Source organism: Cherax quadricarinatus, chromosome 42 (genome assembly GCF_038502225.1).
Source record: "Cherax quadricarinatus isolate ZL_2023a chromosome 42, ASM3850222v1, whole genome shotgun sequence".
Taxonomy (NCBI): domain Eukaryota; kingdom Metazoa; phylum Arthropoda; class Malacostraca; order Decapoda; family Parastacidae; genus Cherax; species Cherax quadricarinatus.
The window spans coordinates 1,178,871-1,250,959 of NC_091333.1; the positions used below are offsets into that span (position 1 = coordinate 1,178,871).

Here is a 72,089-nt window from a genome sequence, read left to right on the forward strand (position 1 = left end):
GCTCATTGGAGAAGCCAGGTATAGATACTCAAAAATTAGGGACAAAGGAATTAATGTACAATTGCTATGGATCCCATCACACATTGGATTATTCAATTCAATTCAATTCAATTCAATTCAAAGTTTATTCTCTATAAGGATTACAATGCTGAGTTTACAGAAATTTGGTTATTGTTTGGTTTACATGTAGTAAAATTGTGATTACAGAGTGTACCACTAGAACGCTTAGCATGGCTAGGCATTTCGGGCATACTTAGTTTTATTCTTAATTGTAAAATATTAGAAATTATGAGGTAAGTTGGTCTTATGGCTAAGTGACTAAATACTAGTTTATGAGTTTAGCAATGTGAATGCTTTTGTTTTGGCACAGTATATAGTTTCAGTATTGGAGTATCACAGGATTCATTATTTTAAGACTGAGATTAATATTTCTGTTTATGGTCAAATGAGTGAGCGAGTGTAAGTGTGAACCACCAGGTGGTATTCGTGTAGTTAGTTGACGGGGTGTATCAGGGAGATAAGATGTTTTCTAATGGTAGTTTTGAAGGTGATGAATGTGTCTGCAGTTCTAGAGTTCTCAGGTAGGGTATTCCAGATTTTAGGGCCTTTGACATACATTGAATTTTTGTAAAGGTTTAGTCGGACACGGGGAATGTCGTAGAGATGTTTGTGTCTGGTGTTATGCCTGTGGGTTCTGTCACAACTATCAAGAAAGCGTTTTAGGTCAAGGTTGATATTAGAGTTTAAGGCCCTGTAGATATAGATTGCACAGTAGTAAGTGTGGATGTACTGAACTGGGAGTAAGTTTAGATCTTTGAAGAGTGGGGGGGGGGTGCTGCCAGGGATGGGATTTAGTGATTATTCTTACTGCAGCTTTTTGTTGGGTTATTATTGGCTTTAGGTGTGTTGCTGCAGTTGATCTCCAAGCACAAATAGCATAGGTGAGGTATGGATAAATAAGTGAGTGGTATAGTGCGAGAAGGGCATTTTGCGGCACGTAGTATCGTATCTTGGAGAGGATCCCAACCGTTTGATAAAGTTGATATGTTAGCCAAGAAGAGTACCCAGAAGGAGAATGTAGAATATAACTTTGGTATAACTGTGTCTAGCATTAGGAATAATATTAGGAGAGAAGTAAATAATGAAAATGATTGTTATAGGAATGCAGTTAGAAGCCTGAGTAGATCTATAACCCACTATGATAACATGAACGTAGATAAGTATGTTTATGGAGCAACTTGCAATGTGAACAGACTGACTGATGTTGTAGTGGCCAGGCTTAGGCTTGGTTACAAGTACTTCTGGCAGTTTGGGAGACACACAGATGATGATCAAACTAAATGTAAATTATGTGATCAGGCATATGGTCACTGTCTTGAACACTATGTGCTTAATTGTCCACTTATTGAGGAATACAGAGACAGACAGTATAATAACCTGTGACATGTCAAGATATCTTATTAATGAAAATAAGATACCAGATATACTAAGCAAATTTCCTAAATTTGCTTGTAACAGATAAGTGAACTATAGATATGTAGATATAAATCCATATGTATTCCTGTTAACCCTTTGGGGCCTAGTTCCTAGGCCTTTTGTGTATCCATATGCTCTCGCGCTACCGTCCACAGGATGGATATGGGGTGCACAATATACTAGCCACTTCGGTGGCAAAATCTAAAAAAATAAAATCTACCCTGCATGCATGAGGTACAGATGGCTTGGGTTATGGGATATGGGGAGATATGTCTCTCAGATAGTACAGTGACCAAAAAGCAACTAAAGTTCTTGAATCTGATGGAAAGAGGACACCAATAACAAAATTCCTTCAGTGAATCTGGTACCTTCCACATAGCAAGTAAAAGACACAATCAGTATGGAGACCTTTGTTATTAAATGGTATTCAGCTTAGTGGGGATATAATAATGACATAAAATACTGAGAGGAATCGACAAGGTGGACAGAGACAGGATGTTCCAGAGATGGGACACAGCAATAAGAGGTCACAACTTTCCTAGTTTCCTGACATTGTCAGAATGAACGAGAGTCAAGAACGCACTGGTCACTACTGTCCATTTGTCTTTTAACGATAAGGCTGCAATGCCCTTGTGGCGCACACATCTCGTCTGTTCCTTGAAGCAATCTGAGCCTTTTCCCTCCTTCGCCCTTCAGGTCATCGTCCTCACAAAGGAATATGCGTTGTATACCTTCACTGCTAGGCTATGCAACCAGAATTAACACAAGAGAGTAGGTTTCTTGTTATTTAGCTGTAGACTAGAAGTCATAATGTCCCTGACTTGTAGACAAGGTGGGGCGCAGGTTTCCTCTTAATTTTCCTGCTATGGGGAAAAGAGTAATTACTTTCGTTTAACCCTCATTGTGTAGTTGATCAGAAATTCTAGCAAGGAGAAACATGGTACATACATATGTCTCTCATTAAAGCTGTGCAAGGAAGGAAGAGTCCACTTGCCCCTTCCGGGAGGGCTAAGTCCCTTGGAGACCTGAAGGGGGCTGAGTGGACTGAGAGATACCCTCTTTGCTGGAGAATTTTATCCACACCGCACAAATCTCATTTTCGAGAACATATGCTGCAGGATAGCCAGTTTCAGTGGTTCTGTTAGTGTGATCCACAAGAGTATTGCAGAGGCAAACTCACCTGGTGAACAAGAAGAGGTGAGGTTAACATCGTCATATCTAAAACTTAATAACCTTTACCGGGCAGGACCGAGTTTATATATTTTTAATTGTGTAATAATTTCCTTAAGTAAATTTACTTACGATTATTACAATCTAGAGTGAAAATACTGATAAAATAAGACTGTCAGGCCCTCCCACTATCAAGGTTAAGAGATCCATCAGCATAGATAGTCTGTGTGATTGAATTCCCTGATCTAAGGTCGTGTATGTATTCCAGAGCATTGATCTTAGAAAGTAATCGAAGTTGAGGATTATGCATGATTAGTTTTTTGGAAGGATAGGTGGACATAGTGATATCAAAAGCTGTTTTCTGCCAGGGTGACCTGAAATGCTGCTGTTTCCTTTATGCTTTATACAGTAATTTTGAAATAAAGATTTGTGTTTGCATTTATATTTAGATACGTCCAAGCAATTCCTACAATAAATGGCAAGTCACTTCATTGGTAATCCTAAAATATCTGAAATCTTGAGATCATATTCCTGTTTTCCACCGGCTTGATAAATGAGCTGTTATTTGCTGAAACTGTAACTCAGTAATGACCAGTGGTTTTAGTGGTATGAAGATAGTAAGTAAATCACTTGGTCTGACTTTTTGGGGTTATCCTAGGTAATTTACACATGCTACTATGCATAATAATTGTACCTATGTGGACCCCAGTGGAAATACAAGGACTCCAATGGAAATTTAATCGACTCAATTTTAGTTAGTTTTATTATTCCACTCTGCGGATAATTCTTTAACAGTTTTGTTGGAGAGCCGGTTACTGTACTCAGGTCAGGGTGTGAGAGTACCACTTGCTCTATTTGGAAACTTCTACCTCTCAAAGAAGGTTCCTTGATGCTGGTGAGGGGCTCTTGATCTAGGGAAATGGATTTGTGCTCCAGTTCCCTGAATTAAGCCTGAATACCTTTCACGTCCCCCCAAAGGCGCTGTATAATCCTATGGGTTTAGCGCTTCCCCCTTGATTATTACAATATAATTATTATGGAAACTTCTAGTTTCTGTTTCTATTTACAAAGGGACTCCTGCCTTATTTCCTCTTCTTTTATGGTCCATCTTAGGACAATATGTCTTCTCTGTACACCAGGAAGCAGAGCTCAAAACACTGTAAATTATCAGTGGTTCTTACAAACTGGGCCCCAAAGCTATCAAAACTTTGGGGTCCAGTCCCTGGACCTATTATGTACCTCTGTAATGTTTTAACTACCGCCCACAGGATGGGTATGAGGTGCATAATAAACATATTAAACTAACTCTTACAAATCCAACCATAAGACGCATGTACAGTTTTTTTGTTGCCCTTATAAACCACAACAACAACAGGTTTTTTTTTAGCGTTATTAAGCAAGTAAGATAAAGATTCATTTCTTTGTAAAGGTTACAATATGTTAATTATAATTTTGGTTTGCTAAGTACAAAAAAAAGCCACTATCATGCCGGGGACATTTCGGGCAGAACATTATTCAGGTACAAGTACACATAAATACAGTTAAATAAATTATCATACATAGGAAATGTGTAGATTACCCAGGATAACCAAAAAAGACAAAATGACTTATTTCCATTGTGTTCCTTGTTAATGAGACAACAAGAAAAGGGCAGCAATAGTCTCATGGTGCAAAACATTTATCATTTCATTTCACACTGCGCTGTATAGCCCTTGTGGTTTAGCGCTTCTTTTTTATTATAATTATAATAACTCACACTCGTGACAGTTCCTCCCTGGATGATGATTAGCAGAAAATAGAAATAAAAACTTTACTCTAGAGTATGACAAATGGATGACTTGGTTAAACTGATATTAAAGATGAAGTTGAACTTAATCTTGGTATCAGAGATTTATATAAAAAATAAAATTTGGAAAATCTTGGGAAAAAATTTGCTAGCAAGTCTGAAGATAGAAAAGTAGACATAGACAGTTAAACTGTGCATAATAATTGTACTTATGTGTACCTGTACATAAATATACATACTGAAACTTATACTGCATATTTATTGTAAGTGATTAGCTAATATCTCTCACCCTGTTAGAACAAGAGAATTTTTTAATTTTTTTTTAATTTTATGAATTGTATCTATCATGTATTAACCCCTTAAATATAAAAAAATAAATATACGTATACAGTGGACCCCCGCATAACGATCACCTCCGAATGCGACCAATTATGTAAGTGTATTTATGTAAGTGCGTTTGCACGTGTATGTTTGGGGGTCTGAAATGGACTAATTTACTTCACAATATTCCTTATGGGAACAAATTCGGTCAGTACTGGCACCTGAACATACTTCTGGAGTGAAAAAATATCGTTAACTGGGGGTCCACTGTATAGTATAGTCTAAGTTTTGGCCAAAATGCTAAGTATCCTTTGGGTCTTCATATTGCTGTATGCTTTATACAGTAATTTTGAAATAAAGATTTGTATTTGCATTTATATTTAGAGATACATCCAAGCAAATCCTACAATAAATGATAAGTCACTTCATTGTTAATGATAAGATATCTGAAATCTTGTGATTGTATCTTTATTTTGCACTGGCTTAATAATTGAGCTAATATTGGATGACACTGTAACTAAATAATGGCCAGTGGTTTCAGTGGTAAGATAGTAAGTTTATTTAGATACAGGTACACATAAGTACACATCATACATAGTTCAATCTATGTGTAAATTTCCTAGAATAACCCAGAAGAGTCAGACAAATTGACTTGTTTCCATTGGGGTCCTTGATATACTTAAATTTTCTTGCACATTAACTACATATTGGATTGTGTAGATTTGCTATGTGAGGAAATTTTAATACATGAAATGACTAATTTTTGTAAAAATGTAACTGTGTAGATGAATATTTGTGATTCGAAAAATTTAAAACTTTTGTTTTAATTACAAGGTTCTTATATCTGTATGCTGTGATATGTTTATATTAATTTTAATGTTATTAGCACTATTATTATTAGCTTGGCAGTTTTCCTATTAGGTTAAATACCCCTTGTCTCTACTTCTATCTAACACACTCACAGATGCTTGCTGGATGTTTAAACCTCTATACCTAAAACCTTCTTTGCCCTCTCCCTCCCTCTGGATGAGCCTTACCCCTCCTTCCTTCCACCTCTGATATATGTACCCACTTTGTTATCCTATTATCCATCCTTTCTAAATAGTCAGAGCACCTCAACAACCCAACTCTTCTGATTTCTGCACTTTTAATTCTCTGTACAGTAGTATAATATATACACCACATGTTGCTATTTTAGATTATATTGTGTGTGCTTATATTTTTTGGATATCTTTAATATATAAAATAATTTTTCTATAATTTTATTATGGTTTTGTAAGTAACACATTCTTTTTTTATTTAGGTGAAGCATGATGAGTTCATTGCTACTCCCATTTACCAAGCCTTGTGTACTTCGGTAAGTAGACAGTGCTTTTGTCAGCTAATACTTCTATATTTCTTCATAAACTTATAATAATCAATCTGTAATAAGTTCACTTCATTATAATAGTAATATATCATCAGTAATAGTTTAAAAAGAGCATCGATATCTTATTAACGCATTTCACGGCTTATGAAATGTGGCTTCTAAGACTTGTTTTAGTTTCGTTGGCTTTTCATCGGACATAACTGGGAGAGCTACAGCCCACCCCATACGCCAGACTTATAGCTCCCGTCACTGACCTTCAGTTTATAGGACGCAGGGTGGTTTTTGGAGATATTTTATGAAAAAAAAAACACATCTAATAATCGTGAAATACAGTAATATGCTTGTTTTCACATATTGTCTAATTTAATAAAAGTATGTACAGTAGTGTATACTGTATGGAATAATCATACTAGCACTGTATAAGCATATTTTATGAATGATTTGAGAAAATTTTATCCAAAGAATACATTTTTTTAAGTCATATGAATGGGCATATATGTATTGTATATACAGTGGAACCCCAAATATTGGCCTTAATTCGTGCCAGAAGGCTGTTCGAACGCCATTACTAAACGAATTTGTTCCCATAAGGAATAATGTAAATTAGATTAGTCCATTTCAAACCCCAAAAATACACTTACAAGAGCACTTACAAAAATACTGTACTTTTACATAATTGTTTGAGTTGGGAGCTGTTCGAAATTCGGGATGCCACTGTATGTACTTTGAAATCCCAAAATTTGTGAGCATAATGTTCATGGAGGGTTTCAGGAATTCACAGTTCACAAATACCATTAAATGCTCACTGTACATTCAGTTTTATTTCAGATTTGGTGTCATTGTTGGTTTCATTATTTATTGCTTTAACCTCATTGATATTAATATTATTAAGAAAGAATAATTAGGAAGAAAAAAGATTTGGGCATAGGAAAATCCAGTGAGCACATTTTGGTGAAATCATTTTGATATACTTTATAGAAAAAAGTATATTAATCAACTAGTCCTTAGTAGGAAGACTTTTCAAGAAATTCCTAGCAATGTTCAGGCAGTTCTAGCATTGCAGATGTTCTAGAAGTGATGATCATTGCCAGACAACAAATTTGAGGTGAATTCAGCTTCACCAGCCCAGATATGTTTAGGAACACTCAAAGAAACCCCTCTTTTTTGTTTACTAACATTTTTGAGATTGGTGAGAGGCATTTCAAACAATCAATGTATCCATCCTTATAAAAACTGTTTTTCCCATGTTGTGCAACTTTGTGGATGCTCTAGATTTGTTCCACGACCAAAGCAGTTGTACTAGGCGTGATTACGTCATCATCACTTATTTTCACATGTAAAAAAATCCTCTATATGTTTTCTTAACCTTACTGATTATATATGATGAATGTACATCACATATAGAGAATTACTGTTAGATGTGAGACTCACGTCAAAGAGGTGTCTCTTTCTGATGTGGTGCCCATTTGTTCTGTTTCAATTATGGGTCATTCTTATTGGGGTTCTTCCTTTGAATATGACCCACATTAGTTAACTATCTTCCAGGTGCCTAGTTACTGCTAGGCAGACATGAGCAACAGGTGTAAGACTTGCTCGTACTTCTTGTGTCTCCCAAAAATCAAACTCAGATTGCTTTAGAAACGGAGCTCAGGAGTTGCACATCATATTCCAGGAAAACACACATTTGAGAGTTAAAGCCATTGCAATTTTTAAGATCACATGATAAATTACCTTAATTACTAAAGATTGGACATGGCAAGCATTGCTTCACTACAAATAGGTATATAGGTACTTACACACAAAGATGTTTATCAAAATTACCCTATAAGCAGTTAGTTATTTTCTATTTTTCTTTGAACAGAGTTGGACCCCAGGGCATGAGAATAGCAACTATGCAAGGGCACTGGAGAAATTTGACATCAGGGATGCTCAGGCAGTTACATGTGCCCCCACAAGATGTTACTTCTACAAAAACAATAAAAGATGGTAATGTAGTGCCATAAATGTTTTCCAGCTTTATACAGGCAGGCCCCACTTTACAGTGCTTCACTTTGCAGCATTTCACCGATACAGCCTTTTCAATTATACCCATTCTTCATTTATTCAGACTTCCTACAATAAATATATTCACCACTCACTATAAGCTAAGGATGAAAATATTTTAAGGTAAGTAATGTGTGTGTACTGTACATGCATTTTATAGGCCTAGCTATATTGCTTACTTAATATGTGATAGTATAAACATATTATCAGGCTTTTTATATGCATTTGAAAGTAAAAAAAAAGACTGATTCACTTTACAGCAATTTTCGCTTTACAGCTGTATCCCGGAACCTAACCTGCTGTATAACCAGTGCCCTCTTGGACTCATTATCACCTCTATCAAAACATTATATACATGTTTTAATAGAGGTGTTTGATTTTATAGTCATTATCTCAACATTGATCTTGATAATTTGCTTAAAATTGGGCATTTTGTCTTGGAATTATGTAATGCACTTATGTTTTTTATGGAGAATTTTATGCCAGAGAGTGAGAATAGCATATATTAACCCTTTCAGGGTCCAAGGCCCAAATCTGGAGTCACGCACCAGTGTCCAAGAATTTTCAAAAAAAAAATTTGTTATTTTTTCTTATGAAATCGTAGAGAATCTTTTTGTGAAGGTAATAAAACAAAAAGTACGAAATTTGGTGGAAAATTGACGAAATTATGCTCTCGCGAATTTTGATGTGTCAGCGATATTTACGAATCGGCGATTTTGCCGACTTTGACTCCCATTTTAGGCCAATTACATTATTCCAATCAACCAAATTCTTAGCTATTTCACTAGTATTACTTCTATTCTATCGATTGAGCACAAGAAATCGCCAAGTCAACTGTTTCAACTACAAAATAAAGTGATCGGAAATTGTTAATTTGGCCAATTTAACACAAAGTTCAAAATATTCCAATTTCAAAATAGGGTCCAGAATGAACAATGTAGGCATTCCTGGCACTAAACTACCATTTCCTCTGTTCATTAGTTATGTTTTGAGGCTTTACAAATAAATTCCATTTTGATTTTTTATTCACATAATGAATTTTTATTCACACCAAAAAATAGAAGATTTACTGTTATGCAATACTGTAATAATTGTATAAATATCATCACCATATTTGTGAATGTATATTAGACCCACCAGCTGGCGTGTATTAGAATTGTGAGGTCGTTTGTTTACTCTTGAATATCGGCAAAAATTTAACATTTCTGCTACTTTGAGCTCAGTTTCAAGCCATTTCCAGTGCTAAAACCAATCAAAATCATCTCTATTTCTGTAATATGTCTTCCATTCTATCAAATGAGACCAAGAAATCGCAAATACAACTATAAAAAACATACGAAAAAACACTGCAAAGTTGCTGTTTTAATCGAAAAATCATGATTTCATTTTTTTTCTCTCATTATACACAGTGTGCTGCAGGATCTGTTTTATGTGGTGCACACATACCACATAGATGTATTCTCTCATATCTAGGCCCAAATGTACCACTCACAGTTTATCAGAGTGAGCTGAGCTCATGGCGTAGATCTACGGTTTGGACCCTGAACATAAAGCCGTAGATCTACGGGACGGACCCTGAAAGGGTTAAAGGTGTTATGGGTGCACATTTGTTAAACATGCAATTGCAAATATTTAAAATAAATTATAATTAATTTATAATTAACCTCTTTTGTTGGATATATTTACTTAGCAGGAATTTTTACATTTGCAGACATCATATGTTCAGTAATGCTCTATTTATGCACTATTGATCTTATGTGATGCCCCATTTCTACTGGTAATTCTGTATGCAGTGATATTCATTTACCATATACAGTCAGTGTGGTATGCAAAGCATATAAAACATTCTTATTGTGCCAAATTAATTGTTTGATTTAGTACAGCTGTCAAGGTCCTGGAATGCATTTAAAGGAAATACATTCACTGTCACTCAATCACTTCCTTGACAAAAGTGTGCTGACATCACAGCTTAAATGGCCCTCTTATCCACAATATTCTCACCCCTCCTTTAGAGTGCAAGCACTATACATCTCGCCTCTAGAACTCAAGTCAAACCAACTGGCTTCCTCTCAATCCCTTCATAAATATTACCTTCCTCACACTCCAACAGCATGTCAAGTCACAAAACCCACTTGCTTCCACTCAATCCAATCTAATGCCATCACACAATGCTTTTGGATATTTAAGATATTAGCTTTTAAAGCCTCCTTTATCCCCTCCCTCCAACCCTTCCAGAGATAACCCCTCCCCTTCCTTTCCTCCACTCCAGATTTATATAACCTTCCTGTTCATAGTATTTGTTATTGTTTGGGTTAAATAACCTGCATCACTTTTTAATTTTTTTTATTTTTCAGTAATAGCAGACCTAGCGAACAAGGTTGGAGCAACAAAAAGTTTTAGCCAGGTTGAGGATCGCAGCTTTCTGTTAGAGCTTCTTCCAGCCTCCCAGGATGAGCTGCCCTTACGCACTATGACAGTAAAATTTTAAATCTTGGTATCTAATTTGTTAGTTGCTTCAGTACTAGAAGTGCTTCTTTTGCATGTATTATAAAAGTGTGTTCATAATATCTGAACCACCCAAATTCATTGTGCTTAGATTCTTATTCATCCTAATAAATTCAGATTATTTTCAGATTTAGGCTAATTTTCTGTTTCAGAAGCCATGTCTCTTTAAATATTTTTACTTTATCCTCATTAATATTAAAAATTATAAGGGATGTACAGAGGTCATCAGGCAAGCCAAAACAAAATAGACACTTTGAAAAACTTAATAACAGAAGCAATTTTCAGTAATAACACTGGATAATAAAAGCACAAGAATTTTTGGGTCTAATACTACTGTACTTTTTTCAGTTTCTCTTTTTCTCCTTTCAGTTTCTCTTTTTTTCCTTTCAGTTTCTCTTTTTCTCTTTTAAGTTTCTCTTTTTCTCTTTTCAGTTTCTCTTTTTTCTCTTTTCAGTTTCTCTTTTTCTCTTTTCAGTTTCTCTTTTTCTCTCTTCTGTTTCTCTTTTTCTCTTTTCTGTTTCTCTCTCTCTCTCTCTCTCGCTCGCTCGCTCGCTTGCTCTCCCTCTTGCTCGCTCGCTTTCCCTCTCTCCCTCTCGCTCGCTCTCCCTCTCTCCCTCTCGCTCGCTCGCTCTCCCTCTCTCTCACTCTCTCGCTCCCTTTCCCTCTCCCCCTCCCTCCCTTCCCTCCCTCCCCTCCCTAACCACTCCCTTCCCCCCCTAACCCCTCCCTTCCCTCCCTAACCCCTCCTCCCTCCCCCTCCCCACCCCCATCCACCACTCTACACTCCTCTTGCCTGATTGTATGAGAACTTACTATAACCTACCTCTAATCAAAATTAGAACCAGATATTTAAAAATGTTAATATAAGATGTAACTACAGTGGACCCCGCATAACGATCACCTCCGAATGCGAACAATTATGTAAGTGTATTTATGTAAGTGCGTTTGTACGTGTATGTTTGGGGCTCTGAAATGGACTAACTTACTTCACAATACAGTGGACCCCTGGTTAACGATATTTTTTCACTCCAGAAGTATGTTCAGGTGCCAGTACTGACCGAATTTGTTCCCATAAGAAATATTGTGAAGTAGATTAGTCCATTTCAGACCCCCAAACATACACGTACAAATGCACTTACATAAATACACTTACATAATTGGTCGCATTCGGAGGTAATCGTTATGCGGGGGTCCACTGTATACCTTATGGGAACAAATTCGGTCAGTACTGGCACCTGAACATACTTCTGAAGTGAAAAAATATCGTTAACTGGGGGTCCACTGTACTGTGTTTGAGAGCTATATAAACATTGAGTGATTGAGGATATATTTTTCAGTAGAAGAAAAAATGATTGAACATGAAGTTGAGAATTAATTTTTTTTTATTTTATATTTACAGGATAGCTGGGATAGTGCCCTTATTCCTTTGGGATCAAATGAAAGACTTCGAGAGAAGTATGTAACCTTCATGGGAGGAGTGAGAATTGGACGACTCTTAGAAGACCTTGATGTTTTTGCAGGTATGGTGATGCCCTGATTCAATGCCTAAGTGGAATTTGCTCACATTCTTGTACTTTCAGTCAGCAAATTTATTACTGCAGCTTGAAGGTAATTGAAGGAACAGTTTTACCAGGTTATTATAGCTCAGTGTATTTTTTATATCAGTAGACCATCAATTAATATGTGATCTAGTGACTACTTTTCGTGATAACACTTTTGGAAAACTGAGGCCTGTTCTTGATGAGCACTAGGTATTGCAGCATGCAGTACTTAGTAATGGATAATTTCACTGTAAATGCTTGTTCTTTTGACTAAAAATCATTTTCTCACCCCTAAGTGTATCTGTATAAATGCTGAATATGCTGGTGCCTGATGAAAGAGAGAAAAGTACTGTAATTTAAATAAGAAAGTGAAAGGATTGTTTTTGCAGCACTGCCATAAATTCTTCTTTTGAGTCTGTGGGGCCATTACACTATACACTGTTCATATATATAAATTGTTTATCACCATGTTAGTAATAAAATAATTAACATATGATGAAATTAGTTGTTTCCTGCATACCAGTCAATACATGCAGTGTTTTTATATTCTTTGCATCATCAGGGCTAAAATGTGAGGATACTGGAGATAATGTTTTTATACAAATTTATTGAAAATGTGTGGGAAATGATACTGTATTTTATTTTTTTATTTAAAATAAAATTATTAGCTCTCCCTGGGGAAGTAGAAAAGAATTCTTCCTCTGTAAGCCACACGTGTTGCAAGAGGTAATTAAAATGCTGGGAGCAAAAGGCTAGTAACCCCTTTTGTATAAATTACTAAATTTAAAAAGAAAAACGAAAGTTTTTCTTTTTAAGTTACCCTACCTCGGTGGGATACAGCCAGTTTGTTGAAAAACAAATATGTTATTAACATGTATTAAATAGTTTATATTAACAACAGTGCATAGTGATAATCTGAGAAGATTGTTCTCATTATTTTGATAATTTTTTCATATTTTTGGAGATAGTTTGCATTCAGAAGGGAGGTACTACCATCCTACCAAGTGAGTGTAAAATATAGAAGCCTGTAACTGTTTTACATGATGGTAGGAATGCTGATATCTTTATTTCTGTCTCATAAACATGCAAGATTTCAGGTATATCTTGCTACTTCTACTTACACCTAGGTCACACTACACATGCATGTACAAGCATACATATATACACACACACACACACCAGGAAGTATGTGAGGAGCTCAACACGAGATTTAAGGAGACAGAAAGGACTCTGGGAAGACAGAACAGAGGGGTACACCAACAAGGGATATACCAACAAGTGTTGGATGAAATACACACAACCGAGGAGGAGGTGAAGAAGCCGCTAAGTGACCTAGATACCTCAAAGGCGGTGGAACCAGACAACATCTCTCCTTGGGTCCTTAGAATGGGAGCAGAGATGCTGTGTGTGCCACTAGCCACAATTTTCAACACATCCCATGAAACTGGGCAACTACCTGAGGTATGGAAGACAGCAAATGTAGTCCCCATTTTTAAGAAAGGAGACAGAAATGAGGCACTAAACTATAGACCAGTGTCACTGACGTGTATAGTATGGAAAGTCATGGAGAAGATTATCAGGAGGAGAGTGGTGGAGCACTTGGAGAGGTACAAGATTATAAACGACAACCAACACGGATTCATGAAAGGCAAATCCTGTGTCACAAACCTACAGGAGTTTTATGACAAGGTAACAGAAGTAAGACACGAGAGAGTGGGGTGGGTTGATTGCATTTTCTTGGACTACAAGAAGGCCTTCGACACAGTTCCTCACAAGAGATTAGTGCAGAGGCTGGAAGATCAGACACGTATAACAGGAAGGGCACTGCAATGGATCAGAGAATACCCGACAGGGAAGCAACAACGAGTCATGGTACGTGATAGGGTATCACAGTGGGCACCTGTGATGAGTGGGGTCCCACAGGGGTCGGTCCTAGGACCAGTGCTATTTTTGGTGTATGTGAATGACATGATGGAAGGGATAGACTCAGAAGTGTCCCTGTTCACAGATGATGAGGATCAGGAAGGACTACAAAGTGACCTAGACAGGCTGGACACATGGTCCAACAACTGTCTCCTTGAATTTAACCCTGCCAAATGCCTGATCATGAAGATCAGGGAAGGACAAAGAAGACCGCAGACAGATTATAGGCTAGGCAGCCAAAGACTGCAAACCTCACTCAAGGAGAAAGATCTTGGGGTGAGTATAACACCGAGCACGTCAATGGAAGCACACACCAACCAGATAACGGCTGAAGCATATGGGCGCCTGGCAAACCTGAGAGTAGCGTTTCGATACCTTAGTAAGGAATCATTCTAGACTCTGTACACTGTACATCAGGCCCATACTGGAGTATGCAGCACCAGTTTGGAATCCACACCTGGTCAGGCTTGCAACAAGGCTAGTTCCAGAGCTAAGGGGAATGTCCAATAATATTTTCACTGTAATAAAGTTGGTAGAATTACCGACAATATGTAAAGTAAAAGGACACAAGTGCAACTAATGTGACATTTATTGTGGCAACGTTTCGCTCTCCAGGAGCTTTATCAAGCCATTACAAACAATACATGGACACAGAGGGTATATAAAGGCTCAGAGTGAGGTGAATACTAGTGAGGTACCATTTCGATGTTCACTAGTGGTAGTAGTAGTAGTAGTAGTAGTAGTGGTAGTGACAAAAGTAATACAATATGGTAGAGCAATTAATTCGTACATGAGTAAAAGGATATAAAAGCTATTACTTGGGTAACATAAAAATAGGTTGGACAAATATAAACTGGAATGAGGCAGCTTGTTTCAGTGTTCACTCTCTGTGCTTTGTGTAGTATAACAGGAGAGACTATGTGATGGCAGGGTTTACTGTTTTCAGGAGGATTCTTGCTAAGACTTCGGAGATGGTGAAGCTGCCGTTGTTTTGTTTAATTGTATTCGAAACAGCGATCAGTGCTGATTCAAGGCACTTGCGTGTGCGGAAATTATTTTCTTTTATCACTAATTGGGCGTCTCTGAATTTCATAAGATGATTGGTGGAATTTCGGTGTTGTACACAGGCGTTGTTTAAGTTGTCGTTCCTCGACACCCGCCTCAATGAACACATATACGCATGCAGGAACGACAACTTAAACAACGCCTGTGTACAACACCGAAATTCCACCAATCATCTTATGAAATTCAGAGACGCCCAATTAGTGATAAAAGAAAATAATTTCCGCACACGCAAGTGCCTTGAATCAGCACTGATCGCTGTTTCGAATACAATTAAACAAAACAACGGCAGCTTCACCATCTCCGAAGTCTTAGCAAGAATCCTCCTGAAAACAGTAAACCCTGCCATCACATAGTCTCTCCTGTTATACTACACAAAGCACAGAGAGTGAACACTGAAACAAGCTGCCTCATTCCAGTTTATATTTGTCCAACCTATTTTTATGTTACCCAAGTAATAGCTTTTATATCCTTTTACTCATGTACGAATTAATTGCTCTACCATATTGTATTACTTTTGTCACTACCACTACTACTACTACTACTACTACCACTAGTGAACATCGAAATGGTACCTCACTAGTATTCACCTCACTCTGAGCCTTTATATACCCTCTGTGTCCATGTATTGTTTGTAATGGCTTGATAAAGCTCCTGGAGAGCGAAACGTTGCCACAATAAATGTCACATTAGTTGCACTTGTGTCCTTTTACTTTAAATATTTTCACTGATATTTGCAGATAATTATGGTTGTGGTGGTGTTAGGTGATAGTTGTAGGTCACATTTTCAGAACTTCATGTCATATGTTTACACAGTGTACAGGGTACATCAGCCTTGTCCTCGCATTTCTAAAGTAACAAGCAACAACACTATCTTGTAAGGAATGGAAACTGTATTAATTTTTAATTTTGACCAATTACTAAGCTTAAATAAAGTTGTTTAGCATTTTTGGGGCATCCATGAACAAAAACCTAATTTTCCACGTGCGCTCTTCAGTTCATTTTACACTTTTTTTATTTAGTTATTTCAGTGTTTGATAGTTCAGCTTAGTTTGTTCCCATTCAGTTTCTAACTTCACTGGCCCTTTCTCACATTCATTCATCTCATTCCTTTCTATTACCTGTTTCTTGTGAGTGTTCATGACTTGACCTGGCCTTTTCACTTTCTCTCCTTTCCTTTTGACCTGTCTTCTGTATTTTCATTGCCATCTATGTCTTCTAACTCTCCCATGTCCTGTTTCCTTATATTTCCTCATATTTTCTGCCTTCTTGGGGACAGCTGTTAGTAAATATTTTACTTTTGTTTTTACCTTTCCTCATAAGATATAGGAGATGAAATATGATATAGATTACTACATGTTTCATTTACTTGCGGATACTACCATAGTCTGTCTTCCTCTCATTTTTCCAGTCATTTCTTTTCATTGTTAAAAGGCATACTATTTTTTCCATTATTGATTTTACAGGCTAAAAGCTGTTATCCTACCTCAACTCATTTTAGTGCCCAGTCTTTAATAGTCAGCAAGGTATAGTACCATACCCCATAATGCAACCTGCAACAGCCAGATAATATCTGTGTACCTATTTACTGCTAGGTAAACAAGGGCAAGAAGAATTGTGCTTAATCCTTTGAGTGTTGAGACCCCTTCTCGCAAACTTGTTGAAGAATTTAAAAAAAAAAATATATGTATGTACATATTTTCATATGAAATGATAGAGAATCTTCTTCCAAAGGTAGTGAAACCAAAAGTTCGAAATGTGAAGGAAAATTTATGGAATTATGCTCTTGCTAAGTTAGCCGTCTCAGTGATATTTACGCATTGGTAATTTTGCCCACTCTGAGACCTATTTTGGGCCAATTCCTTTGTTCCACTCGACCAAACTCATAACTATTTCACTAGAACTTCTTTTATTCTATTGATTGAGTACAAGAAACTGCCCATTTACCTATTTCAACTACACAAAAAAAAGTGATCAGAAATTACTAATTTTGCCAATTTCACATAAAATTCAAGAAAGGCCAATTTCAAAATAGGGGCCAGAATAAACAATGCAGACATTCCTGGCACTAAAGTAGCGTTTTCTCTGTTTATTAGTCGCGTCTTCAGGCCTCTCTTGTATTATGCTTGCTTTTTGTTTTGAAATTTTTATTCACACAGAAAAATAGATGATTTACTGTTATTCAGACTACTGCATAATTGTAAGAATTGTATAAATAATACCATCACATTTATGAATGTATATTAGACCCACCAGTTGATGTGTATTGGATGCATGACGTGATTTGCTTACTGTTGAATATCATCTAACATTTCTGCTACCTTGAGCTCAGTCTCAAGCTACTTTTAGCCTGTAAACCATTCAAAATCACCTCTATTTCTGTAATATATCTTCACTTCTATCAAATGAGAACAAGAAAACGAAAATACAACCATAAATACCATACACAAATACACTACAAAGTCACTGTTTTAAACCAAAAACACTTGCAGTTTTTTTTTCACACAGTGCTTCCTGCAGGATTTTTTTTATACTGTTGATACTGACCACACAGATCCATTCTCTCATATGTAGGCCTACCAGCTTTCTCTCGCAAGATTTGAAGCTGCTAGAATTTTGGTGTTGTATCACGGGACTGACACTGGCTTTAAAGCTGTAATTTTATGGCACCGACACCGAAGGAGTTGATTTGGCTAGGAAAAGAAAATATTATTCGTTTCCTTACTGTTCTTGAATGATTATGTTATTTGATTATTTGCCTTACTGATATTCTTTATTGAATCTTCTTATAATCATTAATTATAATCCTTAATATCATTAATTTTAATCAATATAATTTATTGAATATCCTTATAATCATAAGCTCTTGTGATCTATGCCCCCTCAAGGAAGGTTCCTTGATGTTGGTGAGGGGCTCTTGATTTAGGGAATTGGATCTGTGCTCCAGTTCCCCGAATTAAGCCTGAATGCCTTCCACATCCCCCCCCCCCAGGCGCTGTATAATCCTCCGGGTTTAGCGCTTCCCCTTGATTATAATAATAATAATTGTGATCTATGCTTGGCTCTTTGTCTTTGTTATTAGTTGTTATAATCTATTCCAGGTATGTACTTAATAATTGCTACTTGTTCTTTTAATCTGTTACTGGTACTTCTTGTAATCCATTCCTTATTCTGTATCTTTATTATTTGTCATATATTCTGTTTCTGGCTTTTTGCATCATCATTAGTTCTTGAAATCTTTTCCAGGGTTTTTATCCATGTTATTAGTTTTTGTACTCTTTTCCTGGTACTTTATATTTGTTATTTTTTCTTGTAATCTACTCCTGGAGCATTTACCATCATTAGCTATTGTAATTTATACCTGATTCTTTGCCTATGTGACTGGTTCTTATAATCTATTCCTGGATCTTACCACTGGTATTAGTTCTTAAAGTAATCCCATATTCTTGTAATTAACAAATAGTTTAAGATCATGACAAGTATTTGGTATCTGCTTCTCAAATGTGATAGGCATCAAGGTTGTATAAATTTTCAGATACATGTACTGTAATTTGTTATATTGGGGTTCCTTAGTTTTGTATAAGCAGCCTTGCATGTGTTATTTATTTGTTTAGTACAAAGATTTTATATATGTTGCATATGACAAGATTAATAGAAAGTTAAAATTTTCTCAATTCTCAATTACAGTGTGGCTCTGCTACAAACACTTAAAGAATCCTCGTCAGAGAGAGGATATGCCTAGTCCTTACAGTATTGTTACTGCACTTGTAGATCGAATAGATTTTAATCAAGGGTCAATTCTGCGACCCGATAAGGATATCAGACTATCTGGACATGTTTCATGGGCTGGTCGGTCATCCTTGGAAGTCATCATCACGGTGGAACAGAATATTGATGGATTATGGAACCAGGTATTGGGTCCTAGATTTCTTTTTATTCCATTGAACTTTGTTATTTTTTTAACTATTACTTAATTTCACAACATACTCATAAATTGGAGATTTGGCTCTAATCAACATTTTGGTCCTTCTTATACCATTATCAAGTCATATTTCTCCAATTTGGGGGTCAGTTGCAAATTGTTCCAGCCTTGGTGAGGTTGCTTTTATTCTACTTACCATAAATCATTGTACAGTGGACCCCCGCATAACGATCACCTCCGAATGCGACCAATTATGTAAGTGTATTTATGTAAGTGCGTTTGTACGTGTATGTTTGGGGGTCTGAAATGGACTAATCTACTTCACAATATTCCTTATGGGAACAAATTCGGTCAGTACTGGCACCTGAACATACTTCTGGAGTGAAAAAATATCGTTAACCGGGGATCCACTGTACTGTACTTGTGATGGCTTCATAATTTTATCAGTTCTTTTTATTTATAATCACTTACCTATCTTTATTACTCTATAAATACAAAATCTCGAAACATACTGGACATCCAACAGTACATGTTCAAGATGAAGGAAATACATTTTGTATTTTCACAGTAAGTTTTGCAAGCTAGTATGTTATAAGGAGTATATCCTTCCTAAGATTGCTAGTTAGTGTATTATAACGAATATGCCCTTCCTACAATATTATCAAATATATGTCCTTAAGACTGAAAGCTAGTATGTTATAAGGAATATGTTCTTTGCAAGATTGCAAGCAAGTCTGTACTAAGGAACATGTCCCTCCTAAGATTGTATGCCTCAAAAGAGACATGAAAGATTGGATTTCTGTTGTAACCCCCTAGTACCAATTTAAATTTTAACAGTACTGTACATATTTCATTAATCTTGTGATTTAAACTTTGTGTTCGGATGCTCTACTGTACTCACAAGAAAAAGCAATTCTTCCTTTTCATTCAAGTGTAGTCTTAGCCTATTTTACAATTACTGTTTATATACATGATGTTGGGATTCTTCATTCTTGTTTACAAACTGGTTAAATTTTATGTACATTTTCAACCTATCCTTATTTTATGCCATTTGTTTTCTTATGCATTGTTCAGTGTCATTTCATGAACATTTCCTGTGTACAAAAAATACACCATAATTTTATTTATCCTTCCTCTGTAAGCCATGCATCTCGCAAGAGGTGACTACAATGCCAGAACCAAGAGGCTAGTAGCCCCTTCTCCTGTATGAATTACCACATGTAAAAAAACTTACATATTTTTTTTTTAGTCACTCTACCTTAGTGGGAGACACACTGTGTGTTAAAAAAAAAAAATCTTTTAGGTTAGAGTAGGTTATGTATGGTTTGTAAAGCAACAAAACCTTATATTTATAAGAGATATAAGATATAAGCGACTATTGGCAGAAAGGTGGGCTAGTGCAAAGATGAGTAGTGGGGGGGTTGAAGAGGGTTGGAATAGTTTTAAAAATGCAGTATTAGAATGTGGGGCAGAAGTTTGTGGTTATAGGAGGGTGGGGGCAGGAGGAAAGAGGAGTGATTGGTGGAATGATGAAGTAAAGGGTGTGATAAAAGAGAAAAAGGTAGCTTATGAGAGGTTTTTACAAAGCAGAAGTGTTATAAGAAGAGCAGAGTATATGGAGAGTAAAAGAAAGGTAAAGAGAGTGGTGAGAGAGTGCAAAAGGAGAGCAGATGATAGAGTGGGAGAGGCACTGTCAAGAAATTTTAATGAAAATAAGAAAAAATTTTGGAGTGAGTTAAACAAGTTAAGAAAGCCTAGGGAAAATATGGATTTGTCAGTTAAAAACAGAGTAGGGGAGTTAGTAGATGGGGAGATGGAGGTATTGGGTAGATGGCGAGAATATTTTGAGGAACTTTTAAATGTTAAGGAAGAAACAGAGGCAGTAATTTCATGCACTGGTCAGGGAGGTATACCATCTTTTAGGAGTGAAGAAGAGCAGAATGTAAGTGTGGGGGAGGTACGTGAGGCATTACGTAAAATGAAAGGGGGTAAAGCAGCTGGAACTGATGGGATCATGACAGAAATGTTAAAAGCAGGGGGGGATATAGTGTTGGAGTGGTTGGTACTTTTGTTTAATAAATGTATGAAAGAGGGGAAGGTACCTAGGGATTGGCAGAGAGCATGTATAGTCCCTTTATATAAAGGGAAAGGGGACAAAAGAGACTGTAAAAATTATAGAGGAATAAGCTTACTGAGTATACCAGGAAAAGTGTACGGTAGGGTTATAATTGAAAGAATTAGAGGTAAGACAGAATGTAGGATTGCGGATGAGCAAGGAGGTTTTAGAGTGGGTAGGGGATGTGTAGATCAGGTGTTTACATTGAAGCATATATGTGAACAGTATTTAGATAAAGATAGGGAAGTTTTTATTGCATTTATGGATTTAGAAAAGGCATATGATAGAGTGGATAGAGGAGCAATGTGGCAGATGTTGCAAGTATATGGAATAGGTGGTAAGTTATTAAATGCTGTAAAGAGTTTTTATGAGGATAGTGAGGCTCAGGTTAGGGTGTGTAGAAGAGAGGGAGACTACTTCCCGGTAAAAGTAGGTCTTAGACAGGGATGTGTAATGTCACCATGGTTGTTTAATATATTTATAGATGGGGTTGTAAAGGAAGTAAATGCTAGGGTGTTTGGGAGAGGGGTGGGATTAAATTATGGGGAATCAAATTCAAAATGGGAATTGACACAGTTACTTTTTGCTGATGATACTGTGCTTATGGGAGATTCTAAAGAAAAATTGCAAAGGTTAGTGGATGAGTTTGGGAATGTGTGTAAAGGTAGAAAGTTGAAAGTGAACATAGAAAAGAGTAAGGTGATGAGGGTGTCAAATGATTTAGATAAAGAAAAATTGGATATCAAATTGGGGAGGAGGAGTATGGAAGAAGTGAATGTTTTCAGATACTTGGGAGTTGACGTGTCGGCGGATGGATTTATGAAGGATGAGGTTAATCATAGAATTGATGAGGGAAAAAAGGTGAGTGGTGCGTTGAGGTATATGTGGAGTCAAAAAACGTTATCTATGGAGGCAAAGAAGGGAATGTATGAAAGTATAGTAGTACCAACACTCTTATATGGGTGTGAAGCTTGGGTGGTAAATGCAGCAGCGAGGAGACGGTTGGAGGCAGCGGAGATGTCCTGTTTAAGGGCAATGTGTGGTGTAAATATTATGCAGAAAATTCGGAGTGTGGAAATTAGGAGAAGGTGTGGAGTTAATAAAAGTATTAGTCAGAGGGCAGAAGAGGGGTTGTTGAGGTGGTTTGGTCATTTAGAGAGAATGGATCACAGTAGAATGACATGGAAAGCATATAAATCTATAGGGGAAGGCAGGCGGGGTAGGGGTCGTCCTCGAAAGGGTTGGAGAGAGGGGGTAAAGGAGGTTTTGTGGGTAAGGGGCTTGGACTTCCAGCAAGCGTGCGTGAGCGTGTTAGATAGGAGTGAATGGAGACGAATGGTACTTGGGACCTGACGATCTGTTGGAGTGTGAGCAGGGTAATATTTAGTGAAGGGATTCAGGGAAACCGGTTATTTTCATATAGTCGGACTTGAGTCCTGGAAATGGGAAGTACAATGCCTGCACTTTAAAGGAGGGGTTTGGGATATTGGCAGTTTGGAGGGATATGTTGTGTATCTTTATATGTTTATGCTTCTAGACTGTTGTATTCTGAGCACCTCTGCAAAAACAGTGATAATGTGCGAGTGTGGTGAAAGTGTTGAATGATGATGAAAGTATTTTCTTTTTGGGGATTTTCTTTCTTTTTTGGGTCACCCTGCCTCGGTGGGAGACGGCCGACTTGTTGAAAAAAAAAAAAAAAAAAAAAAAGTTAAGAAAATTAGAAACTTAGTGACATGTGTGGCAGTTTGGTGTCTTCATGAACCCAGACAACATTAGAATCAGCACATTTTTTATGCATGATGTGAGGACATGCTGACATTGCAAAACCTCAAGTTGTGTTTCCTCAGAATTTAATATTTTTTTTTTTTTTTTTTTTTTTTTATTTATTTTTTTTTTATTATCACACCGGCCGATTCCCACCAAGGCAGGGTGGCCCGAAAAAGAAAAAACTTTCACCATCATTCACTCCATCACTGTCTTGCCAGAAGGGTGCTTTACACTACAGTTTTTAAACTGCAACATTAACACCCCTCCTTCAGAGTGCAGGCACTGTACTTCCCATCCTGGAGATGGGAAGTACAGTGCCTGCACTCTGAAGGAGGGGTGTTAATGTTGCAGTTTAAAAACTGTAGTGTAAAGCACCCTTCTGGCAAGACAGTGATGGAGTGAATGATGGTGAAAGTTTTTCTTTTTCGGGCCACCCTGCCTTGGTGGGAATCGGCCGGTGTGATAATAAAAAAAAAAAAAAAAAAAATAAAAAAAAGTGAATACCTGTTTTGAATTGAATAAGAAACTAGAGATAAAATGGATTTCTGTTTTATTGAGAATTATTGTAATGAATATTTCCCACTGGCAAGTAGCTGCATTGTCTTATATGCAGCTGAAAGTCAGAAGTTGTCACTTCATGCATGAAAAAAATAATGAAGAATTTAACAAAATGCTTAACAGTGGGTTTGGCTTAATGTAAATATTCCAATCCCCCAAAAGTTATAAAGGTTAATGTTGTAGGTAAATACTCATCAGTGAGGTGAAGGAAATATTTGAATATTTTGGTGTATCTCAGAGTTGTTGTGTAACTATAACCATTTTCTAATACTGCTGCAACTTTCCTGCAGGTTACTCGTGCAGTGTTTGTCATGGTTGCTCGGGATCCTCTTAATCAGGGCTCAGCTTTAGTTAATAAACTCACATGTGAAACACCTCAGGAGCAAAAATTGTATCAAGCTGGAGAGATAAACAAGTTGCATAGAAAACATATTCAAGAAGTGAGCCTATTCAAAGTGCCACCAAATGAGACAGGTTTGTTACAAGATTTTTCATTTCAGATTTTGCGTTTGAAAACATTTTCACTTTTTATTGATTGGTATTATCCTGTATTAATGTAAAAGCATTTAATTTGTAAGGAGTAATAAGTAATCAGGTTTGATCCAAGGAAGAGGAAGATAGCTTCAATTCCTTTGATGAAGAGTTTTTGAGCAGTATCAAGGCATCATCTTAAAGGGTCATTCCTTGGTAGAACAGAAAAGCATAAACAGTTTCTCAAGTTTAGCCAGTAAATTGAAAAATATTCTTTGTTGAGGAGAATTAGTATCCATTTGTTTAAAAAAAGATAAAAACATTATGAGGAAGAAGGACATTGATATAGGTGAAGCTTTTGGTATGAAAATGAGTATCCAGCACAATAAAAATTAAGACACACATTAATATAATACCCTAGGTAGTAGGTTGGTAGACAGCAACCACCCAGGGAAGTACTACCATCTTGCCAAGTGAGTGTAAAACAGAATCCTGTAATTGTTTTACATGATGGTAGGATTGCTGGTGTCTTGTTTTCTGTTTCATAAACATGCAAGATTTCAGGTACATCTTGCTACTTCTATTTACATTTAGGTCACTCTACACATGCATGTACAAGCATATATATATACACAAACCCCTCTGGGTTTTCTTGTTTCTTACTAGTTCTTGTTCTTGTTTATTTCCTCTTATCTCCATGGGGTAAGTGGAACAGAATTCTTCCTCTGTAAGCCATGCGTGTCGTAAGAGGCAACTAACATGCTGGGAACAAGGGGCTAGTAACCCCTTCTCCTGTATACATTACTAAAGTTAAAAAGAGAAACTTTTGTTTTTGTTTTTGGTCCACCCTGCCTCAGTGAGATACAGCCAATTTGTCGAAAGAAGATTTAAGTAATACATGTACTGTATTAATGGTTTAGAAGAGCTACTGATATGAGACCCTTCAAGGAAGGTCCAATTTTTTATGCAAATGAATTGGAGCCAACCTCCTGATTCTTGGATCAAAACTGATTGCCTCCCATTTTCCAGGCACTTTATGATTCATATGGGTTTAACACCTCCCTTGTAAATCTAATATAATGCTGGGAGGAGTGTATCAGAAATACAGGGGATACATTAGTGTAAATTGCAATGGGAATAAAAGAAAAAATAAATATTTTATTTATTTTTTTTTATAAATGTGAGAATGGAGTCAGGTATAATAACACTTGTCAGAGTGCATAGTTCCAGAATGCTTAAACATATAAAACACTGAACTCTCTTGTATTTAATTTTCAGCATAACACAATGAGTGGTGGAAGTTGTCTTTCATCTGCTAATTGTAAGACAGATGCTTTACCTAACTGAACTTGCTTAGTAGTTAGAGAATTTTATGGAATAAAATTTAGAGGGTAGAAATTTCAGATGGTTTTAGAGTGTAGGTGAATGGGTAAAATACTGTTTAATAAAGAGAATTCCAATTAGTAATGCACATAGGAGAGAGAGAGGAAGGCTGAAAATAGTAGATGAACAAGGCAAGAATGTATGAAAGTGAAACTTGTGCACAGTGTTGTGTAAGGACAGAAATTTTTGGTGGATTGTTCACCTACATTCTAAGAAGTAGCACACTAGATACTGTTCATGATAACTTCAGATTTCATGGACCATTATGAATGCTGTAGTTCTTAAAAAATACAATGGAAAGTACAGTGCCTGCATTCTGAAGAAGGGGTGGGGATATTTGCAGTTTGCAAGGGCATCTGAACTGTAGTATGTATTTACACACCTCTGGCAAGACAGTGATAGAGTGAATGATGGTGAAAGTGTTTCTTTTTCGGGTCACCCTACCTCGGTGGGAGACGATCAGTGTGTTAAAAAAATATTTATTTTATTCTGGGTATTGATTATTTTGTTTAAATTTGCATAATTGTATGAATATACTTTTGTTTCACTGTAAAGAAAGATTCGTCTCTTTTCCAGAGAAAACATTGGTTCATGAGCTGTTTATGTCAATGGCTAATTCTAAGGAACTCTCATTCTCTTCAAAGAAAAAACCTGAAAATTCTATTTGGCTTGAAGAAACCAAACTGAAAAACCTAATCATATGCCATCCTGAGGTAATAATTTGCTACAGTAGTACTACATTCTAAGGAAACTCCCATGCCATGCACAGCATTTTGAGCAGAGTAAAACTAGTATTTACTAATTACTTAATTCTAGTACAAGTATTTTAGTATTGAATGTAATGTGTAATTTTAATTTGAATGACAATTCAGCATAACTAATTCCTGTATATAAAGTGGTTTAGATTACAGTGAGGAAGTAGTAGTTAAATAAGTTAGCAATGTAAGGTGCAGTTGACATAATAACGGTGGGAGACGACCGACTTATTGAAAAAAAAAAAAAATACATATAACATGATAATTTAAAAAAATATTATGATTTGATTTACTTTTCCCATAAAATGCAATTCTAGCAGCAGTTTCCATGAACGTGTAATAATTTACGAATTTTAGCTAAATAATGAGCTTATAACTTATATTTAATGTTATTTGAGGTTCAGGAAATATATTGGAGATAATATTTTTGATTCTTCATTTAGGTTGTTCCGTATTTTGGGTCCTTTGAGCTGCTTGGAGTGTTTTAATATTATCTGTAAAAAGGTGTCTCATTGTCTTTCAGTATGTGACTAATAAAATATTGATTTTATACTTTAAGACAAACTCCAGATTGATTTTGTTAGAATTTTACCTAAACCCTCTTCAGCACAGGAACCGGTTCAAGAAGGTGTTTGGAGGGTTTATCATGCGCCAAGCTTATGAGTTGGGGTGGGCATGTGCCTTTACTTTTAGGTCAGTAGCATTTTCAGGAACCTGTGTTTATAAATTGTTGATAAATTCACATGTATTTCCCTTGCTCTGAGATATGGCTTTACTTTCCAAGTACAGGTGTTAATACTTACTAATACTAACATTGAAATACTATTCTTCAACTCTTTCAAAAGCAACATCCTTGAGACTGCAGCCATGTTGGTTTCTCAACCATGCAGGTTCTCTAGTGGACTGATTGTAAAATAACTCAACCTCTTTTGACATGTTAAGGTTATAGTGCTCCTTTTATCTTAAACAGTAATACGTCTTTTCATAAATAATATTTATACAAACTATAAATATTAAATTGAGTAAATAACTTAATGCAACATGATGTGATGGTCAGACATTTCAAAATGAGATGTAATGTGCTATGTAAAATTGGTACAAGTGTTAGTTTCTTAAGACTAACTTTAATTTTTTTTAGTTTTCTCCTTTTCATGTGTCTGTTTTTAAAGAGTTTATTTTACTGTATTTTGTAATGTATTATTTATGGAGGTTCATGGATATACATATATGCATGAGTGTAGAGCCATTATGAATGCAGTAAATTACTGTAATTTCGAAGTACTATATATTTACAGTAGTGCATTAGAATTCTAGTAATGACAAGTTGTCTTGAAAATTTGATAGAAATTAATATGATCATTTGTTATAAAAATAGCCAATTGCTTTGATTTGCCTACACTTGTACTTTCCAAGGTGTCACTGCTATAAACCCTTCTTATAGCTAAACCTTGAGGCCCTCTTAATATGTTGCACCTTGAAAGTGGAAACTAACTGGATTGATTGTTAAATCAACCATTCATGGTATATTATTTTATTATTGCTTTGTTGTGTATATATACATATGCTGGGGGGGTGTATAAATCTGTAGTGGAGGGAAAGCAGGGTCGGGGTCACTCGAGGAAAGGATGGAGAGAAGGGGTAAAAGAGGTTTTGTGTGCAAGGGGCTTGTACATCCAGCAGGCATGTGTGAGCATGTTAAATAGGAGTGAGTGGAGGCAAGTGGTTTTTGAGACCTGATGAGCTGTTGGAGTATGAGCAAGGTAACATTTTGTAAAGGGATTCAGGGACTTGAGTCCTGGAGGTGGGAAGTACAGTGTCTACACTCTAAAGGAGGGATGGGGATTGAAGTTTTGGAAGGGCATCTGAACTGTAGTAGTTATGCACCTCTGGCAAGACAAAGATAGAAGTGTACTAACATCACAGTTCAGATGATCCTCCAAACTGCAGTGTCCTCACCCACCTCCTTTAGTCTAGGCACTGTACTTTCCACCTCCAAGTTTCAAGTCTGGATAACCAGCTTCCATGAAACCCTTCATAAATGTTGTGCTCACATTCCAACACCACGTCAGATCATAAAAAGTCACATACCACCTCTCTGATCTGACACACTCACAGATGCCTTTTGGGTGCTTAGGCATCTAGCATTCGAAACCTCCTTTACCTCCCTCCCTCCAACCCTTTCTATGTTTTATGTATATTGTAATTTTTATACTGTATATTAGCAATGCTTACATTTTCTGAATGATCAGTATTCTAGATTTGGTGGTGCCCTCAAGCATTCCAAATTACAGTACTCTTACTCTACTGTATTTCTAACTACAGTATAAAGTACATGTAATTGATTTGTAATTAGGAAAGGTTTATTTCATGTTACCTACTAAAACTTTTAGTAACCCTCTTCATCTGATTTTGATTACAAATACAGCGTACTTACTGTAATCTGTCACTCAAAACTTCCTGGCATTTACTAACACAAAGTTAATGCATGCCTTTTCTTGATGCTTTAATCCCTCATATGCATAAGTATACGGTAGGGTTATAATTGAAAGAATTAGAGGTAAGACAGAATGTAGGATTGCAGATGAGCAGGGAGGCTTCAGAGTGGGTAGGGGATGTGTAGATCAAGTGTTTACATTGAAGCATATATGTGAACAGTATTTAGATAATTGTAGGGAAGTTTTTATTGCATTTATGGATTTAGAAAAGGCATATGATAGAGTGGATAGAGGAGCAATGTGGCAGATGTTGCAAGTATATGGAATAGGTGGTAAGTTACTAAATGCTGTTAAGAGTTTTTATGAGGATAGTGAGGCTCAGGTTAGGGTGTGTAGAAGAGAGGGAGAATACTTCCCAGTAAAAGTAGGTCTTAGACAGGGATGTGTAATGTCACCATGGTTGTTTAATATATTTATAGATGGGGTTGTAAAAGAAGTAAATGCTAGGGTGTTCGGGAGAGGGGTGGGATTAAATTATGGGGAATCAAATTCAAAATGGGAATTGACACAGTTACTTTTTGCTGATGATACTGTGCTTATGGGAGATTCTAAAGAAAAATTGCAAAGGTTAGTGGACGAGTTTGGGAATGTGTGTAAAGGTAGAAAGTTGAAAGTGAACATAGAAAAGAGTAAGGTGATAAGGGTATCAAATGATTTAGATAAAGAAAAATTGGATATAAAATTGGGGAGGAGGAGTATGGAAGAAGTGAATGTTTTCAGATACCTGGGAGTTGACGTGTCGGCGGATGGATTTATGAAGGATGAGGTTAATCATAGAATTGATGAGGGAAAAAAGGTGAGTGGTGCGTTGAGGTATATGTGGAGTCGAAAAACGTTATCTATAGAGGCAAAGAAGGGAATGTATGAAAGTATAGTAGTACCAACACTCTTATATGGATGTGAAGCTTGGGTGGTAAATGCAGCAGCGAGGAGACGGTTGGAGGCAATAGAGATGTCCTGTCTAAGGGCAATGTGTGGTGTAAATATTATGCAGAAAATTCGGAGTGTGGAAATTAGGAGAAGGTGTGGAGTTAATAAAAGCATTAGTCAGAGGGCAGAAGAGGGGTTGTTGAGGTGGTTTGGTCATTTAGAGAGAATGGATCAAAGTAGAATGACATGGAAAGCATATAAATTTATAGGGGAAGGAAGGAGGGGTAGGGGTCGTCCTCGAAAGGGTTGGAGAGAGGGGGTAAAGGAGGTTTTGTGGGCGAGGGGCTTGGACTTCCAGCAAGCATGCATAAACATATTAAATAGGAGTGAATGGAGACGAATGATACTTGGGACCTGACGATCTGTTGGAGTGTGAGCAGGGTAATATTTAGTGAAGGGATTCAGGGAAACCGGTTATTTTCATATAGTCAGACTTGAGTCCTGGAAATGGGAAGTACAATGCCTGCACTTTAAAGGAGGGGTTTCGGATATTGGCAGTTTGGAGGGATATGTTGTGTATCTTTATACGTATATGCTTCTAAACTGTTGTATTCTGAGCACCTCTGCAAAAACAGTGATAATGTGTGAGTGTGGTGAAAGTGTTGAATGATGATGAAAGTATTTTCTTTTTGGGGATTTTCTTTCTTTTTTGGGTCACCCTGCCTCGGTGGGAGACGGCCGACTTGTTGAAAAAAAAAAAATGCAGCCTTCCCCTTCCTTCTACAAATTTTTCATTGTTCTCAGTTTTTTTTTTTTTCAACAAACCTGCCACTTCCCAGTGAGGTAGGGTGACCCAAAAAAAGAAGAAACACTTTCAACATCTCTCCTTCCATCACTGTCTTGCCTGAGGCATGCCACTACTGCAGTTGAGAACTGCAAATATCCCCACCCTTTCTTCAGAGTGCAGGCACCGCACTTCCCACCTCCAGGCTTCAAGTCCGGCTAACTGGTTTTCCTGAATTCTTTCATAAAGGTTACCTTGCTCACAATCCAACAACATATCAAGTCATAAAAACCACTTGCCTCCACTCACTCTTATCTTAAAAGGCTCACACACACTAGCTGCATGTCTTAAGCTCTCACACACAAAATGTCCTTAATCCCCACCCTCCAACCTTTCCTAGGATCACCCCTACCCTGCCTTCCCTCCACTCCAGATTCATATGCCCTCCAATTCATTCTGTTTTGTTCCACCCTCTCTAAATGTCCGAACCACCTGAACAGCTCCTCCTCACACCTCTGGATATTACTTTTGATAATCCCGCACCTGCTTCTAATCTCCAAGCTATGAATTCTCTGCATGATATTCATGCCATTCATTGCTCTCAGACAAATCTCCACTGCCTCCAGCCATCTCTTTGCTGCAACATTCACAACACGTTTCACCCCCATATCAGAGTGTTGGTACCACTATACTCTCATACGTTCCCTTTTTGATTCCATGGATAACGTTCTTTATCTCCACACATTCCTCAGTGCACCACTCGCCTTTTTTTCTTGTTAATTGTATGGTTCGCCTAGTTTTTCATAGACCATTTGCTGACAAGTCCATTCCCAAATTTTTGAACACATTCACTTCCTCCATACTCCATCCAATCTTGATATCTGATCTTTCATTAATTAAATTTTTTTAGTTACCCCTTATCACTTTGCTCTTTCCTGTGTTCACTTTTAATTTCTCAATTTTGTACAAATATAGTTTTTCAACCACTGTTAGTAATATATGCAGAATCAATATGAGTACAGTACCAGACTAGCCTCTGTCGCTAATATAGATTTCCAGTTTAAGACTTCTCAGTTTCTTACCTTATTTTGCAAATTGATAAATCATTTTGCCAGACTTTCTGTTGTGTCTTATGATATAAAAAAAAATTTAATGTGTAATACTGTACATTGTTTTTCCTTCACACGATATACGTGACTCGGAGCATTTAATTTTGCCATACAGCCTTTATTCCGATAGAAGATGGTGATCAACATGCACAGATGTGGTGAATTAGTATGGACTTTTATTGTAATAGCTTTCTATCTCTCTCTGGAAAAATATAGAAAAATATTTTCTCACTCTCTTTCAGTTTCGCAATGTCTACAACAAAATCTTTGGTGGATACTTGATGCGGAAGGCATTTGAGCTTTCATGGGCCAATGCATTTACATTTAGGTTAGTGCAATTGAAGATAGTGATTTGTAGTATGTACTATGTAGTATGTACTATGTAATATGTAGTATGTACTATGGTTGTTTAATATATTTATAGATGGGGTTGTAAAAGAAGTAAATGCTAGGATGTTCAGGAGAGGGGTGGGATTAGATTATGGGGAATTAAATACAAAATGGGAAGTGACACAGTTACCTTTTGCTGATGATACTGTGCTTATGTGATTTTCAAAAGAAAAATTGCAAAGGTTAGTGGACGAATTTGGGAGTGTGTGTAAAGGTAGAAAGTTGAAAGTGAACATAGAAAAGAGTAAGGTGATGAGGGTATCAAATGATTTAGATAAAGAAAAATTGGATATCAAATTAGGAAGGATGGATTTATAAAGGATGAGGTTAATCATAGAATTGATGAGGGAAAAAAGGTGAGTGGTGCATTGAGGTATATGTGGAGACAAAAAATGTTATCTATGGAGGCAAAGAAGGGAATGTATGAAAGTATAGTAGTACCAACACTCTTATATGGGTATGAAGCTTGGGTTGTAAATGCTGCACCAAGGAGGCGGTTGGAGGCAGTGGAAATGTCCTGTCTAAGGGCAATGTGTGGTGTAAATATTATGCGGAAAATTCGGAGTGTGGAAATTAGGAGAAGGTGTGGAGTTAATAAAAGTATTAGTCAGAGGGCAGAAGAGGGGTTGCTGAGGTGGTTTGGTCATTTAGAGAGAATGGATCAAAGTAGAATGACATGGAGAGCGTATAAATCTGTTAGGGAAGGAAGGCGGGGAGGGGGCGGCCTCGGAAAGGTTGGAGGGAGGGAGTAAAGGAGGTTTTGTGGGCGAGGGGCTTGGACTTCCAGCAAGCGTGCGTGAGCATGTTAGATAGGAGTGAATGGAGACGAATGGTATTTGGGACCTGACGAGCTGTTAGAGTGTGAGCAGGGTAATATTTAGTGAAGGGATTCAGGGAAACCGGTTATTTTATATAGCCAGACTTGAGTCCTGGAAATGGGAACTACAATGCCTGCACTTTAAAGGAGGGGTTTAGGATATTGGCAGTTTGGAGTTATGTGTTGTGTATCTTTATACGTATATACTTCTAAACTGTTGTATTCTGAGCACCTCTGCAAAAACAGTGATTATGTGTGAGTGAGGTGAAGGTGTTGAATGATGATGAAAGTATTTTCTTTTTGGGGATTTTCTTTCTTTTTGGGTCACCCTGCCTTGGTGGAAGATGGCCGACTTGTTGAAAAAAAAAAACTATCAATATACAGTGGACCCCCGCATAACGATTACCTCCGAATGCGACCAATTATGTAAGTGTATTTATGTAAGTGCGTTTGTACGTGTATGTTTGGGGGTCTGAAATGGACTAATCTACTTCACAATATTCCTTATGGGAACAAATTCGGTCAGTACTGGCACCTGAACATACTTCTGGAGTGAAAAAATATCGTTAACCGGGGGTCCACTGTATTGCCCAATTGAGAATTTCTGATTGAGGAGCGCATAATAAAAAACTTTTGTCTGTACTGTACTGCTAAGCTCTTTTGGGAAAGGTGATTGACAAGTACAACATTTGATATATTCCTTTTATGGTAAATATTATCCTAAAACATATTTAGTAGCACAGTAGTAGCCTTTCTTGGATAATTCTTGTGTTACAATATTTGAGAAAGATTGCTACTATGCTGTTAATTATGTGTCTTATGTTATATAATGTTTACCATAAAAGACCTTTATCAAAACTGTACAGGCAGGCCCTGCTTATACAGCAGGTTAGGTTCCAGGCTACTGCTGTAAAGCAAAAATTACTGTAAAGTGAATCAATCTTTTTTCACTTTCAAATGCTATAATAGCCTGATAACTTGTTTATACTATCATATATTAAGTGAGCAATAAAGCTAGACCTAAAAAATGCATATACAATACAAAAATTACTTTTTTTTTTTTACAGTAAACCGGCCAAATCCCACCAAGGCAGGGTGGCCCAAAAAGAAAAACAAAAGTTTCTCTTTTTAAATTTAGTAATTTATACAGGAAAAGGGGTTATTAGCCCCTTGCTCCCGGCATTTTAGTCGCCTCTTACAACACGCATAGCTTACGGAGGAAGATTTCTGTCCCACTTCCCCATGGAGATAAGAGGAAATAAACAAGAACAAGAACTAGTAAGAAAATAGAAGAAAACCCAGAGGGGTGTGTGTGTATATATACATGCTTGTACATGTATGTGTAGTGTGACCTAAGTGTAAGTAGAAGTAGCAAGATGTACCTGAAACCTTGCATGTTTATGAGACAAAAAATGGACACCAGCAATCCTACCATCATGTAAAACAATTACAGGCTTTCGTTTTACATTCACTTGGCAGGACAGTAGTACCTCCCTGGGCGGTTGCTGTCTACCAACCTACTACCTAGGACAAATTACTTACCTTAAAATATTTTCATCCTGAGCCTAGAGTGAGTGGTGAATATATTTATTGTAGGAAGTTTGAATAAATGAAGAATGGGTATAATTGACAACTGCTGCATCTGCAAAGCTCTGTAAAGTGGGGGCTGTCATATATTAATGACAAGCACAGTACTTAACAAGTAAAATGTTACTGACATCTTCATCAGTTTGCTGTTGGTAATTTTATCTATAATTATACAACTTTTCACTCTCAATATGCTAAATAATTTGTGGGTTCTATTGTAGTGCTTTTTTAACTAAGCATATATATTCTTCCAAACCCAATAACAATATTATTACTTTGATACTAAACATTTAAATACATTCTTTCCATCCTTTTCATGTTATCTCCAGATTTGATAGTAATTACCTTTTACATCTCTAACATGCACTCCATTGTCATTATAACCTTCTCAGTACATATCTTTTCTTCTTAATCAAATGTATACTTGACTTATTATCAGAATCTTAAGTCATTATCTTGTAGCTTCTCTTAATTAACTTTTTCACTTTTATATTTTTGTTATGCCTGTCTCTCTCTCATTTTTATTATCTTTATTCACATTACAGTGGACCCCTGGTTCGCGATATTAATCCATTCCTGAGAGCTCATCGGAAAGCGAATCAATTTTCCCCATAAGAAATAATGGAAATCAAATTAATCTGTGCAAGACACCCAAAAGTATGAAAAAAAAAACTTTTACCACATGAAATATTAAGTTTAATGCAATAGAATAATTACAATAACAACAATAACAATAGAATAATAAAAATAGAATAATTGACACTTACCTTTAATGAAGATCTGGTGATGATTGATAGGCTGGGAGGAGGGGAGAGTGTTGAACCTATTGTTTAGAAGGGGAATCCCCCTCCATTAGGACTTGAGGTAGCTTTTCCTCCTGAGTAATGTAGGTCCTGCTTGGCAATTTCTTCCAAAACAGGCCTGTTTTGTCACAATTAAACACTTGTTCAGGTTTCAAATCTTCAGCCCCTATGTACTCCTTGAATTCATGCACATATTTTTCAGCCGCTTTGTGGTCTGAACTGGCAGCCTCACCATGCCTAATCACACTATGTATGCCACTACGATTCTTAAATCTTTCAAACCAACCTTTGCTGGCCTTAAATTCACTCACATCACCACTAGTTGCAGGAAATTTCTTTACCAAATCGTCATGCAGCTGCCTAGCCTTTTCACAAATGATCGCTTGAGAGATGCTATCTCCTGCTATCTGTTTTTCATTTATCCACACCAATAACAGTCTCTCAACATTTTCTAACACTTGCGGTTGCTGTTTCGTAATCACAGTTGCACCTTTTGCAAGAACAGCTTTCTTGATTGCCGTTTTCCTGCTCACTATAGTAGAGATGGTTGATTGGGGTTTACTACACAACCTGACCAGCTCCGACACACACACACTCCACTTTCGTACTTTGCAATTATCTCTTTCTTCATATCAATAGTCATTAGCACCCTTGGTCTCGAAGGGTTGGCACTAGAAGCTTTCTTGGGGCCCATGGTGACTTATTTTGCAGAAACAAGCGCCAAAAACAGTGATAATATGGAATGTACCGAATGTATCCTTAGATGCGCGCACACTGGCTGGCTTGTAAACATTGGTACACACGGGAAAGTTCAGGCCACACGTGGACATTTCTTGTACGAATCGCATCGCATACCGGGTTTTGTAACGGGAACTGAGGCAAATTTTTGGCGATATAATGCATCGGTTACCGGATTTATCGGATACTGATAGCATCGCGAACCGGGGGTCCACTGTACTTTATTTAAATTTTTTGACATGTTTTCATTACATATGTCAGCATTGTTCTTTTACATTTTTTCACCTCCCTTTTGCAAGCTTTTTCTTCTTAATTTTGCCATTGTCTTCATTCCTCCCTTTTGACTGCTTAATGCTTGGCATGTCTTCTGAGAACTAATAGTTGCATGATGGTTGGCAGTTTCTATGTATGTCTCTTCCTATTCTTGCATCCATCACCCACTTTAGTACAATATTCTATTAACATTTATATTATATAATTCAAATGCATCTTCATCTTTCAGCATTGCAAAGCATATGTAAATGTACATCTGTGTTTATGAAAATGATTGCTTGTTCTATAGTATTATTATTTATACTTCTGTTTCTTCACAACTCTACAAGAAATAAAGGTCACTTGCTTCATATATGGACCTTACATGCTAAGGTTTCATATAGTGTATATTAATGCTTTCTGTTTATAGATGTAGAAGTTAAAGCCAACAGATATAAGTATAAAGATACAGTAGACAGTACAAACTTTTATTGGGACTACATTTCACTCAGGGTTCAAATTTATTAAGTCATACAGAGGATACCTTTACATGTACAAATACTCACTGAGAGTGAGGTAAGAACAATAAAGAATTATATGTCGGGTGATAATGATGTAGGTATCAGAGCATTGCAGTTAGTCTTCTGGTGCATTTTCCATATAAAGTAATATGTGCCTAGGGTTTGTTAGGCTGAAAGCACCCTGATTCTGTTTAATAGTATCTCTTGCCCTGATGATTGCCAATTCCAGGCACCTCAAAAATAAGTTTGGCATCTGTCCATGCCGTAAGATGTGTATTATTTAAAATATTACAAAATTTAATTTTTTAGTCACTCTTCTTATAAATAACCTGTGAATGTCACTTTTCCCATGGATCTATGTCAAGTCATATCACTTAGACCATGCTGCAAGGTGTGTAGCCTAGAGACTAGTCAACACATAGTGTAGAACATCAATAGCTTCTTGCTATTTCTTGTAGTTTAAACCAGGGATTACTTGCTATGAGAATAAGCTTGTTAGATTTCCTAGCTGGTAGACTCGCTTGACAATCTCTGTACGTAACATCTAAAATAATCATGTAGGAACATTATATGTTTCATTTTCTATATCTTTCTTAATGAATTTGTAACTTATTTTTGCACTTGAGCTACTTATAACAGTAAAGACTTCACCTGTTTTGAGATTTTCTGACTTGGTTTGCATTTAAGGTTAATTCATGCAAAAACATTATATTCTTGTATTTCTTAATGTTGCATTCAAAAATTAGATCTGAGCTTTGTACAAACATAAAAGCCAACATTAGAACTTATCTAAACCTTGTATTCCCTTTCACTCAGCATTTACCATATTATTTATAGATTTTCTTATACAGTGGAACCTCAAAAATCGAACTTTCTTCGGTCCAGAAGGCTGTTTGAGTGCCTTTACCGAATGAATTTATTCCCATCAGGAATAATGTAAATTAGATTAGTCCATTTCAGACTCTCAAAAATACACTTATAAAAGCACTTACAAAAATACACTTACATAATTGGTTGTGTTGGGAGCAGTTCGATTTTTGAGGTTCCACTGTATTTTGTAGAATTTTAGGTTAATAATCCCTGTTTCTATTGTGGGCAAATAATATGCAGTATTAGTTATGAAGCAGTTTTTTCATGTTATATTATTTCTTTATAGTAAAGTTAATTACATTTGGTAAATATTTTATGTACAGTACTTTAAGCTCACATATTTTTTGGTATATTCTAATTAATGAATACTCATAACTTTCTCATCAGCAAGCAACGACCAAGAGCATTGCACGTAGATGATATCATGTTCCGTCGCCCAGTGGAAATTGGTTCACTGCTCTATCTTAACTCACAGGTTAGTATTTAATTTCTTCACATTCTTTCCCTACTTTTCAGAGAATATTGTTTTGAATACTTTCACAGTATATTTAAAAGATACCCTAAAGGTTTTACATTACAGTACTATATATAAAAAATGCCCTTATATTTTACAAAAGATAGACATGGATTTAACTTTTAATTCTGTCCACCATGCTAGTACATAGGTGATGACTGTGTCCAATGTACAAGTACACACCTGCCAATATTTTTAACCTCATCTCAACTGTCTGGGATCTCCTACAACTTCCTGATTCCTTTGAAAAAGTGTTGTAAATGAATGGTTCAGAGAACCGACATGTTGTTGAATTAGACACATGTGCAACTCTGGGATATCTTTATTGAGGAAACGTTTCGCCACATAGTGGCTTCATCAGTCCATACGTAGGAGAAACTTGAAGAACAGGAGGAGAATGAGGTAATCAGTCCCTCAGCCTTGAGTCGATGTGGTCAGTCCATCAATCTTGAATAGAATACGGTATATGAGCGGAGAAGCAGCTTATAAACCGTAGACAGGTGAGGGGCAGCAGTCGTAGGTGGCGTCACATTTGTCCAATGTGGAAGTAGGTCGTGCCCAAGGGTTAGGCAAGTGAAGAATTCCCAAGTATTAAGATCCCAAGAAGTCTAAGACTAGGCAGGTTCATGCAGTGCGTCATGGGGTAACACTGCCTAACTAGCGTAAGTAAACTATGAAATTAGGACCTGTTGATTTACCACCAACTTCCCTACCAGCAAACAGGATGTGGAACTGCCTGGAAAATGCCTTATTTATTCCAGATCTGTTACAGTATCATCATATTAATAGTGGAATTCAGCCAATAAGCATACTATGTAGATTTAACCTAAGGCAGTGGTTCCCCAACTTTTTTCTCAGGGCTGCACTCTTGGAATAAAAATTTGCTCGTGCCACACCAAATTTTTATTGATAAGAAATACATTAAAAAAAAAAAAAACTCCTAGTAATGAGGCCTAGTAGTGAGGCTCAAGTTAGAGTATGTAGGAAAGAGGGAAATTTTTTCCCAGTAAAAGTAGGCCTTAGACAAGGATGTGTGATGTCACCGTGGTTGTTTAATATATTTATAGATGGGGTTGTAAGAGAAGTAAATGCGAGGGTCTTGGCAAGAGGCGTGGAGTTAAAAGATAAAGAATCACACACAAAGTGGGAGTTGTCACAGCTGCTCTTTGCTGATGACACTGTGCTCTTGGGAGATTCTGAAGAGAAGTTGCAGAGATTGGTGGATGAATTTGGTAGGGTGTGCAAAAGAAGAAAATTAAAGGTGAATACAGGAAAGAGTAAGGTTATGAGGATAACAAAAAGATTAGGTGATGAAAGATTGAATATCAGATTGGAGGGAGAGAGTATGGAGGAGGTGAACGTATTCAGATATTTGGGAGTGGACGTGTCAGCGGATGGGTCTATGAAAGATGAGGTGAATCATAGAATTGATGAGGGAAAAAGAGTGAGTGGTGCACTTAGGAGTCTGTGGAGACAAAGAACTTTGTCCTTGGAGGCAAAGAGGGGAATGTATGAGAGTATAGTTTTACCAACGCTCTTATATGGGTGTGAAGCGTGGGTGATGAATGTTGCAGCGAGGAGAAGGCTGGAGGCAGTGGAGATGTCATGTCTGAGGGCAATGTGTGGTGTGAATATAATGCAGAGAATTCGTAGTTTGGAAGTTAGGAGGAGGTGCGGGATTACCAAAACTGTTGTCCAGAGGGCTGAGGAAGGGTTGTTGAGGTGGTTCGGACATGTAGAGAGAATGGAGCGAAACAGAATGACTTCAAGAGTGTATCAGTCTGTAGTGGAAGGAAGGCGGGGTAGGGGTCGGCCTAGGAAGGGTTGGAGGGAGGGGGTAAAGGAGGTTTTGTGTGCGAGGGGCTTGGACTTCCAGCAGGCATGCATGAGCGTGTTTGATAGGAGTGAATGGAGACAAATGGTTTTTAATACTTGACGTGCTGTTGGAGTGTGAGCAAAGTAACATTTATGAAGGGATTCAGGGAAACCGGCAGGCCGGACTTGAGTCCTGGAGATGGGAAGTACAGTGCCTGCACTCTGAAGGAGGGGTGTTAATGTTGCAGTTTAAAAACTGTAGTGTAAAGCACCCTTCTGGCAAGACAGTGATGGAGTGAATGATGGTGAAAGTTTTTCTTTTTCGGGCCACCCTGCCTTGGTGGGAATCGGCCGGTGTGATAATAAAAAAAATAAAAAAATAACTGTTTTATAATATGATCATGGGACATCCAGAAAGTATAAAACAATGCAGCTACATAATAACATGACTCATTCCTAAAATATACTTATAGACAAGCCTCTTACATATGTAACCTCTATATATGAATGTTTAAATGTTTCTTTGATTGCCTTTGAATTTTCCTGCCACACTTACCATTCTCTTTTTCTCTCGCCACACCAGTGTGGTGCACCACACCCTTAGGGAACAGGTGACCTAGGGTAACCCAATATAGTCAGTGTGACTTATTTCTACATTTCTATGATTATTACACTTTAAAACAAGTGAAATAACTTAAGGTTTCCATGTAAATATATGTTTTACAGTGGTCTGGAAGGCACACATGTTATGGACACACACACAGAGTTCATTATGTTTATTTAACCTAGGATATTCCCTCAAACTTAAATACATATACAGTATAACATAAACAGTAACCTAGGATAATCCTATATATTCAAACATTGTGACTTATTTACATAGTTTGTTATACTGTATCAATTATCCCTTGTATATAGTGTTAGAAGACCAAAGTAGTAAAAAAAATTTTAAAACAATTATTTGTTCCACTTTATACTGTATATTCTATATGGAGCAATATTGGGTTTTGCATTTCCGTATGTTTGAAGTACTAAAATGCTTCAAACATCTCTGATATCATAAGAAACTAGTGTACATAGTCTTGAACATTAAAAGAAATAAAAACAAAAAGCGATCATAATTTGGCATCAATAAATTGTGAAATGTAAATATTGCTGGTGCATTTACACCATTGTTGCCGATGAGTGACCATTTTTTTAAGAACTTCAGCACGCCTTAAATTCTTAAGTCTTTATCAGTCTCTTTCGATGTATAAAAATGTACTCTTTCAATCTCTTAAAAAAAACTATTTTTCAAAATCTTGCTCCACACACAGGAATTTTAATTTCTGGTTATGCCATAGTTAGGAGGTTAAAGAAACATAAAGAAAACAAATTGTGTTCCCTATAATTTCATAACAGAATTTTCTTTAATTTTAGGTTGTATATACCGAAGGACATCATATTCAGATCAGTACGAAAGCGAGTGTGATGGATCCAACTACAGGATCTATTAATCTCACAAATATCTTCCACTTCACTTATGAAGTTAACCAACCAGTCCCATTTGTATTGCCCAAGACATATCATGGTAATTTATTAGTGTTTTTAATTACTATCCATCAATTAACATTGCATTATTGTATTACCCATCCATTGTATTTGTGTTTAGGATTTAGTATAAACATACTAAATGTTTTCACTAGTGCATTTAAGGAATGGGTGTTTTATAGAGCAATTGTTTATGTAATTAATAAGCAGCAGTGTGGTGAGAGTTGGGTATTAATGGATAATGCAACAAAGTTTTACATAATTTCAGAAATGGATGACTCTCAAATGGATGGGAAGAGGAGGGATTGTATACTAATCTCTAGAAAACTTTTGAAATTTATAGAGTAAAATAAAGGAAGACTAAAGAGATATCACAATATAGATGGAGAGTCATAAAATTGTCTGTAGTTTCTTCATTGCTTATTATTCTTATAAACTTTTAGGCTCTGTTAAACTTCCTGTAAACAACCAGTCACTCTCACCCCAGAAATGTAGTTATAGTATATAATATTTCCCTGCAATAAAACATCTAGTGTGTGGGAGCCAAGCAGCAGAGAATCTTGTATGCTTGGAGACATGCCAGGACTTGGAGATTTTGTTTCATTCCAGAAAATCTGTAATAATGTTAATGACAGTTAAAAAGTACAGAACTTTTATTTAAAATCCCAAATATATTATCTAAAAAATTGCAAAGAATGCACTTACCAGAAAACTATTTGTATGTCTTTTTGCAAATACTTCAGTGCTGTTATTTTCTGATGTAAAAATAATTGAAGCAGCATCAGCAGTAGATAGAAGTTGTTGAGGGAACTGGAGATACGGTGCTCATCATTAAAATATGTTAGCCCCCCTCTAAAATCACAGCCACCAAATAGGTCATACCTTGTGCTTTAGGATATCCTTCAACCATCTAGGAAGTGATTAGCACACATTCTCCAGAGTTTCAAGGGGTAAATTCTCCCGTGACTCACAGATGGCATTCTCCGGCTGTTGGAGAGGGCTGATATCCTTTCCCTAGTAAATCTCCCTATATCAGCCCAGAGTTTTCCCAGTGGGGTTTAAGCCTGGTGAATTTTCTGGCCAATCATCAAAGAAGGGGTATCTCACAATCACAGAGCCATTGAACAACAGGTTTCACGGTGTGAGAAAGAAGTGTCTTGCATGAAAACCTTGCACCACACTGAGTGAAAGATATAGGCAAATGATAACAGACAAATTCTTGGTATGTAATTATTACTGTTAACATAAGTAAGGATGATTTTCTGGGCTTTCCTGGACATATTTTTGGTGTGGGCATGTAATGAACACTGTCCTCAAGGAACCAATGCAGTCAGGTCCTCACTGGAAACTCACATACATTGCTGACTTCTACTATTTTCTGTTTGATGGCCTGCCTTATGTACTCTAATGATCTCTGCAGTTGTCTCGAGTCAATAGCCAAAATATCCAGCAAACTTGGAAGTCAAAACTACACAGTGTAGGGTTACCAAGGATGCAAAACCATCCATCACACAAGCCCAAAAGGCACTTAGGATGCAGCCAGTAGTAACAAGGAATACTGAGACATCCCACTTTGAGTTGTCATGCCAGTACATGTATAACTTTTTGCTAATGGACAAATGTGCCATAGTAGGATATTACTTTGAACATTGGATTGTGTCTGTGCCTTCCATGCAGCATACTTTATTGATAAGCACTGTAAATGTCTAAACATCCACAAGAATTGGATCACCACAGGAAATCTTGTACAGTGTGTGTTATTTCTTGTCCATTTTGTGTTTATTTATTTATTTCACATCTTTTTCTTGCCATTATAGAAGCCATGTTATTCTTGGATGGTCGACGCCACTACCAGTTGGTGAGAGGACTCCACAAATTTTATGGCCAAGCGGACAAGGCCTCAGACACTTTAGTTTAAGGTAATTTTGTGCATTCTACAACTTTAAAAAATAAGAAAATCATTTTTTATAAAGTATTTAATGTTACAAAAAGTTTAATATATGAATATTGAAATTTTATTGCTATTCACATTAGCATGTGTATGTGTGTGTAAACAGGAGGTATATTGTACACATATTATTTTAAGACTGTATAAAGCAGATATCAGCTCAGTCACTGGTTAATGATCTTAAGAAAGATCATTATTATCTTCACTTAATTTCCTATAGTGATAAAGATGATAAACTTTGTACTTTGTTGCAACTTGAGATATGAAGTGGAATAGTACTGTACTGTAAATAAAATTCTGAATGTAGCACAGTACCTTTATATGTTGATTTTATTTTTCAGAAGGTGCAACTCGGGATTTTCTGAGACTACACTCTGATGGGGACATTGCACCTGTTGACTCTGTTCAGCTAGCACTCAGTAGGTACCTGGGTGCTAGCTAACTGTTGTGGGTCAGATTCTTGGGAGGAGGTAGGGAGAGTGGTAGTAAACCTAAGATAGAACTGGGCTTTGAAATAAGCTAAGGTAGGATAACAGCTCATAGCCTGTAAATTAAATATTAAAAAAAATTAATAAAAAAAACTAATGTATTGTGATGGTTAGGAAGTGAGCTACAGGCTGATTGAAGATAAGTTATGCTGTAAAAATAAAATGTGAATACACTGTAATATATGCAGTTGGGTATTTAAAGAAAAAATAATTTGTTGTGTAATGGTGAGTTGGTGTAGGCATATGACTCAAGATACACTTGAAATATGGTTAGGTATCAAAGGAAGATAAATTCAATACAAAATCTATGGAGATTTTACTTTTTTTTTTTATCTCACATTTTATTAACTGTAATGAAAACCAGTTTCTAACAGTGATGCAGCAATAAAAACTGAGAACATTATTATGGGAAGATATTAAATATATTCATATTACAAGTAGCTCTGCCAAGGCCATTTATGGTATAAATTTTTTATACCCTGTACCAATATTCAGTATGTTAGGATTAAGTTGTGGGAGATGATTATAAGTATAAATATATACTAGTTAATTACAATAAAAGGTAATATTATTTTATCTCCAGGTTTTTCAACTTATTGATATAACTTCCTATTTGCCCAAGATACAAATTTCTATTACACAACCCACTTAATATTGGAGAATGTACAAAATATGCCATCATTTTTTTATTAATGCATCGGTCATCTCCCACCTAGGCAGGGTGGCCCAAAAATGAAAAACTTTCATCATCATTCAGTCCATCACTGTCTTGCCAGAGGTGTGCTTACACTACAGTTATAAAACTACAACATTAATACCCCTCCTTGAGAGGGAAGTACAGTTTCTGCACTCTGAAGCAGGGGTGTTAATGCTGCAGTTTTATAACTGTAGTGTCAGCATGCCTCTGGCAAGACAGTGATGGAGTGAATGATGAAAGTTTTTCTTTTTTTGGGCCAACCTGCCTTGGTGGGAGACAGCCGATGTGTTAATAAAAAAAAATGATAGTATATTTTGTACATTTTCCAATATTAAGTGGGTTGTGTAATAGAAACAGTTATACTTTGGGCAAATAGGAAGAAAGCTTTCCTTGGTAACCAAACATATCCTAGCATAACACAACCTAACTCAATGTAACCTAACTTGCAACATTGTTGGTAGAATTACAGACAATATATGTTAGCTAAAAGGACACATGCAGATAATATGATATTTTCTTGTGGCAGCATTTCACTCTCCAGGAGCTTTGTCAAGCTGTTACACACAATATGAACACAGAAAGTATATATGTATAGGCAACAGAGTGAGATGTAAAGTTATAGCTTACTGCAGTGATTATGCTTTTTAAATATAATTCTAATACCTATATATACCCTCTCGTATCCCTGTAATGTTTGTAGTGGCTTGACAATGCTCCTAGAGAGTGAAACATTGCCACAGTAAAATATTGTATTAGTTGTACATGTGTTCTTGCACCTAATGTAACCTAACTAAACCTAGATCAATGCACAATTCACTGAATACATATTGGGGAATTTGCATAATATTATAACGCCAATAAAAATTTATTTTGTAATTATAAAAGTAGTTTTTCAATAAATTTTTGAATTATTTAGTTGTACTTTACATGTAAAATTAGTGAAATAATAAATATGAGCTTAACATGTGCCTAATTAGAAAAATAATTCATCAGATTTGTTCATATGAAGTAAATTATGCTACAGTATTTAGAGTTTACTGAAGCTACAGTAGTTGTTTTTATGTGATGTTTTAGTACATTTCTTCTTCTTTCAACAAACTGGCTTATCCCACCGAGGCAGGGTGACCCCTTGCAACACGCATGGCTTACTGAGGAAGAATTCGAAAATTATAGTTAACATAAACATCAAAAGGCTTCAGTAAGATTTGCAGGTTAATAGCCAAGAAAATTAAAAAAATTAGCTTCACCTGAATGCAATGAAGGAAATTTTGGTTTCCTGATTTGAAAATTACTCTGGCAAGCCATATTAGTAGATAAATACCATTTTCTCTTTAATTACTTGGCAATGAGTGGTAACAGTTGCTTTGACTTTATATCTGTGTTTTATATTGACAGTTATTCACTATACAGTATTTGATTGAATCTGCAAGGATGGTGGGATGCCTTTGTGCAATTAAGATCTTTTGATCGAAGAAATTGGACCCTCCCTCTTCTTTTTTTCTTAGGATCAGTTTAAATTTTCCCATGCACTGCATGACCCCTATGGGTTTAGCAGTTTCTCATGAGTAGCTTTTGTTTTTAACGTGTCAGCCATTTCCCACCAAGGCAGGGTGACCCAAAAGGAAAGAAAAACCCAAAAAGAAAAAACTTCATCTTTCAACACTTCAACCTTCATACGTAATCACTGTCTTTGCAGAGGCACTCAGATACAACAGTTCAGATGTCACTCCAAATAGCCAATATCCCAAACCCTTCCTTTAAAATGCAAGCATCGTACTTCCCACCTCCAGGACTCAAGTCTGGCTAACTGGTTTCCCTGAATCACTTCACAAAATATTTCCCTGCTCACACTCCAACAGCTCACCATGTCCCAAAAACCATTCATCTCCATTCCTTTCTTAACACATTCATGCACACTTGCTGGAAGTCCAAGCCCCTCACCCACAAAACCCCTTTTACCCCCTCCATCCAACCTTTCCTAGGACGCCCTCTACCCTGCCTTCCTTTCCCTACAGATTTATACTCTCTCCAAGTCATTCTACTTTGTTCCATCCTCTCTAAATGACCAAACCACCTCAACAACCCCTCTTCAGCCCTCTGATTAATACTTTAGTAACTCCACACCTCCTTCTAATTTCCACTCTATGAATTATCTGCATAATATTTACACCACACACTGTGCTTAGACCCAACGTCTCCACTGCCTCCTCACTGCATCATTTACAGGCCAAGCTTCACAACCATATAAGTGTTGGTACCACTATATGCTCATACATTCTCTTCTTTGCCTCCATGGATAAAGTTTTTTGTCTCAACAGATACCTCAAAGTACCACTCGCTTTTTTTCTTCATCAATTCTATGATTAACATCATCCTTCATAAATCCATCTGCTGACAAATCCACTCCCAAATATCTGAACACTTTCACTTCCTCCATACTCCTTTCCAATCTGATATCCAGTCTTTCATTATCTAACTCATTTGTTACCCTCACCACCTTGCTGTTTCCTATGTTCACTTTCAACTTTACACACCCCAGATTCATCTATTAACCTTTGCAAGTTCTCTTCAGAATCTCGTAAAAGTACAGAGTCATCAGCAAAAAACATCTGTGACAACTCTCATTTTGTTTTAGATTCCACATATTTTAATCGCACACCTCTTCCCAACACCCTAGCATTCAATTATTTTACAACCCTATCTATAAATATGTTGAACAACCATGGTGACATTACACATTCCTGTGTAAGGCCTATATTTACTGGAAAATAATCTCCCTCTTTCCTGCAAACCCTAACATGAGCCTCATTATCCTCATAAAAACTCAGTTAAACAGCATCAATAACCAACTACTTACTATTATTATTATTTTCACAAAAAATTTGCCAAACCCAGTGCTGCAAGGCTGAGGGGATGCTATCAGTAAAGGGAAGCAGTCTGAAGGGTGAGCTCATGAGGTAACAAGTAAAGTCTGAGTTTGCACAATAAGTCAGTATCAGCCAAAAAGTCATAAACTGTCTACAGGTACAGTACACTGAAGTAGGGCTTTCAAAATGGGAGTCTAGTTACTGAAGAGACCAGAAATTGATTCTACACATTCTTTAAATGGTTCAGTCAATCAAAGGGTATTTGACCATGATCACAGCCTGACAGGTTTCACAGAGGCACTGCATGTATAACAGCTTTGTGATGGTTTTGTAGATAGTACACATTAGCACAAGAACCATTTTTCAAATGCACCGGTGATGAAAAAGTTGACCAAATACTAGACTGTGATTTGATCAATAAGAACATAAGAAGATTATTGCAGCAGGTTTACTGGCCTGTGCAATGAGGGACCTCAAACCAGCCCTTCTCTCTTGTATATCTGTCCCACTTATTTTTAGTTGCTTGAGCTGCTAGCTTTGATAACTATTCGGCAACCTATTACACTATTAACCCTTGTGGGTTTGGTGCTTAGTTCTGATTATAATAACAATAATAATTAATGCTATTATATCTAGGCCGACTTGTTAAAAAAAAAAAATATCTAGGAGGGAAATGCTGAGCCCATAGGGAGTCTTACAGTGCCTGGGGAATGGAAGACATTCAGGTTTGATCCAAGGAAGAGGAGAGTCCCTTAAGGTAAGATTGTTTTGCTCATTGACAACAATACTGCAGAGCCAATTTTATTTCGTGCCCTTTCCAAATCTAAAATTATCCATGAATTCATTTTTTTTTTATTCTTTGTTAGATATCCTCAGTACCTCATATATATCCTCATTATTTATTCCTGTCTTTCACTTGTATACTTCAATTATATCTTCTCTCATTCCATATCTTTCAAGCGAGTGTGAGTTCAGGACTAAAAAACCCCTCTGTTTGAAAGCTTCCTTGTGCAGTGGATTAATTTTGTCGTTCTTTATATGTTCTTTGATGCATTAATATCCATTCTGTAGAATGGAAACCAGATTATTATTATTATAATAAAAAAGAAGCACTAAACCCACTAGTATCATACAGTACTGACTGCAGAGCAGGGAGTGATCCAGGATCAAAGGATGAGCAAGGGTGGAGAGGACAACAAAGGTAGAGTTAGGAAGGGCTATGAGGAGTGCTAAAGGAAGTATTATCAAAGTTTGTGCAATAAATTGGTTGCTGTCAAAGAGGGAGTCTGTGTTAAAGGTGGGTCCATCAGCAAGGAGGGAAGATAAAGTATGGGCATAAGAGTAGTGACGAAGTCAGAGGAAAATTCCGTGTGCTCGTTGACAGGACAGTCCAATAGAATATGGGAAATTGAAATTAGAACCAGACAATTCTCACAAAGTGCAACAGTGCCGCTCCATGAGATACCCATGAGTGAGATGGGTGTGCGAAGACAGGAGAGTGTTGTCTCTCAACCTCGGCATCGCTGTATGACCCTTGTAGGTTTAGCGCTTCTTTCTGATTATAATAATAAACCTCAGCATTGATGACTAGAAGGCCAGAAACCTAAACTTGGTTTGATAGAATGTAATTTGTTATGAAGCATGTCAAACCAACATCGTTGCCAGTGGTTGGGAAGGTGGTTAGAGATTACCTCTATATGAAACTGGGAGGTCATTTACTGCAGACTGCTCATTGCCCTGAACATCAATATGACCAGGGACCCAACAGAAAACGATTTCTTTATTTTTGCTAGTAATGCGGTGTAACCAAAGTTGTATACGAAGAACTAGGGGATGAGGTGAATCAAATATTTTAATAGCTTGCAAAGCACTAAAGGAGTCCAAGACAATTCTAAACTTTGAAGTAGGCATGGATGCAATACGGATAATTACAATGAGAATGGCATACAATTCAGCTGTAAAAATGCTAGCCAAGTTTAATAAATGACCTCACATCACAGTGTCAGGAAACACTGCTGCAAACCCAACACCATCAAAGGATTTAGAACCATCAGTGCACACTGCAATGGCATGAGAATGAGATTGCAAGTGATTAAGAAAGAGAGAGCGAGAAGCAACTGTAGGGATTTGGGCTTTTGTGCATAGCAGTGCGGAAGAAGAGACACTAACTGTCGGAACTTCCCAAGGGGGAAGTGAAAAGTTAAATGCTAGATGAATGTATAAAGGGGGCAATTGAAGAATAGACGAGTGACTGAACAAAGAGAAAAGGGATGAAGTAAATGGGCGGCGAACAAATGATGGACTTCTGCTAATGATTGGTTACTATTCTGTATGTAGAAGGATTGTGAAGGTCATGAGAGTGGGCAAAATAGCGGAGGCAATGAGCATCACAATGATCGTTCAAGGATGGGACATTTGCTCCTGCACAGAGGCTCTTGACAAGTGAGGAGTGAAAAGCACCTAGACATAAACGTAATCTCTGATGATAGATGGGATCAAGTTTAGAAAGAATTGCAGGAGAGGCTGCAGAATATATCTGGTTATCATAATCTAGCTTTGATAAAATTAGGGCTGAATGCAGTCGAAGGAGGGATCAACGATCTGCCCATGAAAGATAAGCAAGGGTTTTAAAAAGGTTCAGCCGGCTATAGCAAGTTGCTTTTAGAGAGGTAATGTGAAGGTTTCCAAGACAACCGGCGATCACACAGTAGGCCGAAAAATCTGACTGTATCACATTCAGGGATTCGTGAGCCATACAGGTACAATGAAATATATACTACATACGTATGTGTCTACTTTGAGAATTGGGAGGTATTGGAGTTCAAGTTATTCAAGAATGTCATCACCACATGTCTGAAAGTTATGTTGAACAATGGTATGAGGTAGAATGACGGTACCGCTACAAGAATCGAGAGTGATATTTTTTAATTGTTACAGGGATAGCAACTACTGTGGTAAGGAGAGAAAGACTGTGGGCTTGGCTAATATTGTGTACCGAGATGATGCGTGCAATGCTCTTGAGAGCATGAAATGAAATATTTTGACAAACATGGCGTAGGAGTGCCTTGCCGATACTATTATCTGAAAGAAAGTCAGTAGATGTCGGTTGTAGAGTAAAAAACTTAGTCCATAAACCATACCCCGGCCGGGATTGAACCCGCGGTCAGAGAGTCTCAAAACTTCAGCCCGTCGCGTTAGCCCCTAGACCAGCTAGCCACAATAAGATTCATCCAACTAGGTATATTTCTACACCATAGGAAGGTTAGCACAGGCACCACTGTGACCACAAATGCAAGTTTTTACAGACGAATCTCCAGCTAGCGTGGCCGTGACAAACTCTAGCTCAAGTCCCTTCACTGCCGTCAACATGACTCACGAAATCGTAATTCATTACGATTTCATGAGTCATGTTGATGGCAGTGAAGGGACTTGAGCTAGAGTTCGTCACGGCCACGCTAGCTGGAGATTTGTCTGTAAAAACTTGCATTTGTGGTCACAGTGGTGCCTGTGCTAACCTTCCTATGGTGTAGAAATATACCTAGTTGGATGAATCTTATTGTGGCTAGCTGGTCTAGTGGCTAACGCGACGGGCTGGAGTTTTGAGACTCTCTGACCGCGGGTTCAATCCCGGCCGGGGTATGGTTTGTTTGCAATCGTGTCATTACGATTTTGTGAGTCAACTTAGTCCATTGTGTACTTTGAAACATAGCGTGTAAGGGAAGCGAGTGTCGTGCCGGTCTTTTCTGGGCAGAGTGAGAAGTAATACAAGCGTCATCAGTTAATGGCCTTGGTCGTTTAGGTGTGGGACCGGAGTTGGTCCGACTTGAGATGGGCGTGTGATCCGAGAATCGTTGCACTGCAGAGGGAGAAGCTGAAAGCAGAGTCAAAGAAGTGCAGAGGTCCGATGTATCGAAGGAGTCAGGTGGAACCTCAGCACCTGGAGCTGCTGACAAAACAGCACTATCAGAAGGTACAGGGGCACTAGAAACGTCCGAAGAATGGTCAAATGTCGATAGAGTCGGAACAGGCTGTGGTAGCAGAAAGGGGCCCGGGAGGAGCTGGTTCTTGGATTTGGGCCCCTCAAGGGAGGTTCCTTGAAGCTGGTGAGGGGCTCTTGATCTAGGAAATTGGATCTGTGCTCCAGTTCCCTGAATTGAGTCTGAATGCCTTCTATCCCCCCCCATGCACTGTATAATCCTCCGGGTTTAGCGCTCCCCCATAATAATAATAATAATAATAATCATGGATTAAGGACTCCACGTTTATGCCACAGCTTTTTGTTTTTTAGAAAACAAAAGAAAAAAATAACAAAAAAGGGGGGAATAGCTCCTAGAAGGAATGAAAGGGCCGTAAATCCCCCTCCGCGCCCAAGAGAACCCCAGCACCACAAGTAGTGCAGATGCAGCATGGAACCCATGCCATACCCTGCCCTTCATGCCAGTCAACCAGCAATCTGGGATAGCAACCTCACAATTACCATGCCACCTCGGTGGACAAAAGAGAGGGCAACCGGATACCCGCCACAAAGCATACCTCCTTCGGCCACCACTTCCCAGAATCTGACAGGCAGCCTCCAGAAATACACTCGTCACCCGAAAAACACTCAAAGCCGCCCCTGAGAACCGGAGAGGGAATGACACATCCCCAGTTGATCCAGATTCCACGACAAACTACACCACCACCAAGGACCTCAATGGAATGGGTTGAACCACGGTACCCTTTCCCCCACCTAGGAACTAGAATGCCTGAGGGAAGAACCCCAAAGGTTGAAAACAGGAAAGGGATAGGGGATGGATGGGGAGAGGAAGAAAGTGAGGGGAAGGATGGGATAGGGAAGGGGGGATTGGGGGTAATTAGGTTCGGTCTGAAGAAGACCAAAAGGTCCAATTCCTCAGACCAATAGCCTCTACCACAAGGAGCCCCCCTTAAAGAGGAGCAACACTGGAAGCAGGCTGTAGTTCACCATGTAGAGATAAACTGGACTCATAATACAAGGATATGTGAACATACCGTAGCTCATTTGCGAACATTTTATCTTTTATAAATGAAGATTATTATTACTATTATTTTAATCAGAACTAAGCGCTAAATGAAGATGACTGTCATATATTTACCATAGGAAACTTTCCACTTTTCTTTTAATAAATGGGGAAGTTTTAATATAATGTTATGAAGAACACAAGACTTGGAATATTGATACACTTTAAATTTATTTCGTACAAATTCTGATGATTAGAAAATGAGTCGTAAGGAAAGGTGTATGAGATTATGTTATATTTAAAATTTGCGGCATGGACATTTATTTAATCAAACGATTGTATCAAGAGATGCAGTTTGATATGACGAAAACTGTGTTGACACTCAACTTTTGGAAATATATGTATTACTGGTTAGGAAATATTAGTGAACATGTTATTTGTAAACGATGTATGTATATAACAAATTACTAGTGTGTAAACTAACGTAGAAGATACAACCACTATCATTAATTCACAGAAATATTCAAGAATCCAATGAATTACCTAATGTTTATTCAGCATAAACTTTGTATATGCTGCACTCATTCATCCTCGAATAATTTAATTCTAAAAATACCTATCAGCACCTATTCTGTGTTACAAGACAATGTGTTGACAACTGAAATTATGCAAGAACAATGATATATATCAGCACCGATCTGAAACAAAATGTGAGCAAAACTTGAATCCTCATTCGAGGTTCAATGTTTTCAACTGAGAAAAATTATCATGATAAGACTATTAATAAATTTTAATAAAAACATGTTTTCATGATATTCATAAATTATTATTGCAGTGCTGGTGTTATTGATAAAGGTCAAGGTGTATGTCTTTCTTAGAAGCACTTCCTGTGGACAATAGATGGGCCAGATTCATCATATTCTTGTTTGCTGATCCACATCTGTTGGAAGGTAGAGAGCGAAGCAAGAATGGAACCGCCAATCCATACAGAGTATTTACGTTCTGGAGGAGCAATGATCTTGATCTTCATAGTGGATGGTGCAAGTGCAGTAATTTCTTTTTGCATTCTGTCAGCAATTCCAGGATACATGGTGGTGCCGCCAGACATCACAGTGTTGGCGTACAAGTCCTTACGGATATCGACATCGCACTTCATGATGGAATTGTATGTAGTCTCGTGGATTCCAGCATTTTCCATGCCAAGAAAGGAAGGTTGGAAGAGAGCCTCAGGGCAGCGGAACCTCTCGTTTCCAATGGTAATAACCTGACCGTCGGGAAGTTCGTAGGACTTCTCGAGGGATGAAGACTGAGTTGAGGTAGCCATCTCCTCCTCGAAGTCGAGGGCGACATAGCACAGCTTTTCTTTGATATCACGAACAATTTCTCGCTCTGCTGTGGTTGTGAAAGTGTAACCTCGCTCAGTAAGAATGGTCATCAGGTAGTCTGTCAGGTCTCGACCGGCCAAATCCAGACGCAAGATAGCATGAGGAAGGGCATATCCTTCGTAGATGGGAACAGTGTGTGATACACCATCACCAGAGTCCAAAACAATGCCAGTGGTACGACCAGAGGCGTATAGGGAGAGCACAGCCTGGATTGATACATACATTGCAGGGGTGTTGAAGGTTTCGAACATTATTTGGGTCATCTTCTCGCGATTGGCCTTAGGGTTGAGTGGAGCTTCTGTCAGCAGAACTGGGTGTTCTTCAGGAGCCACACGCAGCTCGTTGTAGAATGTGTGATGCCAGATCTTTTCCATGTCGTCCCAGTTAGTAACAACTCCATGCTCAATGGGATATTTGAGAGTCAGAATACCTCGCTTACTCTGTGCTTCGTCACCTACATAAGAGTCCTTCTGACCCATGCCCACCATCACACCCTGAGGGAAAGACAACAAAAACATTTGGTTGAGATACTCTTGCTCAATGTTGGTATTTAATATTGTTGCACACTTCCAGGAGCGCATCTTTATAACACAAATGTGCTGTCTTGGAACATAAATAATTATTATTGTTATCAACACTTTTATTAACAAGAGCTGACCTGGTGTCTTGGTCTACCGACGATAGAGGGAAAGACGGCGCGGGGGGCGTCATCCCCTGCAAAACCAGCCTTACACATACCGGAGCCATTGTCCACAACCAGAGCTGCAACCTCGTCGTCACACATTTTGGTGGTGGTGTGGTGTTAACTATTAGAAATATAATTTAATATAAAAAAATTAGTCAGTTGTAAATTTATTAGATTCACTGATATTTCATTTATTTTAATCTACTGTTTACCATACCAACATTTCTGGAAATCTAAATACAGTAAACTTTTACAGACATTAAATGGGTTTCTATTATGTTGTTCAGATAGTATTTAACAACTTGGTTACTTGATTTTACCAAGTAAACCGAATTTGTATTGTTTTTTAAGATATTTTTCATTTGTGACAATTATTTTAACTACAGTTACTGGCCTTATATACGTTAGATAACATTAAACTATTTTAGTAAGGCTTCTTAACTAAGTTGGATATGGTAAAATGTAAAACTACATAATATTTTAAGCCACGAGAGTACATCAATATATATTATTTGCTTCCACCACACGAGATGGAAATAGTTTTTTAGACCATATGATTTCTAGACCGAATCATCGTCAGAAGTTGGAGAATCCAACAATAAGTAAATATACCATCCTCCTTTATTTTAACCAGTCATATCCAAGACTGAAAAATATTTTTCAAGCTGGGATTTTAAGAATCTCCGTCAGAAATACTCACAGTATACCTGGAGAGAGTTCTGGGGGTCAACGCCCCCGCGGTCCGGTCTGTGACTAGGCCTCATGGTGGATCAGAGCCTGATCAACCAGGCTGTTACAGCTTGCTGCACGCAATCCAACGTACGAGCCACAGCCCGGCTGGTCAGGTACCGACTTAGGTGCTTGTCCAGTGCCTGCTTGAAGACAGCCAGGGGTCTATTGGTAATCCCCCTTATGTATGCTGGGAGGCACTTATTGTGTTGTCTCTTAACGTGCTAGTGACACCCCTGCTTTTCATTGGGGGGATGTTGTATCGTCTGCCGAGTCTTTTGCTTTCGTAGTGAGTGATTTTCGTGTGCAAGTTCGGCACTAGTCCCTCTAGGATTTTCCAGGTGTATATAATTATGTATCTCTCCCGCCTGCGTTCCAGGGAATACAGGTTTAGGAACCTCAAGCGCTCCCAGTAATTGAGGTGTTTTATCTCCGTTATGCGCGCCGTGAAGGTTCTCTGTACATTTTTATTATTTAAAATAATATATTATAAAAATGAGAGCTTCGATTATTGTGATAGTCTCAACTGTTTGCTCTAGTTGTTTCTTCAGGTTCAAAGTAACAGCTGAACATATCACCGTACATTTATATTAACAGGCTACAAACCGTATTTCCCTACCCAAGATTGTACTGGGAATCATGTAAAAAAAAAGCGATCTGAGGTAACTGTGATTGTTGAAAAAACCTGACTGAAGAAAACTATGACTCTTGTTACAAGCAAAGGCCTACTTGCAAATTTTCATTCAGGTTCTTTTAATTATTATAATCATGGGGGAGCGTACGAAAGGTATTTAGACTCAATTCAGGGAACCGGAGCACAGATCCAATTCCCTAGATCAAGAGCCCTTCACCAGCATCAAGGAACCTCCATTGGTCTCGTGCATTTTTGGTTTGACAGATCTACACATATTTAGATTATTTTGCATCCCCAGTGGTGTGTTTGTAGCGTCTCTTGGGATTAGATTTTAGATTTTGCCACCGAAGTGGCTAGTTTATTGTGCACCCCATATCCATCCTGTGGACGGTAGCGCGAGAGCATGTGGATACACAAAAGGCCTAGGAACTAGGCCCCAAAGGGTTAACGGGAATACATATGGATTTATATCTACATATCTATAGTTCACTTATCTGTTACAAGCAAATTTAGGAAATTTGCTTAGTATATCTGGTATCTTATTTTCATTAATAAGATATCTTGACATGTCACATAGGTTATTATACTGTCTGTCTCTGTATTCCTCAATAAGTGGACAATTAAGCACATAGTGTTCAAGAGAGTGACCATATGCCTGATCACATAATTTACATTTAGTTTGATCATCATCTGTGTGTCTCCCAAACTGCCAGAAGTACTTGTAACCAAGCCTAAGCCTGGCCACTACAACATCAGTCAGTCTGTTCACATTGCAAGTTGCTCCATAAACATACTTATCTACGTTCATGTTATCATAGTGGGTTATAGATCTACTCAGGCTTCTAACTGCATTCCTATAACAATCATCTTCATTATTTACTTCTCTCCTAATATTATTCCTAATGCTAGACACAGTTATACCAAAGTTATATTCTACGTTCTCCTTCTGGATACTCTTCTTGGCTAACATATCAACTTTATCATGAAGGAGTAATCCAATGTGTGATGGGATCCATAGCAATTGTACATTAATTCCTTTGTCCCTAATTTTTGAGTATCTATACCTGGCTTCCCCAATGAGCATGTTGTTGGAGTCATTATATGAGCCAAGAGCCTTCAATGATGACATAGAATCAGTAATGATGATAGAGTCAAGCTCAGTGTCATAGGTTAGCTTTAGCGCCATTAGGATTGCAAACAATTCAGTTTGCAGTGTAGACGCCCAGTTAATTCTTATGCCTAACTCAACAAATTTATTATCGTTCTTAACTAGGGAGGTGGCAACAAGAGCAGATGCAGCCCTGCCAGAAGACTCCTGTTTAGATCCATCAGTGTATATAACTTGTGATAACTTATTACTACCAGCTAGGCGAAAAATTTCTTCTTGAGCAGTTGCTCTAACAAGAGATTTAAGGAAGGGATTACTAGCAATGAGCTTCTTGGGAGGGACTTGTAGGTATGTGATATTAAATGAACACATCTTCCATGGAGGGGTGAAATGCTCTTGTTGCCTACAGTGATACAGTTCATGCAGGTTATAAAACTTAATGCAATTGCACGTTTTCACAATCCATTTAGATCTGTGTGTATTTACCTCTAGACACTTGGTAAGATTCACTGTGACAGTGTCTGGTTCGTTTCTCAACATTCTAATACCGAGTACAGTGTTAATTTCAACAATCCTATCACTGATACTAGAAATACCAAGCTCCTTCCTCATGTTAAGAACTTTTGTAGATCTGGGACAGCCAAGAATAGTCCTGAGAGCTTCATTTTGCATTAACTCCAAGGGTCGGAGGGAACTTTCTCTAGCTAATATCAACATGGGAGCAGCATAATCAATTAAGGACCTAACATAGGCTATGTACATCATTCTCACGATTCTCACATTAGCACCATAGTTGGGATTGTAGCCAGCAACAGCTTTGAGAGCATTTAGCCTAGCTTTACATTTCTTGTTTAGTTGTGGTATAGTGGATTTGTTAAAGGGTACATCTACACCAAGATATCTGTAAGTTTTAACGTAGCTAATGATTTCACCCTGCAAATAGATGGGTGGGGGATGTCGTTTGCTTGTTAATATCTTTGTTTTAGAGGAAGATATTATGAGGCCTAGTCGATTACAAATTGCTTGAACTTCATTAAGAATGGTATTCATCTTCTTATGCCCTGTTGTATGGATCATGATATCATCAGCATAGCTTATAGCTATATGTTTAGGTGAGGCAGGTAGAGCATTTAGGAGAGCATTAATCAGAATATTAAATAGCATGGGACTAAGAACTCCTCCCTGCGGTGTACCTAAAGACATTTCTTTAGAATCACTTCTGAAGCCTTGGTCAAGGACAGAGGATACTCTATTTGACAGGTATCCTATTATCCAGCAGAGTAAGCTACCACCAATATTCATTTTGGCTAGTTCATGTAGTATAACGGTTCTGTTTGCAATATCAAATGCAGATTTTAGATCAAGAAAAGTGGTAAAACTAGTAGAGGTGTGTGCAGTGAGAAAGGTGGAAATACAGTTCTGCACACTTTTACCTTTCATGAACCCATAGAGGTAGGGGGAAAGTTGATCTTGGGATAACTTTCAAAGGGAGACCAAATTTATGACTATTTTTGTCACTCAGTAAACTACGACTATTTCACTGCTACACTATTTTCCTTAGCCGCAAGAATTCCAGGAAAGGAATAGATTACAAACTTGGGCTGTCAGTCAGCATTTTGAGAACAGTAATGAGAAAAGAACTTCACTGACTGAAGGAGACCGACACTATTCAGTCTGCCTTCTATAATTCTATCATGTAGGAAGGGCCACATGTCTATAGTGCATCGAATAAAATCAGCAGACTCTTACACTGATAACCCTTGTGGAAAATACTGTATATATTTTCCGGAAATACGGTAATTTAGAGGTAAATAGATGCCCTATATTGTATTTTTAAAAGAAGTATGTTATCGAAAAAAAGTAGAGACACTCGCCATCTTGGTTTTTGAATTGGATAACCCTCACATATGAGAAACTTATGAGGCACTAGTACAACATTTGGGTATCTTTACTCTGGACAAGTTTCGCCACACAGTGGCATAATATTACGCCCCTACTGTAGCTTCCTCCGCCTTTTTCTGCACTGGGCTGGAGAAGCCACTGTGGCGAAACGTTAAGCCAGTGTGGCGACACGTTTCCAGAGTAAAGATATCAAAATGTTGCTCAAGTGTCATTTATCAACTTGTCGGTTTTGTAAACCATTCATTCACAAAGAAACTTATGACGACGTTTCGGTCCGACCTGGACCATTAACTAGTCACACACGACTAGTTAATGGTCCAAGTCAGACCGAAACGTCGTCACAAGTTTCTTTCTCCTATACGCGGGTTATTTGTGTATTGTTCCAGTCACAGTATTGTGCCTTTTTTACCTCAGCAGACTCTGAGAGTTACTACTACTACTAATAATTATTATTGTTACATTCATGGGTCAGCTGGGGGAATGGGAGGTATCAGGTTCGATCCAAGGGTAAGTCAGGTCCAATTCCTCAGATCAAAAAGCCCCTCACAGGCGTCAGTTCCTTGAGGGATTCATATTCTAATTATCCATTAAGCAAATTATGTTCGAAAGACACATAACAATATTTAGGAGTAAAAAGAAAAAAAAAAGTTGTCGAAGTATAGCCTATTGTGTATCATCCTAAGAAAAGTATTCAAATGAACTCTTCCTAGCAAATATTAACCCCCCAAAAAAGTCAAGTCACTGACTTGACTTTTTTTTGGGTTATCCTAAGTAATTTACACATATTACTAGGTTTGATAATTGTATTTATGTGTACCTGTTCCTAAATAAACTTACTTATTAACGATAATGCAAGTAACGACAATATATATGCAAGTTTTGCTTGTGTTGTATACAATTAATAATTCGCTATCGAAATCTTACGAACGAGTCAGATCTTCGAGTCTTACCAGAGTGAGAGACGGAAGTTGCAGGAGCTGACTCGTTGGTGTCGTGTGTGTGACTGACCACCCGGGCGGCCGGCTGGTTCTCTTACCTGTTGTTATCTGTGACGTATATACACGCCACGCCGGCACATTGTGTTATATCAGTAGGCTGATGACTTATGAAGAACAGCACTTCGAGATAAACAACCCCAATGGACCATCATCCTCTAGCTGAGGTATTCTGTCTGTGTTGCAGAGAACCTTGGAGGCGCCACAACATAATGGCGCTCCATGGTACACGACTTAAATGACTGGAAACATTATTATTAGTAGTAGTAGTATTAGGAATAGTAGTAGGAGAGGTAGTATTACTATTGTTTGACTGTTTCATGCTATGGAACAGAACTCTTCTCCAGGCTTAGGGACTGACAACCTCAAATCTACGACTTCAAGGATGATGGACTGATTACATCGTCTTCACATCTCTACTGTTCCTGCCTACTTTCTGTACTCGACTGAAGAAGCCTACTGTGTAGGCGAAACGTTTCGGAATAAAGTTTCCTGTTTAGCTAGAGAGAGTTCAGGGGGTCAACGCCACCGCGGCCCGGTCTGTGACCAGGCCTAATGGTGGATCAGGGCCTGATCAACCAGGCTGTTACTGCTGGCTGCACGCAATGCAACGGCTGGTCACGTACTGACTTTAGGTGCTTGTCCAGTGCCTGCTTGAAGACAGCCAGGGGTCTATTGGTAATCCCCCTTATGTATGCTGGGAGGCAGTTGAACAGTCTTGGGCCTCTCACACTTATTGTATTGTCTCTTAACGTGCTAGTGGCACCCCTGCTTTTCATTGGTGAGATGTTGCATCGTCTGCCGAGTCTTTTATTTCGTAGGGAGTGATTTTCGGGTGCAAGTTCGGTACTAGTCCCTCTAGGATTTTCCAGGTGTATATAATCATGTATCTCTCCCGCCTGCGTTCCAGGGAGTACATTAGTGTTTTTTTCCACATCTTGTCGGTATCACCATACCATTCTTTTCAATAATACATCAGTTTTTGTAGCATGTCCGATAATAACATATCCATATTAAGCGCTAAACCCGAGAAGGTCACACATTAACAATTTAACAGCATATCTGAGTCAGTCAGTGATTAACATTGAATCTTGTCTTGCGCGTTAAGTAATGTTAGGTTGAATTATGTGGGTTTTGTTACGTTTAATAACGTGTATCACAACAGCAAAATATTATCTACTGTAATACCAGTTTAATATTTTAAAATTCAAACTAATTAGTGGCGGAGAAGAGGTCGTAAACTATTACCAAAAATAATATAGCTAATAAGTAATTAGACATGAATCTGAGCAACTTTTATGGATTTTTTCATATATTCTTTAGCATCAACAGTATTTAGTTTATAAAATTATACAATATGGCGGCTGTTTTTGCTTTAAGATGGTACCAAACGCCGGCATTATATGTCATGGAACTTTTAGTATATTGTTCTGGATATTTAATTATATTTCTACCAGTTTTAACTTTTATCTAATTATTGCCAGCTTAACCTTAATTTTGATCAAGTTCCTAGGGAATATCCTCGTCACAAGATTGAAATGGTCATTTTTGTTTGACAACCCGTATCGGGTGAGTTTTCCCGACAAATTAACCAAACACATACTTAATGGTGTGTATACATAAAGAGTTTACTTCAGTTTGTTTTGTGGCTGGAGTTGTTCTTGGTGTTGATGTGCAGGTGAACTTTCATGCAGTAGTATATGAGTCAGGTTAGGTCAGGTTTGTCAGGAAACAGGTTAATTTGCCTGACATGCGTAGCATAACAAGGGGCTTTCTATATAGTAGTATGTCATTGTTGTCAGCTAGGCCTGTATACCATGTACATGTACTTGTAGTAAATAAAGATATTATTATTATTGTATTCCTTGCTGTACTGTTAAAACAATTGTATGAAATAATTGTAAAATACGATATGATTAATATTCCTAGTGATGTAACAATGTTCACTAGTATCTGATAAAGATCAGTTTGTGACCTCTATAATCCTATTTTTTTTTTTTTTTGTTTGCGCTATCGCTCCAGGTAAACTCCAGGATGAGCATGAGGTACACAAACTAGCCGTTCAGGCGACACAACTACTGGCTCTACCCGTATGGCACAAAATACACCGAGATATGTATGTTCTTTGTGTATATACACCGAATGATTAAAGTATTTTTGACTGATGGTGAACAGGTTACCTGTGGCCTTAGTTACTCGTGTAGTCGAGAGGTTTTAAACCCCATTAATCACCCAACTAGCTGGCAGAACATCTCTTCTGGTTACACCTGGTGGACGGTAAATGCTGTTCTTGGTCCCCAATGCTTGACCACACGATGGAGTACTTTCTACTTTATTGTCCTAAGTTTTATTTGGTCGTGCCAAACTTCGCCAGAATCTAGCTCAAAGAAGGATTCAAACGTTACTTGCAGGTTGGATAGTATCTAAGTGCTAAATAACCGTCTAGACACCAGACTTCAACAGTAGGGTTCATGTGTCACAAGCTGACGTAACCCTTAAAATCAAGAGCAGCAGCAACAACAAGCATGAGGCTGACAGCCGCTAAAATTTGCGCATTTCTATTTACTTTTTTTTTTATCACTACCCCTAATTAACCGCTAACCTGGAAGACTTTATTATCAAGAGATACATCCAGACATTTTCTTTGACTCTGACAATTCACACTGAGGAACGGAGAACGTAGGACTCATCCAGATATCCACCATGGGAGGTTCCTTGATGCTGGTGAGGGGCTCTCGATTTAGGGAATTGGACCTGTGCTCCAGTTCCCTGAATTAAGCCTGAATACCTTCCATCCCCCCCTCACATGCGCTGTATAATCCTACGGGTTTAGCGCTCCCCCTTGATTATAATACTAATAATCTCATGCAAGTCGAGTTTAGCTCTTAAACTGATTATATTGTGTGACAAATGATTATTTAGCTCAAGTATTTCTCTTTCGATAACCTTGAGTAGTCAGAATAAAACATAGTGTCTACACCCCAACGTCGTTAGTTAGAAATATTAACTAGTTTGTGGCCCGGTGGTCTGGTGGCTAAAGCTCCCGCTTCACACACGGAGGGCCCGGGTTCGATTCCCGGCGGGTGGAAATTCCGACACGTTTCCTTACACCTATTGTCCTGTTCACCTAGCAGCAAATAGGTACCTGGGTGTTAGTCGACTGGTGTGGGTCGCATCCTGGGGGACAAGATTAAGGACCCCAATGGAAATAAGTTAGACAGTCCTCGATGACGCACTGACTTTCTTGGGTTATCCTGGGTGGCTAACCCTCCGGGGTTAAAAATGCGAACAAAATCTTATCTTATCTTATCTTATCTTCTTTGGAATTAAAATTCAGATATGTCAGCGTAAAAAATATTTCTAGTAATAATTTAAAAATTCATATTTTAGTCAGGAAATATTAGTTTCATTTTTTTTTTTTGGATTCCTTCACTGAGAATAAATACTAAATAATATTTATCAAAATTTTGGAGCTCAGTCCCTGGACACATTATGTACCTCTGTTGATATGTTTGAACCAATTAAATTGATAATCTTACTGTGCTTAGGTGCCAGGTTATATTGAATATATCGGGATAATGGTTTTTATGCGATAACTTTAGATTATTTCTTTTTGCTTGGCTTCAAATTTTCAATTCTGAGCCTGGAGCTGTAGCTCAACACAATAAAGAGACACAGTAGCTGGAACTCAGTCCCTCCAAACATGTTTAAACTTTGAGAATTAAAATACTTAGTCATATAAACTCAGTGGCCACTTTATTAGGTACACCTGTACATCTCGTTCATGCAAATATCTAATCAGCCAATCACGTGGCAGCACCTCAGTGCCTAAAAGCACTGGAAGATATGTGATCTAAGGGACTTTTACTGTAGAATGATGTTGGTGTTAGACAAAGTGGTGTGTTTCTCAGAAACTGCTGATCATTTGGGATTTTCACATAAAAGAATCTCCAAGGTTTACAGGGAATGGTGTGAAAAACACGAAACGTCAAGTGAGGGACAGTTCTGTGGGTGCAAACACCTTGATAATGAGAGGGCAACGGAGACTGGCCAGACTGGTTCAAGCTGACAGGAAGATGCAAGTAACTCAAATAACCACGTGTTACAACAGTGACATGCAGAAGAAAATGTCTGAATGCACAACAAGTCGAACTCTGACGTGCTTAGATGCAGCAACAGAAGACCACGTAAACTTCCATTCCTGTTAGCTAAGAACAGGAAATTGAGGCAACAGTCGGCCCAGGCTCACCAAAACTGGACAGTTGAAAATTGGAAAAACGTCACCTGGTCTGACGAATCGTGATTTCCGTTGCAAAATGCTGGTGGTAGGGTAAGAATCTGGCGTAAAACTTTGGGATGTGGTGGAACGGGAGATTCGTAGCATGAATATGCAGCCAACAAATCTGCACCAATTTCGTGATGTTATCATGTCAACATGGACTAGGACCTGTAACGAATGTTTTTCAGCACCTTGTGGAAGCCATGCCACTAAGAATTTAGGTTGCTCTGGGGACAAAGAGAGGCTAAATGTATTTTGCAAGAACAATAATTTAAATATGCAAATACACCGCAGGGGCATGGTGTTAAAAACAAGAGCTTGAGGATTACATAGGAATTCAATGAATGAGGTGGAATTGGGTATCACAAACAGTGGTCCCAGAGCGAGGAAGAATATTGGCAACCAAGGCTACGCTGAGCATACATGGGTCTCCAGCAAAGGTTTATGTTATGTTATGTTATGTTATGTTGGCATGTGTGTTGTACCCCTAGCCTAAATTTCACTAATGAATTACAAAATATTTTTTATAGTTTTATTTGGATGTCCTTTGTTATGAGAATCTGCCGTAGCTAGATTGACAATTTGTTGTGTTGAAATCAATTGTTTTATAGTTTATAGCACCGTACTGAAGGCCTGACTCAAATTTTTATGTATTATAAACACAAGAATCATAGCTAACCCGAACTATACCCTTTATTTATTTACATAAACGGGGTGGATTCAATAATATTGGTCCCAATTGATGTTCTTGTTGAAGTTGAATCACTTGTTGAATCACTTGTTTGTCCCAGACCACTGGCACTCTGAATGCAGGTCTGTAACTGGATTATGTCTTGACCTGAGACTGGTCTTCGACACCGAATTCAATAATATTCCTTGAAATACACGATCTATCTCGTTTTAGCATTAACTCAATCAATCGACTGACCAGACAACCCCAAATGTGTGACAAGACCATTAGACTCTTGTCCATTCCAGACTGAATACCGATGGATAGGTTCGTCAGGAAACAGGACAAGTTTCCTGACGCGGGTCGTAGTCAGATGATGACCCACCTTTGGAGCTTTGGTCATCTGACTGAGGCCTTCCGCTGGCTTACCGGTCCACCCCCTTTAAAAATTATGGCCATGTATATTTATTGAATACCGATGTTTGGCTAATAGTTTCCAATGGTCTGCCTGTATGCCCAAGATTACAATTGTCACATCCAGACAGGAAATGTGGTATACACCTCCATCTGCTTGTACTGGAGAGTTCTTAATTAATATGTTTTGACTAGTTTCATTCTTAAATACATCTCTCACACTGAACATGGATGTTACTCTCATTGTCTTCATTTTGATGGACATCCTCTCTCCAGCCTCAGTGAAAAAGGTTTACTAAATAATTTTCCAGATATCTACATCAGTTTCAAAAGTATGTGTTTTACAGGAAACATTAAACATACTCTCATTAAACGCAAATACATACAGCTAATATAGGTTGACTAGGTTATAAAGCTTACGAACTAATCGAGAAACTAGGTTGCATGTCACCTGACCGCCACCTACCAAGAATCCTTAGTCCTTACAGAAATAAATTATCTAAGTATACACACTGAGGGATATACAACTGACTGTGCATCGTACACTGAGAGATACACATCTCTCAATTCATGTAATCGTCAATAGCTTGTGTAAAGTTACTCTCAGGGTTTCTGATCAGCGATCCTGGTACTTTTTTTCTCTCTCTTGTCCAGCATTCATTTAGTCAGGCGTATTAAATGATGGTCTTTTATATTGTTATAGCATACTCCTACATGTGTTTCTTAATAATTCATTTTTTTTTTAGCTTCGTTTTCTCTGAAAGCAACTCAAACTAATCATAAAATAAACTAATATAATTTGCAGTATAAAATACTATTTATTCGGGCTCGTCCTTAAACCTACAAGTAAAATTATATTATAAATATTTGTATTGTTACTAGGCTACAGTTGTTCATTATAGTGCACTTAGAAGCACTTCCTGTGAACAATGGATGGGCCAGATTCGTCATATTCTTGTTTGCTGATCCACATCTGTTGGAAGGTGGAGAGGGAAGCAAGAATGGAACCGCCAATCCATACAGAGTATTTACGTTCTGGTGGAGCAATGATCTTGATCTTCATAGTGGATGGTGCCAGGGCAGTAATTTCTTTCTGCATTCTGTCAGCAATGCCAGGATACATGGTGGTGCCACCAGACAATACGGCGTTGGCGTACAAGTCCTTACGGATATCGACATCGCACTTCATAATCGAATTGTATGTAGTCTCGTGGATACCAGCATTTTCCATGCCAAGGAAGGAAGGTTGGAAGAGAGCCTCAGGGCAGCGGAACCTCTCATTACCAATGGTAATAACCTGACCGTCGGGAAGTTCGTAGGACTTCTCGAGGGATGAAGACTGAGTTGCCGTAGCCATTTCTTCCTCGAAATCGAGAGCTACGTAGCAAAGTTTTTCTTTGATGTCACGCACAATTTCTCGCTCTGCTGTGGTTGTGAAAGTGTAGCCTCGCTCAGTAAGGATGGTCATCAAGTAATCCGTCAGGTCTCGACCGGCCAAGTCCATTCGCAAGATAGCATGAGGAAGGGCATATCCTTCGTAGATGGGAACAGTGTGTGATACACCATCACCAGAGTCTAAAACAATGCCAGTGGTACGACCAGAGGCGTATAGGGAGAGCACAGCCTGGATTGATACATACATTGCAGGAGCGTTAAAGGTTTCGAACATTATTTGAGTCATCTTTTCGCGATTGACCTTTGGGTTGAGAGGAGCTTCTGTCAGCAGAACTGGGTGTTCTTCAGGAGCCACACGCAGCTCGTTGTAGAATGTGTGATGCCAGATCTTTTCCATGTCATCCCAGTTAGTAACAATACCGTGCTCAATGGGATATTTGAGTGTAAGGATACCTCGCTTGCTTTGTGCCTCATCACCGACGTAGGAGTCCTTTTGACCCATGCCAACCATCACACCCTGGGGAAAAACATTCCAATATAGGGAACGGAATAGCATAAAATTAGGTCATCATTTTGGTCTCGTGTTTAATGACTGTGGATTAATTATTATAGCAACTGTAATATATTTTTTAATGAGCATCAGGTCTCATACTTACCTGGTGGCGTGGTCGGCCAACAATGGAGGGGAAGACGGCGCGGGGGGCGTCGTCCCCTGCAAAACCGGCTTTGCACATACCGGACCCATTGTCCACAACCAGAGCTGCAACCTCGTCATCACACATTTTAGTAAGAGCTGAAATAACATATTTTCAACATGATACCACGATACATGTATAAACATTCTTAAATGTTTAACAAAACTTTCGGTGCCTTAGCTGGGATCGTTTATATTAGGAAGAAACTCTTCCTCAACGCGTTAATGTGGGTCTGCCTTACTCTTATCTTGAGGAAACATTTCTTCTCTGCAACTTTCACTTGCTTATGGAAATTTCCGAGAAACTTGTTTTTGAAAAAAAAATGTTTTATAAGATAAAACCTTATCTTTAGTTTTTAGTATTATATATGGAGGGATGGATATGCACTGTTTTTCGGGCATTATTCACGGCGGTGCGAGACACTAACACTTTGTCACTGGCAAGTTATATTACCGGCTTGTTTGATTTGAACGTCTGGGATTGACTGCCCTGGCTAGTTATCCCTAAATTATCCTTGATGTTAGTGCAGAAAATGTGCTCATTAGTTCATAGTAAATAATGTGATCCCGTGACTTTAATAAGGTGACAAACTTAATTCCAGTAAGTAAGCGTATGTTGCATCACGTGTATATTACACCGTGTGCCAGAGACTGCTTAAATCCTGATACCCATCACAAACACGTCATTGCTTGTTTAAATCATCATTCATTAATTAGTTATCATTTGAGTGTGATCTTTTTTCCTGACTAAGATAATTTTACCCCTGGGTGAAGCATTTTGCATTACCTGCCCCTAGGTGAGGCACTCAGCCTTGCTCCTGGGTGAAGCACTCGGTCTTATCCCTGGGTGAGACACTCAGCCTTACCCCTGGACAACACTCTTACAATAAACAAAGGCGCCGAAAACCTCTAACAAAACTTAAAATGAAAAATGGCAAATGTCTTACTTGTAATGAATCCAAGTGAGGGAGAACTGGTGACAATACTTTGATGATGTCTCGCTGGTGACTGCCAGTCGATCTCGCGTCGGTCCTTTTATATGTTATCTCTGACACTCTCTCGTGTCGAGATTTATTACCATATTTGGTCACTCCTCTTATCTGCCCAGGAAGCAGATTATGACTGACTAATGAAAAATATTGATCTTCGTTAACCAGCTGACGTAAATGCGATTTGTTTTATGCAATGCTTTAGTAATTATATACGTTATATATGCAACCAAAGAGTGTAATACATATTTGTAACTTTTTCATGAATTGCGAGGCATTGAACAGGTATCAAACAGAGCCTAATGGAGGATTTTTTATTTATTTTCCTCTTGGGGCCCCTCCCACCACCTCACCAATCCTCGTTATCCCATATTTCCATCCTTATCCATCCTTCTTCCTTCCCTGTCTTACCAAAACTCTGGTCATAACTGGACTCGGTTGAGAATTGATAATTAGACCCATATTCAACATCTGGGTATCTTTATTTGTAGATGTTTCACCATCCAGTGGTTTATCGATACAAATTCATTCAAGTTATCAATTTTATCAAACCTTACTTAACAACCTGACCTCATCTTGCTGTCATTAACGTAATATAATAATTAAGTCTAATGCTACCCAACCTAAATTTAGTTAGATTTACTTGAATCAGTAAAATACAATAATTTTGGAAATAGTGAATTTCAGAGAGTTATTGTAATATTTTCAGAGGAGGTGCGCAGGTCCACTGCTAGCGCACTCAACTCACAGAGACCCATGGTTCGATCCCCAGTACGGGCGGAAACATTAGGACATGTTTCTTGTTGTCAGTGTTCACCTAGCAGTAAATAGGTACCTGGGTGTTAGTCGACTGGTGTGGGTCGCATCCTGGGGATAAAACTGACCTAATTTGCCCGAAATGCTCTGCATAACCAGGGACTTTCTATATAGTGTGTCACTGTCACCTATTTCTGTACATATTGTACATGTACTTGTAGAAATAAAGATTATTTTTATATTATTAATGCCGGTGAGGAGCTCTTAATCCAAGGAACTAAATTTATCCTCCAGATCCTCGGATTGAACTTGATTGCCTCACATTCCCCCGGCGCTGCATAATCACTTTCCGGGTTTGTGACAGTACACTCATCTTGTTGAGAAGAGCTATTGTTATTTCTTAGCCAAGATCGCAAATGCTGTCTTTTTCCTGCGAAGGAAAACATTAGCTGAAAAACAAGAGACGATTAGAATGTAGAATCTGAATGCTATAACGTTCTGAGTGTGGTGTTGGATGATCTATTAGAACCTACCCTGGTTCTTATACAGTCTGTTCTCTCTTACAAGTTCTTCTGTATACTGCAGTGTTTCGTAAATGAGACTGAAAAAATATATCCGAAATTGAATAGCTGGTGGAAAGTCCTTCAGTGTGCGTGCCGTTCAGTTTTACTGTTACATTTACCTAACATTGTACTATGCAGTGGGATATGAGTGATGGAGAATTAGCTTGACAATTTTAGTAAGACCCCATAACCCATCCCGTGGGTGGTAGTCACGATACACCCATCCCGTGGGTGGTAGTCACGACACACCCATCCCGTGGGTAGTAGTCACGACACACCCATCCCGTGGGTAGTAGTCACGACACACCCATCCCGTGGGTGGTAGTCACGACACACCCATCCCGTGGGTGGTAGTCACGACACACCCATCCCGTGGGTGGTAGTCACGAAACACCCATCCCGTGGGTGGTAGTCACGAAACACCCATCCCGTGGGTGGTAGTCACGACACACCCATCCCGTGGGTGGTAGTCACGATACACCCATCCCGGGGGTGGTAGTCACGACACACCCATCCCGTGGGTGGTAGTCACGACACACCCATCCCGTGGGTGGTAGTCACGATACACCCATCCCGGGGGTGGTAGTCACGACACACCCATCCCGTGGGTGGTAGTCACGAAACACCCATCCCGTGGGTGGTAGTCACGAAACACCCATCCCGTGGGTGGTAGTCACGATACACCCATCCCGTGGGTGGTAGTCACGACACACCCATCCCGGGGGTGGTAGTCACGACACACCCATCCCGTGGGTGGTAGTCACGACACACCCATCTCGTGGGTGGTAGTCACGACACACCCATCCCGTGGGTGGTAGTCACGACACACCCATCCCGTGGGTGGTAGTCACGACACACCCATCCCGTGGGTGGTAGTCACGACACACCCATCCCGTGGGTGGTAGTCACGACACACCCATCCCGTGGGTGGTAGTCACGACACACTCATCCCATGGGTGGTAGTCACGACACACCCATCCCGTGGGTGGTAGTCACCCCATACCTTTACAGTGGGTGGTAGTCACGACACACCCATCCCGTGGGTGGTAGTCACCCCATACCTTTACAGTGGGTGGTAGTCACGACACACCCATCCCGTGGGTGGTAGTCACCCCATACCTTTACAGTGGGTGGTAGTCACGACACACCCATCCCGTGAGTGGTAGTCACCCCATACCTTTACAGTGGGTGGTAGTCACGACACACCCATCCCATGAGTGGTAGTCACCCCATACCTTTACAGTGGGTGGTAGTCACGACACACCCATCCCGTGGGTGGTAGTCACCCCATACCTTTACAGTGGGTGGTAGTCACGACACACCCATCCCGTGGGTGGTAGTCACCCCATACCTTTACAGTGGGTGGTAGTCACGACACACCCATCCCGTGAGTGGTAGTCACCCCATACCTTTACAGTGGGTGGTAGTCACGACACACCCATCCCGTGAGTGGTAGTCACCCCATACCTTTACAGTGGGTGGTAGTCACGACACACCCATCCCGTGAGTGGTAGTCACCCCATACCTTTACAGTGGGTGGTAGTCACGACACACCCATCCCGTGGGTGGTAGTCACCCCATACCTTTACAGTGGGTGGTAGTCACGACACACCCATCCCGTGAGTGGTAGTCACTCCATACCTTTACAGTGGGTGGTAGTCACGACACACCCATAACGTGGGTGGTAGTCACGACACACCCATCCCGTGGGTGGTAGTCACGACACACCCATCCCGTGGGTGGTAGTCACGACACACCCATCCCGTGGGTGGTAGTCACGACACACCCATCCCGTGGGTGGTAGTCACGACACACCCATCCCGTGGGTGGTAGTCACGACACACCCATCCCGTGGGTGGTAGTCACGACACACCCATCCCGTGGGTAGTAGTCACGACACACCCATCCCATGGGTAGTAGTCACGACACACCCATCCCGTGGGTAGTAGTCACGACACACCCATCCCGTGGGTAGTAGTCACGACACACCCATCCCGTGGGTGGTAGTCACGACACACCCATCCCGTGGGTGGTAGTCACGACACCCACCCCGTGGGTGGTAGTCACGACACACTCATCCCATGGGTGGTAGTCACGACACACCCATCCCGTGGGTGGTAGTCACGACACACTCATCCCATGGGTGGTAGTCACGACACACTCATCCCATGGGTGGTAGTCACGACACACTCATCCCATGGGTGGTAGTCACGAGACACCCATCCCGTGGGTGGTAGTCACGACACACCCATCCCGTGGGTGGTAGTCACGACACACCCACCCCGTGGGTGGTAGTCACGACACAACCATCCCGTGAGTGGTCATGATAGACGCACATAATGGGGCTGGTGTGCGTTTCAACATTCTGCAACATAAGAATGTTACAGCAGTAACGAAATGTTTACAATAATACCAGAGTTAGTTATAACAATGATGAGTCGTGGAAAAAAGAGTTATGTTCATAAGTGTCTTTTCCCACATCCTGGCGGTATCACCAGACCATTTTTTCAGTAATGAGTTGGTTACGCCGTTGATGATTGCAGTTACGTGGACATTTACAATGAATCACAGTGTTAAGGAGATATGCTGATCCAAGGGATTGAACACAGGTGCTCCACTGATGAAGCAAGTCACAGTAGTCATGACTCA

At 38.5% G+C, this 72,089-nt stretch overlaps 3 protein-coding genes across 5 annotated transcripts; 1 reads left to right on the forward strand and 2 right to left on the reverse strand.

The window, feature by feature from the left end:
- The first annotated feature begins 3,956 nt into the window (after window positions 1-3,956).
- LOC128695570 (acyl-coenzyme A thioesterase 9, mitochondrial) lies at window positions 3,957-45,311 on the forward strand. 3 transcript variants are annotated; one of them, XM_053786259.2, is made up of 13 exons: window positions 3,957-4,046; window positions 6,057-6,110; window positions 7,984-8,108; window positions 10,520-10,641; window positions 12,070-12,190; window positions 18,884-19,107; window positions 23,850-24,033; window positions 25,990-26,126; window positions 26,776-26,861; window positions 37,792-37,879; window positions 41,153-41,303; window positions 43,081-43,182; window positions 43,553-45,311. In XM_053786259.2, the coding sequence occupies exons 2-12, from the start codon at window positions 6,064-6,066 to the stop codon at window positions 43,179-43,181; spliced, it is 1,386 nt and encodes a 461-aa protein (XP_053642234.2). In that variant the 5' UTR covers window positions 3,957-4,046; window positions 6,057-6,063; the 3' UTR covers window position 43,182; window positions 43,553-45,311. The 3 variants fall into 3 exon arrangements, with proteins under 3 accessions (XP_053642234.2, XP_053642235.2, XP_053642236.2); XM_053786260.2 differs by lacking the exon at window positions 26,776-26,861 and adding an exon at window positions 31,669-31,754; XM_053786261.2 differs by lacking the exons at window positions 3,957-4,046; window positions 26,776-26,861 and adding exons at window positions 4,065-4,165; window positions 31,669-31,754.
- A 7,137-nt stretch (window positions 45,312-52,448) lies between these two features.
- LOC128695573 (actin-3) lies at window positions 52,449-59,794 on the reverse strand. The gene is made up of 3 exons (XM_053786264.2): window positions 59,636-59,794; window positions 54,286-54,433; window positions 52,449-54,121 (listed from the first exon to the last, which is right to left on the reverse strand). Exons 2-3 carry the CDS (start codon window positions 54,409-54,411, stop codon window positions 53,117-53,119), a joined length of 1,131 nt encoding a protein of 376 aa, XP_053642239.1. The 5' UTR covers window positions 54,412-54,433; window positions 59,636-59,794; the 3' UTR covers window positions 52,449-53,116.
- A 6,047-nt stretch (window positions 59,795-65,841) lies between these two features.
- Window positions 65,842-68,236, reverse strand: LOC128695574 (actin-3). The gene is made up of 3 exons (XM_053786265.2): window positions 68,080-68,236; window positions 67,095-67,231; window positions 65,842-66,955 (listed from the first exon to the last, which is right to left on the reverse strand). Exons 2-3 carry the CDS (start codon window positions 67,218-67,220, stop codon window positions 65,951-65,953), a joined length of 1,131 nt encoding a protein of 376 aa, XP_053642240.1. The 5' UTR covers window positions 67,221-67,231; window positions 68,080-68,236; the 3' UTR covers window positions 65,842-65,950.
- Between the last annotated feature and the right edge of the window lie 3,853 nt (window positions 68,237-72,089).

Excerpts from the sequence above, each read along its gene's own strand:
- LOC128695573 (XM_053786264.2), bottom strand. The coding sequence starts at position 54,411 with ATGTGTGACGACGAGGTTGCAGCTCTGGTTGTGGACAATGGCTCCGGT. Across the intron at positions 54,122-54,285 it reads TCGGTAGACCAAGACACCAG|GGTGTGATGGTGGGCATGGG; the intron begins GTCAGCTCTTGT and ends TCTTTCCCTCAG.
- LOC128695570 (XM_053786259.2), top strand. The coding sequence starts at position 6,064 with ATGATGAGTTCATTGCTACTCCCATTTACCAAGCCTTGTGTACTTCG. Across the intron at positions 8,109-10,519 it reads TACAAAAACAATAAAAGATG|TAATAGCAGACCTAGCGAAC; the intron begins GTAATGTAGTGC and ends TTTATTTTTCAG. Across the intron at positions 12,191-18,883 it reads AGACCTTGATGTTTTTGCAG|TGTGGCTCTGCTACAAACAC; the intron begins GTATGGTGATGC and ends TCTCAATTACAG.
- LOC128695574 (XM_053786265.2), bottom strand. The coding sequence starts at position 67,220 with ATGTGTGATGACGAGGTTGCAGCTCTGGTTGTGGACAATGGGTCCGGT. Across the intron at positions 66,956-67,094 it reads TTGGCCGACCACGCCACCAG|GGTGTGATGGTTGGCATGGG; the intron begins GTAAGTATGAGA and ends GTTTTTCCCCAG.